General features: G+C 48.6%; 1 protein-coding gene and 1 non-coding gene across 2 annotated transcripts; one reads left to right on the top strand and one right to left on the bottom strand.

The window, feature by feature from the left end:
- Positions 1-22,340: 22,340 nt before the first annotated feature.
- Positions 22,341-47,961, bottom strand: LOC147718397 (C-type lectin lectoxin-Thr1-like). Its single transcript, XM_086918338.1, has 5 exons — positions 47,701-47,961; positions 38,859-39,028; positions 34,556-34,687; positions 24,741-24,846; positions 22,341-22,765 (listed from the first exon to the last, which is right to left on the bottom strand). The coding sequence occupies exons 1-5, from the start codon at positions 47,756-47,758 to the stop codon at positions 22,653-22,655; spliced, it is 579 nt and encodes a 192-aa protein (XP_086774464.1). The 5' UTR covers positions 47,759-47,961; the 3' UTR covers positions 22,341-22,652.
- Positions 47,962-62,962: 15,001 nt separating this feature from the next.
- Positions 62,963-63,046, top strand: LOC147718396 (small nucleolar RNA snR60/Z15/Z230/Z193/J17). The gene has a single exon (XR_015295382.1). It is a non-coding gene; the product is annotated as a small nucleolar RNA snR60/Z15/Z230/Z193/J17 (small nucleolar RNA).
- The last annotated feature ends 8,495 nt before the right edge of the window (positions 63,047-71,541 follow it).

The following is a 71,541-nucleotide window of genomic DNA, read 5'->3' as shown; positions in this document are numbered from 1 at the left end:
GCTACATGACTCCTCTGTGCCTGCTGGTTCCCTCATAACACACTGTGCAGGCAGGGCTCTCCCGCTGCCGGCCTCTGTGCTGCATGACTCCTCTGTGCCTGCTGGTTCCCTCGTAACACACTGTGCAGGCAGGGCTCTCCCGCTGCCGGCCTCTGTGCTGCATGACTCCTCTGTGCCTGCTGGCTCCCTCATAAGGCTCTGTGCAGGCAAGGCTCTCCCGCTGCCGGCCTCTGTGCTGCATGACTGTGTGCCTGCTGGCTCCCTCATAAGGCTCTGTGCAGGCAGGGCTCTCCTGCTGCTGGCATCTGTGCTACATGACTCCTCTGTGCCTGCTGGCTCCCTCATAAGGCTCTGTGCAGGCAGGGCTCTCCCGCTGCTGTCCTCTGTGCTACATGACTCCTCTGTGCCTGCTGACTCCCTCATAAGGCTCTGTGTAGGCAGGGCTCTCCCGCTGCCGTCCTCTGTGCTACATGACTCCTCTGTGCCTGCTGACTCCCTCATAAGGCTCTGTGCAGGCAGGGCTCTCCTGCTGCCGGCCTCTGTGCTGCATGACTGTGCCTGCTGGCTCCCTCATAAGGTTCTGCGCAGGCAGGGCTCTCCCGCTGCCGGCATCTGTGCTGCATGACTGTGTGCCTGCTGGCTCCCTCATAAGGCTCTGTGCAGGCAGGGCTCTCCTGCTGCTGGCATCTGTGCTACATGACTCCTCTGTGCCTGCTGGCTCCCTCATAAGGCTCTGTGCAGGCAGGGCTCTCCCGCTGCTGTCCTCTGTGCTACATGACTCCTCTGTGCCTGCTGACTCCCTCATAAGGCTCTGTGTAGGCAGGGCTCTCCCGCTGCCGTCCTCTGTGCTACATGACTCCTCTGTGCCTGCTGACTCCCTCATAAGGCTCTGTGCAGGCAGGGCTCTCCTGCTGCTGTCCTCTGTGCTACATGACTCCTCTGTGCCTGCTGACTCCCTCATAAGGCTCTGTGCAGGCAGGGCTCTCCTGCTGCTGTCCTCTGTGCTACATGACTCCTCTGTGCCTGCTGGCTCCCTCATAAGGCTCTGTGCAGGCAGGGCTCTCCCGCTGCTGTCCTCTGTGCTACATGACTCCTCTGTGCCTGCTGACTCCCTCATAAGGCTCTGTGCAGGCAGGGCTCTCCTGCTGCTGTCCTCTGTGCTACATGACTCCTCTGTGCCTGCTGACTCCCTCATAAGGCTCTGTGCAGGCAGGGCTCTCCCGCTGCTGTCCTCTGTGCTACATGACTCCTCTGTGCCTGCTGACTCCCTCATAAGGCTCTGTGTAGGCAGGGCTCTCCCGCTGCCGTCCTCTGTGCTACATGACTCCTCTGTGCCTGCTGACTCCCTCATAAGGCTCTGTGCAGGCAGGGCTCTCCTGCTGCCGGCCTCTGTGCTGCATGACTGTGCCTGCTGGCTCCCTCATAAGGTTCTGCGCAGGCAGGGCTCTCCCGCTGCCGGCATCTGTGCTGCATGACTGTGTGCCTGCTGGCTCCCTCATAAGGCTCTGTGCAGGCAGGGCTCTCCTGCTGCTGGCATCTGTGCTACATGACTCCTCTGTGCCTGCTGGCTCCCTCATAAGGCTCTGTGCAGGCAGGGCTCTCCCGCTGCTGTCCTCTGTGCTACATGACTCCTCTGTGCCTGCTGACTCCCTCATAAGGCTCTGTGTAGGCAGGGCTCTCCCGCTGCCGTCCTCTGTGCTACATGACTCCTCTGTGCCTGCTGACTCCCTCATAAGGCTCTGTGCAGGCAGGGCTCTCCTGCTGCCGGCCTCTGTGCTGCATGACTGTGCCTGCTGGCTCCCTCATAAGGCTCTGCGCAGGCAGGGCTCTCCCGCTGCCGGCATCTGTGCTGCATGACTCCTCTGTGCCTGCTGGCTCCCTCATAAGGATCTGTGCAGGCAGGGCTCTCCTGCTGCCGGCCTCTGTGCTGCATGACTCCTCTGGGCCTGCTGGCTCCCTCATAAGGCTCTGTGCAGAAATGGCTCTCTCTGTGTTAGCCTCTGTGCTGCATGACTTTGTGCCTGCTGGCTCCCTCATAAGGCTCGGTGCAGGCAGGGCTCTCCCGCTGCCGTCCTCTGTGCTGCATGACTCCTCTGTGCCTGCTGGCTCCCTCATAAGGCTCTGTGCAGGCAGGGCTCTCCCGCTGCCGGCCTCTGTGCTGCATGACTCCTCTGTGCCTGCTGGCTCCCTCATAAGGCTCTGTGCAGGCAGGGCTCTGCCGCTACCGGCCTCTGTGCTGCATGACTCCTCTGTGCCTGCTGGCTCCCTCATAAGGCTCTGTGCAGGCAGGGCTTTTCGCTGCCGGCCTCTGTGCTGCATGACTCCTCTGTGCCTGCTGGCTCCCTCATAAGGCTCGGTGCAGAAAAGACTCTCTCTGTGCTGGCCTCTGTGCTGCATGACTGTGTGCCTGCTGGCTCCCTCATAAGGCTCTGTGCAGGCAGGGCACTCCCGCTGCCGGCCTCTGTGCTGCATGTCTCCTCTGTGCCCGCTGACTCCCTCATAAAGATCTGTGCAGGCAGGGCTCTCCCGCTGCCGGCCTCTGTGCTGCATGACTCCTCTGTGCCCGCTGACTCCCTCATAAGGCTCTGTACAGGCAGGGCTCTCCCGCTGCCGGCCTCCGTGCTGCATGACTCCTCTGTACCTGCTGGCTCCCTCATAAGGCTCTGGGCAGGCAGGTCTCTACAGAAGCCGTCCTCTGTGCTGTATGACTCCTCTGTGCCCGCTGGCTCCCTCATACGGCTCTGTGCAGGCAGGGCTGTCCTGATGCCGGCCTCTGTGCTGCATGACTCCTCTGTGCCTGCGGGCTCCCTCATGAGGCTCTGTGCAGGCAGGGCTTTTCCGCTGCCGGCCTCTGTGCTGCATGACTCCTCGGTGCCTGCTGCCTCACTCATAAGGCTCTGTGCACGCAGGGCTCTCCCGCTGCCGGCCTCTGTGCTGCATGACTCCTCTGTGCCTGCTGGCTCCCTCATAAGGCTCTGTGCAGGCAAGGCTCTCCCGCTGCCGGCCTCTGTGCTGCATGACTCCTCTGTGCCTGGTGGCTCCCTCATAAGGCTCTGTGCAGGCAGGGCTCTCCCGCTGCCGGCCTCTGTGCTGCATGACTCCTCTGTGCCCGCTACCTCCCTCATACGGCTTTGTGCAGGCAGGGCTGTCCCGCTGACGGCCTCTGTGCTGCATGACTCCTCTGTGCCTGTGGCTCCCTCATAAGGCTCTGTGCAGAAAAGGCTCTCTCGGTGCTGGCCTATGTGCTGCATGACTGTGAGCATGCTGGCTCCCTCATAAGGCTCTGTGCAGGCATGGCTCTCCCGCTGCCGGCCTCTGTGCTGCATGACTCCTCTGTGCCTGCTGGCTCCCTCATAAGGCTCTATGCAGAAATGGCTCTCTCAGTGGGGGCCTCTGTGCTGCATGACTGTGTGCCTGCTGGCTCCCTCATTGGGCTCTGTGCAGGCAGGGCTCTCCTGCTGCCGGCCTCTGTGCTGCATGACTCCTCTGTGCCTGCTGACTCCCTCATAAGGCTCTGTGCAGGCAGGGCTCTCCCGCTGCTGGCCTCTGTGCTGCATAACTCCTCTGTGCCTGCTGGCTCCCTCATAAGGCTCTGTGCAGGCAGGGCCCGTCCGCTGCTGGCCTCTATGCTGCATGACTGTGGGCCTGCTGGCTCCCTCGTAAGGCCCTGTGCAGGCAAGGTTCTCCTGCTGCCGGCATCTGCGCTGCATGACTCCTCTGTGCCTGCTAGCTCCCTCATAAGGCTCCGTGCAGGCAGGGCTCTCCTGCTGCCGGCCTCTGTGCTGCATGACTCCTCTGTGCCTGCTGACTCCCTCATAAGGCTCTGTGCAGGCAGGGATCTCCCGCTGCTGGCCTCTGTGCTGCATAACTCCTCTGTGCCTGCTGGCTCCCTCATAAGGCTCTGTGCAGGCAGGGCCCGTCCGCTGCTGGCCTCTATACTGCATGACTGTGGGCCTGCTGGCTCCCTCGTAAGGCCCTGTGCAGGCAAGGTTCTCCTGCTGCCGGCATCTGCGCTGCATGACTCCTCTGTGCCTGCTGGCTCCCTCATAAGGCTCTGTGCAGAAAATTCTCTCTCTGTGCTGGTCTCTGTGCTGCATGACTGTGGGCCTGCTGGCTCCCTCATAAGCCTCTGGGCAGACAGGTCTCTACAGAGCCATCCTCTATGATGCATGACTCCTCTGTGCCTGCTGGCTCCCTCATAAGGCTCTGTGCAGAAACGGCTCTCTCTGTGCTGGCCTCTGTGCTGCAGGACTGTGCCTGCTGGCTTCCTCAAAAGGCTCTGTTCAGACAGGGCTCTCCCGCTGCAAGAGTTCTTTGTGCCTGTGTGCTTCCACATAGATTTGTGGGGAAAAGGCTCTCCCACTACCTGCCTCTGTGCTGCACGACTCCTGTATGCCTTCTGGTACCCTCATAAGGCTCCGTGCAGGCAGGGCTCTCCCGCTGCCGGCCTCTGTGCTTCATGACTCCTCTGTGCCTGCTGGCTCCCTTTTAAGCCTCTGTGCAGGTAGGGCTCTCCCGCTGCCGGCCTCTGTGCTTCATGACTCCTCTGTGCCTGCTGGCTCCCTCTTAAGCCTCTGTGCAGGCAGGGTTCTCCTGCTGCCGGCCTCTGTGCTGCATGACTCCTCTGTGCCTGCTGGCTCCCTCATAAGGCTCTGTGCAGGCAGGGCTCATCCGCTGCCGGCCTCTGTGCTGCATGACTCCTCTGGGCCTGCTGGCTCCCTCATAAGGCTCTGGGCAGGCAGGGCTCTGCCACTGCCGGCCTCTGTGCTGCTTGACTCCTCTGTGCCCGCTGGCTCCCTCATACGGCTCTGTGCAGGCAGGGCTGTCCCGATGCCGGCCTCTGTGCTGCATGACTCCTCTGTGCCTGCTGGCTCCCTCATGAGGCTCTGTGCAGGCAGGGCTTTTCCGCTGCCGGCCTCTGTGCTGCATGACTCCTATGTGCCCGCTGGCTCCCTCTTACGGCTCTGGGCAGGCAGGGCTCTCCCGCTGCTGGCCTATGTGCTGTATGACTCCTCTGTGCCCGCTGGCTCCCTCATACGGCTCTGTGCAGGCAGGGCTCTCCCGCTGCCGGCCTCTGTGCTGCATGACTCCTCTGTGCCTGCTGGCTCCCTCATAAGGCTCTGTGCAGGCAGGTCTCTACAGAAGCCGTCCTCTATGATGCATGACTCCTCTGTGCCTGCTGGCTCCCTCGTAAGGCTCTGTGCAGAATAGGCTCTTTCTGTACCGGCCTCTGTGCTGCAGGACTGTCTCTGCTGGCTCCCTCAAAAGGCTCTGTTCAGACAGGGCTCTCCCGCTGCAAGAGTTCTTTGTGCCTGTGTGCTGCCACATAGATTTGTGGGGAAAAGGCTCTCCCACTACCTGCCTCTGTGCTGCACGACTCCTGTATGCCTTCTGGTACCCTCATAAGGCTCTGTGCAGACAGGGTTCTCCCTCTGTGGGCCTCTTTGCTGCATGATTCCTGTGTGCCTGGTGGCTCCTTCATAAGGCTGTGTGCAGACAGGGCTCTCCCACTGCGGGCCTCTGTGCTGCATGACTCCTGTGTGCCTGCTGACTCCCTCATGGCTCTTCCGCTGCATACCTCTGTACTACTTGACTTCTACATGCCTGCTAGCATTCTAATGACACTCTGTGCAGACAGGGCTCTCCCACTGCCAGCCTCTTTGCTGCATAATAATAAGATAATAAAGCCTTGAGGGACCCCTGGTTTTGTGAAGTACGGTTTGGAAGAGAAAGGGGGGTATGGATGACATTAGTTCTTTTTTAAAGGTAGGACGCGATCCAGTCTAGAGCAGTCCCCTCAATGCCAACTTCGTGGAGTCTTTGCATCAGAATGTGTTGGTTAACTGTGTCAAAGGCAGCTGAGAGCTCCAAGAGAAGTAGCACAGTAACCCAGTTGCAGTCACCTGTGTTGTTCAGGTCATCCCAGATGTCAACGAGGACAGATTCTGCTAATCTTCCTGGACGGAATCCCATGGCATTCTCTTCAATGAATTGTGACATCTTGGCAAAAGCTGCTCTTTCTATCAGTTTGACAGTTTAGCGAATGTGCTTTGGAGATAGTGTGACTTTGTTTTGTAGATGAGTGAGGAGTTTTTTTTGAGCTAGCAGCTGCTTGTGTCCTTAGTGTTGGTATATGAAGATAGCAATCCTGTAGCTTTTCTCTATTGTGTTCTTCGTCCAGAAGGCTAAGAAGGCATCTTGATGGGTCTGCGTGCCTAGGTGGTGGAGACAGTGTTTGAGAGTGATTTGGTGTGCTGTGTTGTTTTTGTAGTGTAACTTTATTGTGCAGTAGACATGGAGAAGCAAAGTTGTGAGGTGTGGCACTTTGCTTGGTTTTTTTGCGTCTGTTTAGGGAGGAAGGTGTATGAGTCAGGGGTGGTGGTGCAGCATGTGGGTTATGTAGTAAGGTTCTAAATTGAACAATGGATGTGAGGCGGTTAAAATAGAGTTTTTGTGATGCTGTATATGTGTTGGGTGGGGTGGAAGAGTGAAGGTTTGGTACTGGAGTTTGTTCATTTGCGTAATTTGAAAGGTGGGTGTATGTTTGTGGTTTGTGATGGTAAGTATTGTGCTGTTGTGCACGATATGTTTTGATTTTAAGTAGTGAAAGGGGATGCTGATGTATTTGTTGTGAGATGGGCTTGTTAGCATAGTATTGTTTGCGAGTGAAAGTTGTAAGGTAAAGGGAGTGGTGATGTGTTTGTTAGTAGAATGTATGTTGTGTGTAAGAGGGGATGTAATGTAATGTAAATTGAGATTCATATAGTGTCTAATACCTGCAGGTCTCAAAGCGCTGAGAGAGAGTGGTTATGGCTTCCCCAGATGAGTGATTGTTAGCCCACAGTCAATTTTGTCTTTATGTCCAAGCCTCTGTAAGGAGGAAGGTTTTCATTTTTTTCCTAAAGGAAAGGAGGGCTTTTTCTAGCCACAGGCATCCTGGTAACTTGATCCATAACTGTGGGATCAGGATCGAGAAGGCTCCACCCCCTTTGGTCATATTGTCGAACCTGGCCAGGCCAACCGGCCTTCCTCTTATGACCGGAGGGAACGACTGGGGACGTATCTCCCCAGGTGCTCCTTGATGTATTTTGGGGCCTGTCCATGAAGGGCCTTGTGAGCAATGCAGAGGCCCTTGAATCTGGCTCGCTGTTTGACGGGGAGCCAGTGATGAAGTAGAGTTAAGAGTGTTTGCTGCAAGTGTAGTGGGGTGTAGATGTTGTGTGGTTGTCTAATTGTGGTTGGAAGAAGAGGAGGCTGTTGGTTGGAGAAATTATGGACGGCTGAGTATAGGTTTATTAGTGACAAAAAGGGGTCTGTTAGGAGTAATTAGAGCAGGGAGTCTATGTCTGGTTGGTATATAGTTAAGTATGGTGTGGAATTGGGTTGTGTTAGTCATGAGTAGATTGGCTAGTGGTATAGGATAGAGTTGTGTACTGTTTGTAGGTGATTGTGGAAATGTGTGGTAGCTAGGATAGAAGGCAGTATAGGTGTGGTTTTGTAGTGGGGACTGAGACATTGAATTGTGCATAGGGATAGTTTGTAGTAAATGATTGCAGTACATTTGGTGTGAGTGTGTTACTCTGTTTGTGGATGTGGGTGGTGTTGGGTAGGTGCAGGAGTATGTAAAATTGGGCAGCATTTCTGACCCTAGTCCCGACCAATCCAGAACAGGCTCAAATAGGCATTTACCCTTGTCCGCTCCACCCTTTGCCTAGACACCCGGGCTGAGAGGCCCTAAGCCCAGGTGAACCCTTCAGCCAATGGGAACCCTAGCCCTAACTCTAACCAATCACAACGCTAGCCCTAAACCCTAGAACCAATAGGAGACCAAGCCCTTACAATCAATCACAGCCCTTGTCCAAGCACTCAATAAGGTACAAAACCCTAAACCCTACGTTCAATAGAAAGCCTACATACCAACCCTATTCCCAGCAACCAATCACACAGGAAACCCTGAACCCTATATCCAAAAGAAAGCCTAACCCTAGCCCTAGTCCCAACCCTAGACTCAGTAACCACTCACATAGGAAACCCTAAGCCCTACGTCCAATAGAAATCCCAGCCCCAGGAACCAATCTGAAACCCTAAACCTATCCACCAATCACATCACTAACCCAAAGCCCTACAACAATAGTATCACTGACCCAGGAACTAATTAGAACCTTCAAATAACTAACCAACGAGAACACTAACCCTAATCCAACAGAAGCACCAGATGCAACCACTAATCAGTGCAGACATGTACCATCCAATAGCAGACTTTATAAGGTACCTGCAAACTCAGTCAAGGTTTGCTGGCCAGGGAATTGGAAGCTGCTCCTCTATTCGGAAATCTCCTAGGAAACAGCAGGCTCAATCCACACTCTGGACTTCTGCAGGTAAGGTCCTAACAAACTTTGTCCTCTAACAAAACTCTTTGTATAACACTTTACTCACTCTCCTAGCTAAAAATCGAGCGCACAATCCCTACACAACACAAACAGCTCACAGCAGATTACTACTGTCTCAGAGCATCCTCTATTCAGTCTCTTATGTAGAATATCCCTGTTGCTAAGGGGGGAAAAGAGGGGGGATCTGGTTTCACTCACTTGCTAACGCAAAATGGGATCTGGGGTGGATTGCTTAACATACAGGTCTGAGCACAGAGCAAAGGAGAAATTAGGAGGAAAAAACGAATAGTCACAGGGAATGTGAGGAAAAAAACTGCAGATTTTGGACTGCAAATCCCACAATTCACCTGGTTAAATGAAACAGTCACGGGCAAGTAAAAACCACACGTTTCTACACAAAGCAAGTGAGAAATGATGCAATCAGAGGCAGGTTCAAAACTTCAATTTTTAAACTGTAACAACCAGAAGCAAAAACTGTTACAAAATTATTCAATCACGGGTAGGGAAAACTGCTTTTTAGATTTTAGGAAAGAGACAGCATTAGTCTGCCTCCTTATCACCTCCTGGTCTTTGGTGCACTGCAATCTGGAGCACTCATGTGTGCCTGCTGCATCTCTCATAAGACATTATGCAGACAGGTCTCTCCCATTGACCGCCTCTCTGCTACATGACTTCTCAGAGCGTGATGGTTCCCTCGTAAGTCTCTGTTCAGACAGGGCTATCCCGTTGGCTGCTTCAGTGCTTCACGACTCCTCTTTGCCTATGGCTCCCTCATAAGGCTCTGTGCAGGCAGGGCTCTGTCGCTGTTGGACTCTGTGCTGCATGACTCCTCTTTGCCTATGGCTCCCTCATAAGGCTGTGTGCAGACGGGGCTCTCTCACTGCCAGCCTCTGAGCTGCATGCCTCCTCTGTGCCTGCCTGACTTCATCTTCATCATATGGCTCTGTGCTGACAGGGCTCTCCCACTGCTGGCCTCCGTGCTGCATTACTCCTCTGTGCCTGCTTGTACCCTCATACGGTTCTGCGCCGACAGGGCTCTCCCGCTGACTGCGTTTGTGCTGCATGACTCCTCTGTGCCTACTGGCTTCTGCGTAAGGCTCTGTGCAGACAGAGCTGTGTCGCTGCCGACCTCTGTGCTTTAGAACTGCTGTGTGTCTGCTGGCTGCCCCGCAAGCCTCTGTGCAGACAAGGCTCTCCCGCTGTCTGCCTTGCTGCTGCATGACTCCTGTGTGCCTGCTGGCTCCCTCATAAGGATCTGTGCAGGCAGGGCTCTCCCGCTGCCGGCCTCTGTGCTGCATGACTCCTCTGTGCCTGCTGGCTCCCTCATAAGGCTCTGTGCAGGCAGGGCTCTGCCGCTGCCGGCCTCTGTGCTACATGACTCCTCTGGGCCTGCTGGCTCCCTCATAAGGCTCTGTGCAGACAGGTCTTTAGAGAAGCTGTCTTCTGTGCTGCATGACTGTGTGCCTGCTGGCTCCCTCGTAAGGCTCTGTGCAGGCAGGGCTCTCCCGCTGCCGGCCTCTGTGCTGCATGACTCCTCTGTGCCTGCTGGCTCCCTCATAAGGCTCTATGCAGAAATGGCTCGCCAAGCCGCCCGAACGATCTGAGCCCTCATCGCCGCCTGCCGCCTTGATTCAATCAGGCGCCGCCTTGCCGTACTTGCCCTCGGCTGCACGCATTCTATTGCAGACGCTGATTCCGCTGCCTTCGCCAGGGTATCCAGTTTACCAAGCGTTTTGAAACTGCGACACTGCCTGAATTTGACAACCCTGTCCTGATGACGATTCCGACTAACAGGGATCGAAACGCCGTCGACATCGCAGCGCAATTTTATGGCGCATCTTACGTTTTTGGCTCCTTTAAAATTGTTTGTTCCATGATTTAAGTGAATATAACTTAATCCTGCGGAGCCATCACTGTATAATTTCTTTGTCACTTTGCGCCACTCACACTGTTCACGTTCAGCACTTGCTTCTTCACCAGTCACCAATTGTATATTTCACCACTCACCAAGTGCCTTCTGGTTGTTACATGATTCTCTCTGTACAGTGCTTCCTAAACTTTATTTCCATGTGAAACACCCTCCTCTGAAATTGGTGAATAATAACCTTTTAAACCACATGAGCCTCCTTGTTTCTTGTTCATGTAATGCTGACTGCATACATCATTTAATTGCCTTATACTGATACCTGTTGGGAATTGTTGTTTTCTATACCCCAGTTGCCTAAAAGCAGCTCAGGTTTCACCTATTCTAAAAAAAACTAACGTGCAGAAAAATCTGATCTCAATAATTTCCGCCCCATTTCCAACATCCCCACCCTAGCGAAACTTCTAGAAAAATGTGTTCAATCTCAACTTTGTGCTCACGTAAAGAACTATCAACTTCTAGACCAACATCAATTTGATCCCTACACAGCACCGAATCGGCTCTCACCCACGTTATGGATGACATTTTAAAAATGCTTGACAAAAACAAATCCTGCCTCCTGATCCTCCTTGACCTTTCTTCCGCTTTCGACAGTGTTAATCATGATAACGTGCTATCCATCCTGCAAAATAGAATGGGCTTTGCTGATCAGGTGTAACAATGGTTCTCGTCTTTCCTAAATCACAGATCACAAAGAGTCAAGGCAAACCAATCTCTCTCCCAGCCCTCTCCTGTACTCATGGGGGTCCCTCAAGGGTCCACCCTATCTCCCATACTCTTCAACCTTTTCCTGGAACCTCTCGCTAACTCATTAAACTCCATGAACATTCTCTTCCACATGTATGCGGACGACACGCAACTCTATTTGAAAATCTCTTCCTTGGAAAACATCATCTCCCTCAACACTACTCTAACGTCTACTCAAAACTGGTTAACGGAGAACCATCTCCTGCTTAACACTTCCAAAACAATTCCTGCTCATCTCCCCTCCGAACCACATCCCCAAGATAGACCTATGGCTGAGTCACCTCACTGCTTTCAATTGGTCTCATCATAGACTCAGCCAAATCCCTCGGAGTCACCATGGACAAGCACCTGAATATGAAAAATCATATCAGCAATGTATGTAAAGGAGCAAACTATTTGTTGAGGTCACTCAGAAATATCAAACCTTTCCTTCCACTAAATGATTTCAAGCAGGTGGTCCAAGCGCTTGTCTTGCCGAGGCGTGACTACGGCAGCGCTACCCTCTATGGCCTTCCCAAATACGCCCTGGCTCCACTAAGATCAACTATGAACGCGGAGGCTAGACTGGTCACAGGCACCAAATGAACGATCATATATCCCCAGTCCTAAAATCTCTCAATTGGCTACCCTATGAAGCTCAAATTCAGTTAAAGATTGCTGTTCTGGCTCACAAAGCCCTTCACTTCAATACTCCCAGGTACCTGGTGCAAAAACGTGAACTATCCTTTGGTTTTAGAGCCTCAAGAATTACCACTACCTTCCTCCTGAAACCACTCATCCTTAACAAAAAAGAGAACTTGTCACAAGCCTTCTCCGGTGCGGCACCAAAGATTTGGAACTCTCTTCCACCTAAAGTATGCAGAATTTCTTTAACAAAGGCTTTCAAATTGGAAGCTAAACGATTCCTTATGAACAAATTCTTACCCTAAGAGGGTACGCTCACTTGCTCGGATGTTGATATTGCATTTATGTTATTCCTCCCAATTATATTGTAAAGCTCTCTGTTATCCTTCGTGATCTTGTTCGTGCTATATAAAACTTTATAAATAAATAAATATAATTGATTTGCATGCGGCTGGGTCTAAATAGAGGTGGCATGGTGTGCAAAATAATGATGGACTGTGGTGTGCTCCGAGTAATTAAAAGTGGCAGAGATTAATTAAAGCATTCCATTCATCACCTTTTGTTCACTGAGGGAGAATGTGGACTTCGGGAATCACTGTCCCATAAGCGCCAGTCTGAATGAGGAGGGGCCGTACTGGATTCCCCCATGCTGCACGCTAATAAATCACCCTACCTCCTCTCATAGAGCAGGATGCTGAAAGAAATTGTGGACTTTGGGACTCGCTATCCCATAATCACCATCCTGAAAGAGATGGGGCCGCACCAGATCCCCAACGTGCTAACAAAACGCCCTATCTCCTCCTGCGGTGTGGGACATGTGCGGACTGTTCCTGGGTAAACCCCGGGCCGAGGGCGAGCCTGTCCTGTGCCTGTCAATACCAGGAAGAGGCAGGACAGGGCAACCCCCTCACCGGGCCAAGGGTGGGCCTGTCCTGTGCCTACAACACCAGGAAATGCCAGGGCAGGGCCATCCCCTCACCCAGGCCGCGGTTTGGCCTGTCCTGTGCCCGTCAACACCAGTAAGACCCAGTGCAGGGCCACCCTCCTTGGCTCTGCGGCTGAATACTCCTCGTTATTCGCGGCAAGAGCTTTTTTATTTAGGTTTATCGCCTTATCTGCTACTATTGCACCTGACTGCACTTCTTCTAGACTGCCGGTTGGGGCGTGTATGGGCATCCAAAACTAACAAAAGGGACCCGCACTGTTGCTGCTAACAGTCGGGTGCAGACCTTACCCCCTGAATTTTCAGCCACTAGGTGGCGTGGGTTTGTTAGCAGCGCCTCAGTTGGGTGCTCTTTAAGGCCCGCTTACATCCCGTTATATGAGACGTGCATCACAGCTGTGGTCAAGTGGGGTGAAGATTTCAGCAAGGATACAATCCTCCAGACTTATTAACTACAAGGAGGCAGGGGCTCATCATCAGTGCGCTATTTGAGTGCCATTTAAAGCTCCCTACACTCTGCATTGAAGTCATTGACAGACGGTGTGAGGTGTCAAGCTCCTAGAACCTTCAGGTATTGGAAGGTAGGACTTTATTATTGGAAATATTTATAGAGCACGTAACTACCCTTAGGCATCCCAGTGCTAGCAGTAGCAACAGACTAACAGCAACAAGTTAAAGGGTAGGATATTGGAAGAGCCAAGTATTTAGGAGCTTCCGAAAAGCCAGATGATTAGACTCTGAGCGTAGATGAAAAGGAAGGGTGTTCCACAGTTTGGCAGCATTATAACAAAAGGAGCATCCACCGGTTCTTACCCCTTTGACTCTAGGAACTGAGGATAGGCAAAGATTATTTGATCACAGGCATCTGTTTGGACGGTAGTGGGAGATGAAGGTCTGGCTAATTGACAGCCCTTTTCCCCAGAAGGACTTGTGGGCAATGCATAAGGACTTACATTTTGTTCTCTCCATGATTGGCAGCCAACATAAGGCCTTCAATGCAGGCTTAGCAGATTGGCTGTTATTGGGTCTTAAGCAGCATACGTGCTGCACAATTTTGAATAATTTGCAACTTTGTTGTAGTTGCCCGAGAGGCCCCGCAATGCAGGGAATTTCCATAATCTAGGCGAGAGAGAATGAAGGCCTGAACCATGAGTCTCCTTGCCAAAAAGAGAGGGAGAACTTTACGGAGCATTCTAAGAATGCCATAACAGATGGCAGCCAGCTTTGTCGCCTGATGGTCAAATTTAAGGGGCTGGTCCAACTATATGCCCAGGCTTTTAATCTGACTTTTAGGGACAGGGGCGGGGCAAGACAATTTGGCCATACTAATCCAAGGTCAAACATGGGGGGGGGTTACCCAGCAACATAAGCTCCGACTTTTATCCGTTAAGTTTGAGGCTTGACAATTCCATCCACTTGGCTTCTTTTTCTAAGCAGGTTCTTAAGCAAGATGAAGAATGTTCAGAATGATTTAAAGCCACAACTAGTTGCGTGTCATCAGCATATGTGAATATCTTGATACCATATAGAAGGACAATATTTGCTAAAGGACTCATATAGACATTGAACAATGTAGGACTCAGGGACGAACCCTGAGGACACTGCAACTGAGTGACATACTCTTGGAGATATTATCTCCTTCAAAGACTTGAAAAGTCCTATCTTCCAAGAAGGACTACACCCAGGTAATTACACCCCCTGACACCCCAACATTCCTCAATCTGTTAATCAAGATGTCATAATTAACAGTGTCGAATGCGGAGCTAAGGTCAAGTAGGATGATGGCCGCTGTACCTCCTTGGTCAAGAATTTGTTTGGACTCTTTGACCACCACAAGAAGAGCAGTTTCTGTCCCATGTTGGGGTCCGGAATCCGGTTTGAGAGGAGTGCAATAAGTTGTGGACTCTAGGGACGTGGAAAGAACCATAGTAATATGTTTTTCTAGGATCTTGCTTATCCCAGGAAGAAGAAAAAACAGGGTGCTACTTTCCCAAGAGATCCGGGTGTAAATTAGGCTTCTTTAGCACTGCTTTCACCATAGCACGTTTCCAGAGTGGTGGCACTAAGATAGTAGTGATGTATGAGTTAAGCATCCTGACTGGGGAGATGCTGGGTCGCTAGGAGTGGCTTATTTTACTAGAGCAGAAATTTTTACTAAAGTATCCATATCCATCATGGGAATTTCTTCAACAGAATGCTCAATACAGGGGGAGCAGTATCCTTGTAGGGAGAGTTACTGGAGCAATGAGAAATGAGGAAAGGTGTCATATATATCCTGGACTTTTTTGTAAAAAAACTCTGCCAGTCCGTTACAACGAGCAGGGTCACCATCCCGGTGACCATCTGGGGAGTGCATTTTAAGAAGATTCTTTGCAATGCGGAAGATTTCCAGAGAGGAATTAGAGGCTAGGTTAATTCTTTCCTCATAATAAGCTACTGGTGCAGATTTAACTTTGGTAAAATTTTATTGAGTCCCTATGTTTCTGTTTACTCAGTGCATCGTAGTCCCGTCTCCATTTCCTTTCTAGTCTTTTGCAGACTTGTTTGTACTCATGCAGCTTAGGAGAGTACCACGGAGAAGTGTTATCTCTATATTTTTATGACTAGGTCCAACGATGGATTCAATCCAGTGGTTAAATTTTCCATTAGAAGAAATTGGATTAGAGTCTAATGTAGGCCTTGTGTTTTTTAAAGCTGAAATCCATGGTTCTAGGGAGTGTTTGGACCACGTACATTCCCAACTACTGACGGAACTAATAGAGGGAAGTGGTCTCAAAGTATTCCAGGACAGAGGAATCAGGAAATGGTCTGACCAAAGCAAGGGAGTGGGATCCCCCACTAAAACTTTGTTGTTATTGGTAAAGATTGGGTCTAGTAGGTGACCTTTGGTATGGGTGGGACCAACAACTTTTTGCTTTATCTGAATACCTAATGATTTTGAACAAAATCAGACGCAAGTGAGTTAGATGGGTCATCTAAATGCAAATTAAAATCACAAAAGTACAATAAGAGGGGGAACTAGTCAAATTGCCGGCAATTTCAGGTAAAATTTTAAAAAGTTGTCCATGGGCTCCAGGGGGACGATAGAATAAGATACCCGAAAAAGAATGGGTGGGTGAAAACGTAATTGCAAAAGAGAAGTTTTCGCAATCAGGTAGGGGGTCGGTTACAATACGGCATTTAAACCGATCTTCAAGCACACCGGCAATACCTCCACCTTTCCCTTTTTTGCGGTCTTTCAGCTGAACATAGTACCCAGGAGGGAGGGATTGCACACTATCAGGTTCCGACTCATTATTGAACCAAGTTTCAGTTAAAAGGAGCATCAGGACTTTCCTCTTCAAGTAGAATGGAAATGTCTAAGGAATGTTTGGATAAGGATCTGCAATTTACTAGCATGTCTAGTGGGAGCTATTTTAACGCTAGTAAACGCTCTCCGAGGTTCCCCCTCTTGGCTCATGGCTCCCTCCGTCCCTCAGGGTATTATCTGCTATGAACTGGCACTACTAACTTTATAGAATTTTGTGGGACTTTCAATTATTTTGTCCATGATTGGACATCTTTTTTTTAAAAGGCCTCCTATTTTAGCAGACTTCTTAAATGAACCCCTTGCTGTCTGGCACTTTTTTGCCTATTGATATAGCTGATTGTGCTTGGGTTGGGTTTCTTGCTCTATTCTTCACCAGTTAAAATCTGTTGATTTTTTATTGTATTAATACTGTTTGGGCATGAAAACTCTTTGAAATTACTCCAGCCGTCTACTCTTGGAGTATCCATCTAGAGAATTGATATCTTTTGGTAGAAGCAGATGGGAGGCAGGGCAGTGGGACGACCTTACAGAATCTCCTCAAAATAAGATCATGAAAGTATTCTGGAAAAAAATAGCCAATGGGAGCGAACGATAGATAACCCCCTCGATGCGGGTGATGCAGCCAGATTCATGGGTAGCTCACTTCTCAGAGTTATACAGTATGTCAGCCACTGACCCACCTCCCTTCTGACAATGACCCTGCTAAAGGTCAGATGGAGTCCAATGAGGAGATTGGGGTCGGCTGTATTGTAAAATTGGATTTGGCGGAAACGGCCCAGGCATCACAACAAATGAAGACGGACAAAGCGCCCAGCCTCCATGGCATTCCAGGTGATTTATATCTATCTCAACCTGCAATATGGGCCCCTTACCTAAACACCTTAAGTAACGCCATATTGAGAGGGGAGGACAGCCCAACTTCTTGGCAAGCATCTACCATCGTCCCCCATCTACAAGAAAGGGGAGGTGGGATGCACCCGCCAATTATAGACCAATCAGTTTGATTGACAACAGTACATTTTCCGCAGACAGGTCCGGTCAAGACTCCTGTCGTGGATAACATATCACCATATTCTTTCTGATTGCCAAGCAGGATTTAGGAGCCAGGTCGGAACCTTGGACCAAGTCTTCTGCTTTAAAATGATGTGCTGCAAATACATGACCTTGAAGCGGGACCATTTCTCTGAGGCAAGCCTTTGATCTGGTCCCTAGGGAAAATCTATGTAGGGTGTTAGAAGATTATGGTATTCCTGGTGGCCTTTTAAGAACTAATAAAACCTTGCGTTTGGAGACCTTTTCTGAGGTCAGGTGGAGCATCAGTGGGGACCTTATGCCCAGAAGACCAATAAAGTGTGGCGTGAGACAGGGAATAGTGCTTGCCCCAACGCTGTCCAGTCTATAAATTAATGGTGTAGTGGAGTGGCTGCAAACTGCAATCATGACACTTCAACATCTGCAGGTATTAGCACTCCTGTTCTCATGTTTGCAGATGAAAGTCTGCCGCTTTCTAGAACCAACTGGGTCTTCAGTCTCTCCTGGATCGCTTTACATCCATCCCGTAAAGTCCACATTTATGGCACTGAATCCTCATTGTTCCTTTAGAGGCAGGATGTTAGTGGAGGGGACACCCTTGGAGCAAGTGAAAAACCTTGAGTATCTGGGCCTTAGATTAGCTGATAATTTGTCTTGAGCTCCCCACACAGAAAAAAAACAGAGCCATATTACATCATAGAGCAGTGGTTGTAACTAAGAGTAACACGTCCACCTCTAATGGAACGGTTTCTCCAGTCCTCGAAGTACACAGGGCCACTGCTGGGGCGGAGCTTCTTATGGAGCAGAGATATGGGGTTGTGCAGGGTCTCTCTAGTTCTAAATGAAAACAAATTCACCAGGTCACGGTTTAGTTTGCCTTCGAGTAAACCTTTAACACCATTATGCTCTTATTTAGCATTAAGTAAGGTAGACTCTGTGATCCTTGTGAGAACTCAGAAATGCTGGATACGTCTCTGGACAACACCAGAATTGGCCCCTTACTGGCATGCCCTACTGGAACTTATTAACTTAGACAAAAGTGTATGCACCCCAGGGCTCAAGAAGATAACACGCCTCTGTGTAGCCATTACAATGGCGGGAGTACGGCAATCCCCAGCCTGGATAGGCAAAGATATAGCTATCAGGGTGAGGATAGCCTTTTGGGAACTCATGCTTTCCAGAGTATGGAATGACCAAAATGAGGGGAGCATCACTGAAAAATGTCTTCCGCATAAATGTATTCCCAGTTTTGAGTCCTATTTGGTTAGGATCAGGACTGCGCGTGCCACAATTCTGTATATTAAATTTAGAATTAGTAATTTACCGCTCAGATTTTTCACAGGAAAATGGGATAACGGTATCCCGTCGCCTACTAATTGCCCTTTTGGGCCAGTGTCCCCAGAGACAAAAGAATATTTCTTATTTTTTTGTCCGGGTTATGTTCTTCCTCAAAGAAGGTGGACCATTCCAATTTGTAAACTAATGGGCCCAATAAACTATTGGGACGCCCATAGGCTCCTAAGATGTGACAAAAAGGAGCAAATTGTTTTTGCCACCTCTAGGTTTCTACTCTGGGCATGGAGAATTAGATTGTGTCAGCTCAAACTGGGGAGTGATGCTTTTAATACATCCAGTTTCCCTCCATATGTTGCATTTGCACTTTAAAAAGTTTTCTCTTGTTTTTTAAATTATGTCCTTTTATGACGGTCACTTTTTAATAACGTTTTTTTAGTAATGAGAAAATGGATTTGTGAATGTACTACTTTTATGGTTTTTATAAGCCAAAACAAAGTAAATATTGACTATTGACAATTCTGTGTGATGTCCTAAGTTGGAAGGACAGACTTGGGTTCCGTGCACCCTGTGCCACTGGAACCAAGCTATATCTGGCTGATGAGGCCATAACAAGGTCGAAACCATTGCTAGGTTGCTTATGTTCTGGGTCAGGGAGGACCTGGCCTGGCGCTTTGGGCTGAACTGTTCCTAGAGCAGAGTCAAGACTGGTTTGCTTTTGGTTGGGCCCAAACTGAGGTGCCTTGTTGTGCAAAATAACAATAGTCTGTGACGCGGTCCTAGTAATTCAGCAAACACAAGGAGATGAAGGACGGAGCGCTGAAACTTTTCAGACACTCACCCACACTCACTATTAGATCTGGGTTGAATCCATCATCGTTCTTTAGCTCACTACGCCACCCCAGTTCAGACCCAACCATATGCAAATCAGTCTTGACCCCGTTCCCTGTGGGAACAGTCCAGCCCGAACTGCAAAGCCATGCCTTCCCCGGACAGGAAACAATCTTCCTAGGACCGGTTTCTGGCATTCCAGCCGTCATCATCCAGGCTAGCTTGAATCCAGTGGCAAAGTGAGCAAGGGACCCACATCTGGGCATACCCTGCCAACTTAGGGCGAACACAACAAACACAAGGAGTTAATTCAAGCATTCCCCCATCACTTTTTTGTATTCTTCAGTTAAACAAAAAATAAAGGCAGACAACGGGAGAAGATGGGAACAATCTATGGCAGGACAACTGAAAGCAGCCTACATGTTGTGACTGGGAAACAAAAACCACAGGAGTATTCCACACTGAGGGGCAGATTTACAATAACTGGTGCATCCCTGCATATCAGCAGGGATGCGCCAGTTATTGTGCGTCATGGCTCCACCACCATGGATGCGCCGCATTTACAATGCGGCGCACCATGGGGCAAAAACAGACAGATCCGTCACGCATATGTGCCGTAAAGGTGGCGCATTGCTGGAGTTGCGTCGCAAGTGTGACACAGCTCCAGCAAGGCTCTGGGGTGCCCTATCTTTAAAATGCTGTGTCAATCCTTACGCCTGCTTCAAGCAGGCGCAGGGTTTTGACACAGCATGGGCTCAAAAGTGACTGAGTGAAATCTTGTAGATTTCACTTATCCACTTTTAGGAGGCGTTCCTGCGCCCGAACGTCCCCCCCTGTGCAGGAACGCCTACTTCTGGTGCAGGGATTTACAACGTGACGCATCTCCCAGATGCGCCACATTGTAAATACCCCGCACCATGGCGCTGGCTTTGCGCCACCACTGCGTCACGAAAGTGACGCAACGGCGGCGTAAAAGAGGCGCAAGGGGCTTGTAAATCTGCCCCTGAATGCCTACATTGTTTCTAGGAGCTCCGAAGAGAAGGGTTTGTCTCATTGCATTTTTAATTGTGTCCAGTTCCGCGAATGAGCTGTGAGTTACATAACTGAGAGGCATCATCATTCATTTGTTTCATATCATATCACATCATAGGGGAGCACCTTACTTACAAAGGTGTCACATGTGTAGCTTAGAGTAGGCTGGGGTCGGAGCAGTGTTTACCTTTCCCTAAGGGTCATAAAGGCAGGATCATTGTAAGGAGAGCTTGTCCTCTGATATCGGCAGCAATCCAGAAGCTCCTGTCTCCTCATGTGCTTTTGGGATAAGTAGGAGGTCTGGTTGATTGGATTGGACGAGGTGTGATGATTGGTCGCACTTTACTTTTTCCTGTAGGTAGGGAGGTGCAGAGGCACACACGTTTTTGTAGTGGAGGCGCTGGCTGGGGTCTGAAGCATCCCTGAGGATGCAGCACTTCAGCTGCGGAGGAATGGTAGATGCATAAAAGCACGTGCTACAAAAGGCGAGTACATCCACACGTACCAATTGGGTGATCGCTGGGTCTGTGATCAGCTTGCACTGTGCAGGTGAAGCTGAACTCAGCTTTAACATCCTTCATTCTGTGGCTAGAGTGCCATCTCCCCAGGAAGACCTGGTATATTGCTCTAAGAGAAAGATCTGTGATAAGCAAACTCAGGTTGACAGCTATTTGTGAGACTCCTTTTCCCCTGTCCCCCATCCCCTCACAGGTGCTTTTAGGTAATTGGGTACAATTTGGCAACTAATCAATTAATCAGGAAATGCAAAAACTCAACACTAAAAAAAAAACTTCTGCAAAGCAAAACGTGTTAAATTATTAATGAAAGCAAATCCATCCAAATGTGGGGAAATGAGAGCTATCAATGCAAAGCATTAAGAGTAAGGATTACAGTGCTTAACTTGAGCCAGTGGTTTCAGATACTTGGCACCGGTGCTTAATTGCCAAGAGTGGTACTCAGAGTCTGCCACCAGGTGGCGCTGTTTGTCTAAATTGAAGATGAGCACATAACAGTTGTTTATTAGTTAAATAAACATTTAAAAGCACTAATACCTGCTGCCCAAGCCATTCTCATAGCTTTGGGGGCCTGGAATAGTCTGAAGTGTCACTCCATTAGGAGTGCGATGGTCACGTGTTGAGGAGTTGTGATCATTGGCAGGGCTGGCGCGGGCAATGGGTGATGAAAGCTCCTGCGGCCTCATGAGGAGGGCCCTAGCACTGTTTTTTTAACAAATTAAGCACTGACACACAGAGAGAGTTGGAGGTTACGGTGTGTATTCCTGTTTTCCAGGATTTAAAGAGAAGGTTATAACGTCAAGGCGACAGAGGAAGTTGATGGTGGCGCTCTATAGTCGTATGAGGTTTCACCCAGAAAGGAGCAAATAAACGCCTAGCCAGGCAAAAGTAGCTACAAGAAGCGTAGTAAACAAGGGCTACTGCCCAGCAAAGGCGAAGGTGGGAAAACCATCTCCTGGGGCGGAAAAATGACCAACATTAATAGACAAACTATGGATGGAAGTAAACATCATTGGTGAAAAAGGAAGGCAAGCAATAACACGTTTATTACTGAAATATTTACTTTAAACTCTTACAACGAACCTTAATACATTTTTATACTGCTAATGAGATCAAATATTTTATTTTTTAAGTGAGTTGTTTGAATAGAGTTCATGATTTGAAATGACCTCTCTTAAAATTAAGTTAAGGGTTAGTATATACCTATCATTGTGTAAGACATGCGCAGAAAATTCATTAGCTGTTCGCTATTGGGGCATTAATAATATGCACTATAGTTTGTTTATGTCAGATACTAACGGACACATTTTAAAAAGTGATTTCCATTTTTTAAAGGTACGTCTGCACATTTATATCATAACCAGGAACTGGACCAACTTTCCATTGATCTTCAGTTCTGCCCCCAAACCCTCCTCACAGAAGACACACCTCTTTAAAGAAAACTAATTCACAACCCAGTAAGAGTCCTCTTTCACTCTCTACTCTTAATTGTATATGCCTTTGACCCTGTAGAGCGCTCCAGTGTCTTTTGAGCAGTTACGCACCATACAAATACTCCAAGCATGCATACACCACAGCTTATGTCTACAGATATGACTCTGCCTTTCAGTCTATGCCTCTCACATTAACCCATCAACCACTTCCTTCCTAGAAGATCTCCTGCTGTCCCCTGCCACCAAAGAAGACCGATTCTAGGATATGCAAAATGAAGGTTTTATTCATATACCAAGCAGCATAAGGCAGGAACAGATGGGTAGATTCACACAGGGGGATGAGTTCTGTCTCCTCGGCTTAGCCTACTCCTGGGTTACCCCAGCTAGTGCTGGAACCTCAAGCATCCTTAAGATACTGTGAGTGCTGCAGACATGCACATCCGTGGCTTTGGTGTCAATGCTTTGCCTCAATGTGTTGATATTGCCGAGTGGTCTTGCAAGGAGTGGATCAAAGCAAAAGCGCAGAAACTTCATCGAAGCGATGCAGGGAACCAAGCGGTTGCAGGATGGACCAGCTCCTAATCGGCAGTCTCCAGGGTTTCCTCTTCCTGGACCTCCCTGCGATTCAGACGGTATTCGCAGATATAGACTCTCTGAATGTAACAAAACAGGTCATTCCATTTCCCACTCTCTGAAAAAGAAATACTCTGTGTGAGACAGGGACCCAACATCTGGGGGCAAGAGAAGTGTTGGAATGGGTGAGGGATTGGGGTTCTAGAAGAGTGGGCTGGACAGAACCCAAGAGGAGAGTTTGTACAACAATGACATCCGCTTCACTGAAAAAGACAGAGAAGGCATGAAGCAAAGTGGAAATTAGTATAAAAACGTTTTGGGGGGAGGAGAGGTGGATCATACTAAGTATGTAAAGCGAATGAAGGAGACAATGAAAAACTTGACTCTAAAGAGCAGACACAACATACGACTCCTGTATCTAGATCCTTATAAAGCAATGTGGCGAATCACACATAGACAGACGTACATACACACACGGTTACTTTCATACCTGAGAATGTCATACATGTTATAAAACACATTCTGTGAAACAACCTCACTCATAACAAAGTAACGTGCTCATTCGTAGGAACCCTGATCAACTGTTGTGAATGTTATGGTTGAACGGTATATCGAAAATGGACATTTGAAGCTGCTGGGGTAAGGGGGTGGGGCCTTAGGCTGAACGTCACCCTTGCTTTAACATTTCCTAAATCGCAAATTTGGAAATGCAAACCATTTCGTTCCTATGGGCCTTCATAGGAACGAATGGTTTGGTATGACCTACACAGCTATCGCCTCATGGCAATTCCTACACTGTAGGAATCACTATTAGGAATCACTATTTTTTCTACATACCATCTTGCATTTCCTAAACAGCCATTTCTAAGGAGTCGCTTTTTAGAAGATGCAAGATAAGTATTTCGTACATCTGGCCCTGCTTCAGCTCCAGATACGGGGGCATATTTGTCAAATATTCGCACAACGTAGTACAGCAAGCCACATTGCTAAGCTGCATGAAATGATAGGGCACAAATACGCAGTATTTAACATGATACAGCACACTCCTGCGCTCTGCCTGCACTGGCGCACAAACTGCAAGCTTCAAGGGAGCCTGAGTTGTAGGCTGAATTATTTTTGTACAGGAAGGGTCACCTCAGAGACATTTTCCTCTTTCTACTTGTGCTGAATTATGCAGCACATGCAGAAAGAGAAAAAAATGAGGAGAACTCTGTATTTCTCCTTGTTACGCCTCTCCTGGGGAGGCGTAGCTCCCCAGATCGACCACTAATGTTATATCTGAGAATGCACCAAAACTCCCTGAGACAGAGTAATAGAAGGCAATGGCTTGCCCTTACTTGTGTTACTTCACATTTATCAAACACGCAATGCCAAGCCAGGTGGCCTTGCCTGGCCTTGTAAATGTCATTCTAGGCTTTGCGTCGCCCTTGTGTCCCTTTGCGTGGCTCAAGGACGAAGCAAAACCAAGATAAATATGCCCCCCTGATCTCTCCCACATAGGTGGACAATATCTTATCCTTAGGACTAACTACCCCTGCCAGGATCTAGTTCATCATGCAGTCTATTTAAACAACGGATTGCCACTCTCCCTCTGCCTACTTCTACCCCTGAGTCAGTCTCTCTACCCAGCATCATCCTAATGATTTTTGTTGTCTCGGGTAAAGCATATTTCAACTGCCTATCACCTAGTTAAAGCTTTACATGTAATTTAGTATTGTTTGGCATCACAGGTGGCATAAATTATCATGAAATGGGCAATACAATTTAATGTTGTTCCATACAGGGACCCCAAAAATATTTCTTGCCACTTTGCCCCCAAAGACGACATGACCCTTCTTTCACTGCCTAGTTTGTCCCTTGTTCAGTTGTTTCAGATTCCACAAGTGTGGAATCCTCTGCCGGCGTCCAGAAAATGTACCCAAGACAATTTCTCAGAGGCGGATCTGGTATAAGTCGCTCTTCAAGAGCTTTAACATTGAACTGGATTTTCCTCATTCCCTCAAAGTTGGGAATGGATCATGCCACCTACACACTCTTTCTTTCATCTAAATAGCTAACAACTCGCAACAATGTTTGTGTCTCTGTTTACTTACTGTACATTTCCATACAGAATTCCTTTCCGTTTGCATTGTTGGGTTCTCCGGGAGCCCAGTTCTGATAGTTGGAGTCACTGCCATCTGTCCAAACAAAGGTTTTCCCCTTTTGATAAAGAGAGAAGATCACACACGAGTCACACAGATTTAAGTGAGAGGATGAAATAAAAAGACCAGAAAGAAGATAGCTTTGTAGGTAAAGACTTCAAGGCATTGCAGCGACATAGAGATGGATTGCAACCAAGAGGAAAGATTCAAGTTACAGGAATAGTTTCTTCATTTTCTGGTACATTCAAAACACCTTCCTCCAGTCCTGCGCATTATCTCTGAAACTACACTGGCTCTATTTTATTATCAACTGAAATGTCGTTTGAAGGATTGTTAACATGTTACTGACACCAGCAGCCTTGTTTTAATTTATAACATTTAGCCTAATGAAAGTGGCTTTATTTGCTGTACATAGCCTGAATAGTGATTGGAGGCTTAGAAAGGCTGAAAAACATTTAAAAATCCATGGAATGAGTTAAGAAATATTTGCAGCAGTACAAGTGCTATTTACGTTGAAGCACGTTTGGTTTTGCACAAAATAAGCCAGCTGCATATTCAGGGACACACTAGTACAAGTGCATGAACAGATGTGTATTGACAAATATTCATTAACCTTGATTTGTGTGAAAACCAATGGGCTTCTGTGATTAAGCAGTCAACATACTGATGCATGTAAATGTATAGGCATTTATATAGCGCACTCCTTACCCGGAGGGTCCCAAGGCGCTTCGACCGCTGCGAAACCCTTCCTGGCTTCCCTGAGAGATGGTCCCTTAATGGGTATCTCCAGGGTGAGACCAGGCATCCCCAGCGGTCTGGTGGGGCCGTTAGTGAAGATGAGGCAAGCTAATGCCCAGAGTTTCCGAGTGTGATCGCTGATCAGAGTGGGCACCGAGGCGAGAGAATTATCGAGTCCGCTGACCCTGGTCCAGAAACCTGCCGCGCCGGGAATCAAACCCTGGTCCCGGGCCGTCCTCTGCTTTCGGGTCTGCCGCCTCTAACCAGTGAGCCACACTACTTCATCTGCATCCGTACACAAGTGTGCTGACACAGTAACTTTTGTAAGGTTCTTGGCACAAGTCGCAGCTAACAGGCGATTAGGGTCAAATTCTAGAGTTGAGTCATTAGCCTTATTCATGACTTTTATATTTACCCATAAAAAGAGGTAGAAATGTACATGCTTGTCTGAAACCATAATCTTCTATTGGATGTTACTGAGCAGTCAGAGCGAACAGGAACTGTGTTCCACTACTTTGTACTTCAGAAAATATCCAGACTCACCTCTTCTCCATAATCCTACCACCATAACACTTACTCCGCCTTTCACTTTTCCGTTGCATTACAAACATTAATTAGACCCACATAGACAAACAATTTAGAGGAGTATTGCACTTCCGTAAAAGTGTGATGTCTGAACATATGTCATCTCGCTGCAGTCGGATGTCTCATCAAAAAAGAAAATCAGACACCAGCATTTTTTTGGAGGCCAGTAGATAACTTGATCATTCTTCCATCACCAGCAGTAGGTTTGCATGATCAAGGAACGAGGAAAAAAACAGTGGGCTATTTACCCGGGTGCCGCAAAATAGTACATAATCTATGCTGCTTAGCTAGCCACTCGGTAAATAATAGAGACGATGTACAAGCTGACTGGCGACCAGAAAGATAGCGTGAAGGAGATCTTTATTTAGCTGGCCAATAAGAAAAAAAGAGAAAAGCAATCAATGGCGGGATGCTGGCCATCGTGTAAGGGGGATGTAACATGTGCGAGGCATTTAAATGTAAGTGCATATACAAATGTACAATACTTTGTGCAAAGACGAGTGCAGGAATTCATTACAGAAGAAAAAAAATAGTAAACTTAATTTTTAATAAAAACATTTATGTTATTTGAATATTCCGATAAAACGTAGGAATCAAACTTCTGTTTTAGGAGCTTCAGGATATGGCACACAGATATTTTACACTGCAGAGAAGGAGTATTTGGCTTCCTGCAAAGAATAATTAATATGGTTTTAAAGCATGTCACATGAATGTTTTATTCACTCATGAGAATACACATGTTTTTTTAAAAATATTAATGATCCTCCTTTTGATGATTGTGGAGGGCTGGTCTCTTTTTTGGACTTCTTATGGAAGGCGCTGTGCTAGCTTTAAACTTCTTTTTAAGGGGGGTTGTGCCTGCTTAGTATTTTGAAACCTGGCAACACACCAGCAGTCAACAAGCAGCACCAAACAGGAAATGGAGCAGACAGGTGATGGCTGGGCCCTAGAGGGAGGCACACGTACAATAGGCAATTGTTTCTTGGGGACGGACACAGTGCTTTGTGACTCTTGCAGGAGGTAAATTGGGTAACAGGGCTTCTGTTGATTGGGGAAGTGAAAGCAGGAGACAGGTTAGCAACATCTGGATTATTCACAGGAGTTCACGTTGCTGCTTGTGAATAAACTGACTTGTTGGGTGGGTTTCAGGCATAGATGCTTATTAATCCAATGGCCCTTTCAGTCACACTGATATTTTAGTCACCTGCCCAATGTATCTTGGGAATGGTAGTTTTGATTTTTATCATGCTGAGCACTGTTTTAAGTGGATAAGGCCCTGTCTCTACTGAGCCCTCATTTCTGACCTTGACAGAGTGGTATAAGCAAAAGAAATCTTTAAGGCAAGAAAAAAATCATCTGGGTGAAAGTATTGGAGGCTGTACCTGACTAAAGCCATTGTGGAGGGGGTCTGAGGAAGGAATGAGTAGGACCAGTAAGAGCAGGATAATGACAAGTAGGAGAATAAGGCCCAGATGAAGGACCACCAGGAAGGCTAGAACAACCACAGCCACGAGGAGCAGGACAAGCAAAACTAGGCCCAGGCAGAACTAATGTACAGTAACTCATTTTATCTGAAAGACTAGCAGCCCGTCCGGGTATGAATTGCTGCTGGACAGTAGTATATTGTTTTGTAGGATTTCGTTTTGATAGCATTTCTTATCTGTGACAGGCCTGTGAAATGCTCCGATTCACAGTGCACTGCTGATGCACTTAAGAGTGCGCGTTCAGTAGTGTGTGAACTCGAGTTTCCCTACTTTATTTTTCCTTGCAATATTATATAGCGCAAACTAAACAACAACTTGGCATGAGCACAATTTACTTACATTACAGAAGAACACATTCATTTGTGGTAGGCACGGGGAGACGAAGCGATTTGCCTGGAATCACAGGATGTTGAGCTGATGCCGAGATTCGAACGTAGCTCCCCAGCTCTAAAGTTCGCAATTCTAGAACTTGTGGCGGGAGGTGTGTCTAAAAGTGTATGTCGGTGCGGGCCATCAATGAGAGAGACCTGTGCATTTTTCAAATGTGTGGTGAAAAAATATGAGTATGTTGCTGGAGATGTGGGCCGCCGCGCCACCAATGTACTTACCGGGGGAGGGTAAACACCCATTATTCCGCAACTTTCTTTCTGCATACCATCACTCCGCATACTTTCATTATGAAAGTACCATGACTCCGCAATGCCATTATAACGCATGGCATTACATTTTATATGCTTTTACCACGCATACATTTACAACGAAATTCGCTGTAAATGCATGAATGGTAAAAGCATGTTTTTTAAAAAAAAAATTGGATAAGGTAAGTATGGGTATAGGGGTATATGTTTTGGGGTGTTTGGGTATTTTAAGGGTTCAGATATAGTTTTGGGTTATGGGGTACAGGGGTAGTTTTAGGGTTTAGGGATAGGTATGGGTGTTGGGGTACAGGGGTATTTTTAGGGTTCGGGGCTAGGTTTGGGTTTTGGGGTATAGGTGTATTTTTAGGGTTCAGGGGTAGGTTTGGGTTTTGGGGTACATGTGTATTTTAAGGGTTCAGGGCTATGTTTGGGTTTTGGGGTACAGGGGTAGGTTTAGGGTTAGGTTTGGGTTTTTTTGGGGTACAGGGGTATTTTAGGGTTCAGGGGTAGGTTTGGGTTTTGGGGTACATGGTTATTTTCAGGGTTCAGTGCTAGGTTTTGGTTGTGGGGTACAGGGGTATTTTTAGGGTTCAGGGGTAAGTTTGGGTTACAGGGGTATTTTAAGGGTTCAGGGATAGGATTGGGTTTTGGGGTACAGGGGTATTTTAGGGTTCAGGGGTAGGTTTGGGTTTTGGGGTACAGTGGTATTTTTAGGGTTCAGGGCTAGGTTTGGGTTTTGGGGTACAGGGGTATTTTTAGGGTTCAGGGGTAGGTTTGGGGTTTGAGGTACAGGGGTATTTATAGGGTTCAAGGCTAGGTTTGGGTTTTGGGGTACAGGGGTATTTTTTTAGGGTTTAGGGATAGGTTTGGGTTTTGGGGTATAAGGTATATTTATAGGGTTAAGATGGGTTAGTGTTTAAGGGTGTTGGGGTATTTTAAGGAGTAAGGGTGGGTTATGATTATGGGGTGCAGGGGTATTTAAAGGGAGTAGGGTGGGATTAGCACACGATATGAGACATGCAATGAAGGGCAGAACGTACCACACGCCCCCAGCGTTTGTCACAACCCCAGCACACGCCCACAGCACAACGCAGACACGCCCACAAGGGACTACTTTGCTGGCATGGTTCTTTTACCTTTTAAATGTATATGGTGGGCGTCTGCATAGCCTATGTCCTTCTGCTGCAACTGCCCTTTCCAACGCTCTATTGGGTGTTGTGATTGGTTCCTGAGATTACCCGCCTCAAAGGTTTGGGCTCTCTCTTTATTATATAAGTACTAGCAGCCCGCCCCAGAGTTGCCTGGGGCAAAAAGGTGCTGGGGGCAGCATTTTTTTTTAGCCGCCGTTGTTCAGGGCCAACCTCCCGCCCACTTCCCCCTCCCGGCCCGGGCACCCTCCCGCCCCGGCCCGGCCTCATCCCGCCCTTGTCCCGGAGAGCCTGATCTTTACCTGAGCCGCCGGTCCCGATCCAGGCGCCCCGCCCGCACAGCCCGCCACTTCGCCCAGCAGCATGCAGGGCCGCGGCAGTCCTCCCAGCAGGTCGCGAACTTCTTTCAGGAAGTGTTCAGGAAGTGTTGGGAGCGCAAATGATGTCATCACGCAGACGTCGCAGCCGGCGCTACTTGCAAGGGACTACTTTATTTTTATTTAAAAAATTTTTAAACAACCTATATTTTTTATTTTTAATAGCCTATGTCCTTCTGCTTGCCCTGAGGTTTTCAAAGATGTATTGGGTGTTTTGATTGGTGGTGTACTTTTCGAGTTTACCTGGCTCAAAGGACACAGTTCTCTCTTTATAATAGTAGTATAGATACAATTAGTTGTAGATTCCTTTCTTTAGAATTTCCCCTAAGCCTCAGTCCGGAGCTGGAGATTTTTCTTTAGCAGTGCCCCTGTACGTTGGTAGGAAGCGTTGGTCGACTTTATGTCGGTTGTCGGGGGTCACCGGTATGACATCGAGGTACCTACTTAGACGTGCTCTGCGTGCTGACGTCAGTTCTTTCTTTTTCCGCGCCAGCCTAGAGCAGATCCAAAGAGAGCTACCCCTTACCCACTTTTTGGCTAGCCTTTTTGCGTCGTTTTGCCGACTTTTCTAGTCTGTCGACTTCTAGTGCGCGAGGGATGTCCCGACTTCGGACCGGTTTCTAGCCTAGCGGATCCTGTCACAAGATAATGTTGGTGATGTACCCACACCACATGTGCTTGTGCTGTCTGGAGCGCGACCACAACCAGAAGTCGTGATCCGACTGCCGGGCCATGCATCCGAAGACTTTGCGGGAGCGGTCCCGAAAGTTGTTGGAGGCCAGACGGTCGGGTCCGCGTCGCTCCCGGTCTCGTTCGAGAGGAAGGTCTGGAGGCCGCTCTTGGAGTCCCCACTCCTCGTTGCACTCCAAGTCATCGAGGTCCTTGGGTAAATCCAAACACCAGAAGAAGGCGAACCAGTAGGAACAGGACCAGAGCAAAGAGGGTTAGATGGATCATCACCAAGAGGCCAAGAACAGGCCTAGTAGGGCCAGCGGGACGATGATCATTGGACAGGAACCAGAGTACTGAGTGAAGCACAAAAGACCTGAACCTCTGGGTAGATGGTCCAGGGGTGGAAGATCAGGAGGACCAGAACAGCCAGAGCACGAAAGACTAATGGGACTGAACCTGGAAGTCCAGGAGGACCAGGACCAAAGTGAAAAGGCTAAGAAGGACCCACACAAAGAGAACTAGGACCAAGAGAGCCCAGACCATTGGGTGCAGTGAGTACTATGAGGACAGGTCCACGAGGAAAAGGATGAACCAAACCAGGTAGACAAGTGCTAAGAGGGCAAGGTCTTAGCGGGCTAGGACACAAAACGTCAGATAAAAGGGGACTAGCAGCACCAGGAACTGATGTATAGGAATCAGATGAGCAGGTTTTTGAGAATTAGAAGAACTAGGTCAAATGGACGAGGGTCAAGAAAATCAGGGAAGAAAAGGATTAGCTGGGAGAAGGGGGCCTAGAAGGACCAGTATGACCAGAAGGACCGGTGCCAAGAGGGGTAGGCATACAAAAACCCAAACAAGGAGGAATTGGCAAAAAAACAAGCAGGACGAGGAGTAAAAGGAGTACCACCACAAGGAAAGTCAGGATAACCTTTATGTCACATCCCTAGCTAGTTTCATCAAGTCTTTTTGGTTTTCGTTGGTGTCTTATACTGACAACGCCTACATTGTTGTTTCGCTCTCCAACAACAATCATAACTTCTGGATGAACAACAAATCTTTGAAGTTGAACTCTTCAAAGATGGAAGTTCTGCTATTAGGGAACAATTTTTCCTTCTGGTCCCCCTCCTGGTAGCCACAAGATCTTACAGGAAGGTAAAAAAAATGTTGTCGTCATAATGGATGAGAAACTTACCTTTAAAAGCCAAGTGACGCGATTATTCCCACTTCGTTTTATATGCTTAAGATCATAAAGAAGATTGCTAATTTTATCCTTCCGACTTACGGAAGACAGCTGTCACTGTACTAGTCTTAGCCTGATTGGATTACTGTATGGCCTCTATGGGAATCTGCAAAAGATCTCAGTGAATAAACTGCAAATCTTGCCAAATTCTGCAGTCCAGATGCTTTTTGATATTCCTAGATTAATAAATTACACTGACTACCTGTTAAGAAATGCATCCCCTTTAAGGCCTTATGCAATGCATTTAAGGCCCTGCACGGATCTGGCCCTCTGCTTGAAAGGTTCAAGTGGTATTCTCCCAACAGAACTCTTCGCTTTCGGTCTGCGAACAATACGATTGTTTTATCTTTTAAACCCGCCTCCTGGGGAGGCAGAAGCTTTGATAGATGTACAGCTCTTCAGTGGAACAGCCTCCATGAGAAACTAAAATCTGCTACTTCATTATTAGCGTTTAGAAAAATGGAAAAAGCTTGGTTATTCAGAACCTACCTTGGTTCTGCTCAACCAGATCTTTGTTTGTTTCAGCTTATAGTTTGGTTCTCATCCTTGTTCACTTACAGCGCCAAGATGCCTCCAGGCAATCGAGTGCTCAATAAGATCTATAATCATCATCAATATTAATTAGGCAGGTCGTTCGGCAACCCCCTGTGATTCAGTATTTTGAGGAGCGACCGAACAGTACATATGTCAGTTTTGTAAAATACAATTCCATTCGCAAAATGTATATGCAGAATTTGTGACCACATTTTGTGAATGAATTAGTAATGCATCTGGACCCTAATTTTGGAAAAGAGGTGGATGCCAGTTGTGTTAATTCCTTGTTTGAAGTTCTACCAGCCGTGACTGATCCTTAGGGGCTGACGGGCCACGCCCCCTCACCTTTTTACACTCAGCCTGACAGACACTCTTCATGTTCAGTCCAGGCAGCCAGGAGCTAGACATGCACTAAATGTGCAGGCTCCTGGCATCATGGGCTGAACTTTGCTGGACTGCAACCATCACAGCTCCTTTGGGCGTGACTTCCCCAGTTCAGCAAAAATCCTTGAGACCCTCCCCCTCGGTGATGAAGGGTATCGTCACTCATTGCCTCGGACCTGGACACTTCGGTTTTAAGCCCTGAAGCGCCAAGGGCTGAGTGCCAATCAGTGACACTTCGTCACAAACTGGGGTGGGGTCAGCAGTCTCACTGACCCCATACCACTGTGTGACAATGTTGGGACTGCTGCCTTCCCTCCTTGGCTGACCTAAGGCCAACCATTGAGGGAAGGCAGCAGTCCCAACCCTCCTGGGACCTCTGTGGCAGAGCTGCAGGTAAGTGTGACTTTTTAGGTAAGTGTGATTTTTTTAAAATGAATATGTCATGCATGCATATATGTTTGAATATTTGGTAATGAATGCTGTGAATGGATGTGTGTGCGCGGCTGCGCGCATGTGTGGATGCGTAGGTGTGAGTGAGTTTGTATGTGTGTTTGTGTGTGTGTGTTTTTGTGTGTGTCCGTCCGCCACTCTCCCTCCTAAAATTACCAGCTGCCACTGAGTTTTACCTGGTGTAAGTACCTCTTGAAATCTGCATGAAGCATAAAAAACAAACTTTAAGCTGTTTAGACAGCAGCTGGGTTAATAATGAAGTTCCTCTGCTATGTGCTTGCCTTATTTTCAAGTTATTTGCAAGGCCACTGGTAAAGCACTACATCATTCCTGCTATAACCTGCTTGGTAAATAGGGAAATTTCTTTGCTACTTGCTTGGCTACTGGTCAAATAATATAATATTTCTGCTTTTTAACTAGCAGTCAAGTAAATCATTATATTAATTTGCTATTTGTATGGCTGCTGACCTAACTGTACTTGTCTGCTGTTTGTCCAGCAGCTGGGAAATGAATGACGTTTTATTGTTTGCTTGACTGCTAGCTAAATAGTGCAAAACCTCTGCTATTTAGCAAGTTCCCGGGGAAATAGTGAAGCTCCCTTTTATTTGCACGGTTGCAAGCCAAACAGTGCAGAATCTAAGCAGCAGCTGGGTAAATAGTAACCTTTCTCTGCTATTTTCAAGGATGTTGGCCAAATAGTACATCATTTTTATTATTTGGTCAGCAGTTGGGTAAATAGCAGAGAACATTCAATATTTACCCAGCGGGCGGGTTAATAATCGCTCCTTAATGCATAAAAAAAGAAAATTCACCCATTTCGTGCTTTTGAAAAAGCATTCAAAGCTGCAAGCTGTCAGCTTTCGTAACTTTGCGGCATTCCTGTCAGTGTCTCTGCTTGCACTCTGCAGCTTTGCAAGTGTTCCTGTTGCTAGGTTATGAATTTGTAGGATTTGATCAAGGGAGAAGGTAAGGGAGCGATCAGAAACATCAGAAACATGCAATACACAGTTTCCGAACGTCCATAAACTCCTGCTTCTGAAGTGATTTATTGAGTTCCAAAATCTGCAAAGTTTTTAAGACATTTTTGCATTTAATAGACTTTAAGCGAATAGAGGGTGAAATACATTGATTATTTTGAAATTCACAAGACGCATGTGGAGAGGTGTGCAGACAAATAGCGAGGGAGTGGAAAAATATTGAATTTTCATCGTACGAAAGGAGAATAAAACACATAAAACATAATTTGTAATTTCCTAACTCTACACCTGCGTGCTTTACAGAATGTAGCATTTACAGGTGTGCAGTTAATGCAACAGTTACAGCTTTTGTTCTGAATGCAGTATATATTTCCATCAGTATTTCCTGAATAGTTAACGGATGAAATAAATATTTCGGAATAACCCACATCACACTATGCGATTGACTGCACAGGTTTCAACCAATCTCAAATGATCTAGAATGCCCCTCCCCCAATCAGAGGTGCTCCGACAGCACTAAAGGTGGGATGTTAAACGTACCTGTTGTAAGTAGAGTCCTCCCACCCAGGCACTAGGGACCCCGAAGGGGAACAACCCAACAAGCGCCTGGTTTTCCCATGAGGAATGTATTGAAGCCAGGCGACCACCGCTGATGCGCGTCCTGCAGTCCAACTGGCAAAGAAAGGGGGAAGAAGATGTTAGCACACCACGTGGCAAATCGGATAGTCCTATAAGTTAAGAGGAAAATCTATAGAATATGAAACAGTACACCTGTATGAGGCCTTACGTTAGACCACTCTAAGACACTTCTTTCAAACAACTCACTGGAACCTGTCTCCATCAAGGATGAATGACAGCGCCCCTGTTTGCCCTTGCGCACCGTGCTGACGCAGAGACGCACAGTGGCCATCTTACATGTCATATGCACTGAGAGGCTAGAGCAGCTGTACTGGAACTATCCTCCGCCTGCTTTAAACTAAGCACTGCCTTGGAGGCTATTGACCGCTCCTGAGCTCACTTACCTGGAAGCATGAAACCTAAGCCCGCTCCTCCCAGGGCTCAAGGAAAAGGATTAATGACCTTAACGATCCGCGGTGGCTCAGGGATGGAAGGTGCTAATGCAGCAATGACTGGCATCGATGCGGAGCCAGGTGCTGCAACTACGCGGCACCCAGGACGGTGAGCTCAGGGATTTAACAGGAATGAGTTGGCCCTGGAGGGGAAGGGGAGAGGTGGAGCTATGCACCAGCAACGTCTGCTCCGCCACACAGTTGCGGATCTGCTGAGGGGAACAAAGAAGCGTGTAGTGCTCAACGAGTCAGGCGTAATTTCGGATGCAGGCACCTTCGATGGGAGTACGGAGTCGAGACAACTGATGGGTGCGAGGTGAAGGCTGAAATTACCTTGGACAGCGGGAATGTGGAACTTGCGATCACAGGTACTTGGCAGCAACAGCAGGTCAGCGGGAATGGAGGGGAGATTATGGCAGGTTTCAATGGCACAGAAGCAGTAGAGGGGGGACAGCGAGGCTAAGAAAGATGTCTTGTTAAGCACCGACACCCCCCACAACCTCAACCAGAAGTTGCATTTGACTGCCTACAGCAAGTGAATGGCAAGGTGGGGACACCAGTGGCATTAGGGAACCCCTAAAAAAAAAAAATGCCACATGAAGGCGTACAATCCCTAAAGCACGCTTCTGGCTCTCAAGATGGGATAGGGCTGGACACAGCACAATGCAGCAAGGAAAGCTGGGCAGGAAGAAAAGGGAATGACTCGGAAGCTGCTGACTGTTTCTATTTCCTGTCGGATGGTCCTTGCTCAGCGGATGAATCTTTATCACTGACAGGCTCTAGTGAAAGCTACACTAGTGAGGTAGACTCCGCTGCAACTGTACACAAGGCGCGCTTAAGATCTAGCCGAGCAAAGCAGGCAACAAGCAAGAGGAAAGGAGGGTAAGAAGATCTCAAATAGGACTATTCTCCAACTTTGCAACTGGTCGGCGCTGCTGCTGGGAAACTAGATATCGAGTCTCAGGACAATACAGTCTCGACATTGGAGGGCATATTACAAACAATTATGTCTCATTGTGAAGAGACCAGGAAAGACAGCAAACGCTTGCAATCAGCTCTCCGAGAAATGCAGGGTACTGTTTGAAAAGTTGCTAAAGTTTGCAATAACATCAGTGAGCGGCTAACCAAGTTGGAGATGCAAACTAGATTCCTTGAGGATGACATTACAGGTGTTCAGACACAATCAGAAGCGCATGAGGTCAGACTGACAGACATCCAAAGAAAGCTGGAGGAGCAAGAAAACCGGCAGCGGCGCAACAATCTGCCCTTCATAGGCATTCAAGAGGGTTGGGATGGCACCGATGTGCAACTGTATATGATTGATCTGCTTGGCAGGGCATTCCCTGACCTGGAAGGTTGGAACTGGCAACAAGAAGTACAGCGCGCTCATCGAGTTCCCTTCAACATGAAAAATTCAACTGGACCCGACACAAAACCCAGGGCCATCTTGGTATATTTTAGGAACTATCTACTACAGCAAAATATCTGGGAAAAGGCTAAACCAGAAAGGAAGCGGAATGTAGATGATGTTGCCTTATTTGCGAGGCAGGATTTTTTCCACATTACAGTCGAAAGGCGTTGGAGGCTGAGGCAGATGATTGCCCCTTTTCAAGCCAAGGGAGCCCAGGCATATTTGATGAACACTGCAAAGCTGAAGATAGTAGTAGGAGACCGTTCCTATTTTTACACTTCAGAGATTAAAGCGAAGGAAGTTCTGGCAGAACTAAGGGGATAGGGATGGCAAGGACTTGATATCTGGCAAGGGGATTGTAAATATAGGAATGAGTCCTAGGAAGATGTTAAATGAATTAGCTGTGCTTTAACAGAGGGGGTTGGTTGGCTGAATTTAGTAACAACGGCAATATGAAACTTGTTGGGCTAATACTGGTTACAGAACACTCTGTGGCTGAATATGGAGTTGGTTTGCCTGTTTTTCTGTATCTGTAACCAGTTACTCAGCCAACATCTTCCCACTGTTCTTCTTTTTGTGTTTTCTTTTTAGGATAATAATCAGGGTTTCACTGATCATGGTGCTGCGCTGCTTCATCGCACACACAGACCTTCGGTCTGGGAGCTTTCACGGTGGAGGGTGAGCAAGGGGGTTGGGGACTTGGCGACCAGCGGGAGGGGAGACAGGGGTGAGGGATGGGAAGGAGGGTCGGGGGGGACAAGGAAAAGAAAAAGTCAGAAATAAACATTAAAGAAGGAAAAAACCCATTGGGAAAATGTAATAAGCAAGGGCCTACAATCAGAAAATCTACAGGTCAATATGGATAGACTTAAGATCTGTTCAGTTAATGTGGGCGGGCTAAATGATAAAAACAAGATAGGCAAAGTCTATGAAATACGTAAAAACTATTAATTCTGATAAAATCTGCCTGCAGGAAATGCACATCCCCTGGAACAATAAAAGCGTTCTTGAAATTAGGGGATATAACCTGGCGATATGCTCTACCCAGACCTCTGTGATTGGAGGAGTAGCTATATACACTAAGAACTGCATGGGAATAGCTAAGCGGGTAGTAGCTGATAAATGGGGGCGCTGGGCAATCGCATCCCTAGCCACAGGGTTGACAGTGGGGACTATATACGGGTCAAATCAGGATGATCCAAAAGAGTTTGTCTCCTGGCCAGACCAGTGTAAGTGTGCGGCGAACTGAACATACATTTAGAGGCTCAAAAGACTCAGACCCAGAAATACGGGGGGGAGGAAACCCCAAGTATTTAGGGCACTGACTGCCTTTAAATCTAGCCATGGCTGATTGATGTATGGGTGGAGAAAAGCTCGAGCGACCCTGGATATACTTATTACTCTCATCCCCATAGGAAGTATGTGCGCTTGGATTATTTTCTAGCCTCATGTAAAATACTGATAAGGTGGAAATTAAAAAACTACCACAACTCTTTTCAGACCATAATCCGCTTCTGCTTGAGATAGCAGGACAGGGATGTGACAAGAAGCAGAGAGCTCTTGGTCATTTGGTACTTGGACCAATGGGGATGAAAATTGAAGCAGAGAAGATATCTTAGCTGAGTCTTATAGAGACAGCAAACAGGGGGCGGGGTAAGATGGTCCCCATGTTTTTAGCAACATCCTGCTTTTCAAGTCAGTAACTGTCATTAGTGAAGTAGGAGCAGTAGCACTGGAGCCCCAGTCTGTGTGGGCCCCACTGTGTCACAATTATGACTGTTTGCTATTGCAAAAGGGGCACAGGGGGCTTGTTTTATTTGCTAGTGTAAGGGCAGAGGGCCCCCGTGCACAAGGAGAGGGCAACATTTGGGGACTCATTTTTTTCTAAAAGACACAGAGTTTGTTTTAAGATTGGAGTGATGGCCAGGCATGCAGGAAGGGGTAAAAGAGGCAGAGGAGACAGCCTGCTTCTCCAGGATACAGCTACCATTAGTGCAGCAGGTGCAGTTGCATTGGGACCCAGGCTCACAACACCCCAAGGTGGGGCCCAGTGTTTTGGACAGTGTCTGTTTGATATATTTGCAGTTGCTTAAGTCTCACATATGGTGAGGATTTTTGGCTACAGAGAAATACCCCTGAAATGATCTCCTAAACTCTGTCCTCGCTGCTCACCAGTTACCCTCCTGCTCACCCTATTCTTGCAATAAATGTTTGGAGGGTGGTCCGACTTCAAAATATTTTGCTTAGGGTGCTCAGTGCAAATTTGTTTAAAGACCTCTGCTCTAGAGCGATAACAACAATTTACAGACCCCAACAGGTGCTCTTTAAAGAAGAGAGATATGTAGAAGCGATCTTTACGTACCTCAGCGGTGCCGTATGAAACCCTGGAATTGAATAGTTTATAGCAAGTGTTCCCAAACCGGCTCCAGTCATGAATTCCACACACCGGGCACACGGTGGTATCAGAGAGGTTCATTTTTTCGCATGGTTCGGGTGCTGAGGCCTCCACCACAGCGTCTTCCATCAGTATTTCTGCAGATATCAATGGTAAAGACACTCACATTATGCTGCATGGACCTCTGATTCTACTGCATGGCTTGTGCCTTGGAATATCACCATCACTGTAGATGCCCCTTACACTGGGGACTCTGGTCCCTAAAGGGCGTACTCCAAGAGGGGAACGACTGTCACCTTGATTGACCTCCTGTCAAGGCTGCTCATTAGTGAAGGATACTTACATTTGAGTTCATTTGTTCCCACATGCAATTCATTTATCAAACATCCCAGCAGTTGTAAGACATTTTTCATGACCAGTTCTGCTGGCAGTCTACCAGATGTGGGGCTACTCTCTTGGAGGGAGCTCTACCAGTAGTTTGGAAACAAAACAGGTGATGGACCGAATGTGGATCAATGTCACACATTCATCCCAGTCCAAAGATCTGGGCCCAAATCCATCGTTTTTTTGCACTCCACGCCACCCTGGGTTAGACAATGGCGATATGCAAATCAGCTCTGACCCTGTGCCCCATGGGAACAGTCCAGTCCGAACTACAAAAGCCATGTCCTTCCCAGAACGGAATCAAGCATCCGAGGACCGGACCGGTTTCGAGGTAACACCTCTCATCAGCCCGGCTAGCTTGACTCCAGTGGTGTGGAGTGCCTGGGACTCACGTCTGAGCATCCCCAGCGCACTTATGGCGGAATTTGCAAACAAAACAGGTGATGGACCGAATGTGGATCAATGTCACACATTCATCCGAGTCCAAAGATCTGGGCCCAAATCCATCGTTTTTTTGCACTCCACACCACCCTGGGTTAGACAATGGCGATATGCAAATCAGCTCTGACCCTGTGCCCCATGGGAACAGTCCAGTCCGAACTACAAAGGCCATGTCCTTCCCAGAACGGAATCAAGCATCCGAGGACCGGACCGGTTTCGAGGTAACACCTCTCATCAGCCCGGCTAGCTTGACTCCAGTGGTGTGGAGTGCCTGGGACTCACGTCTGAGCATCCCCAGCGCACTTATGGCGGAATTTGCAAACAAAACAGGTGATGGACCGAATGTGGATCAATGTCACACATTCATCCCAGTCCAAAGATCTGGGCCCAAATCCATCGTTTTTTTGCACTCCACACCACCCTGGGTTAGACAATGGCGATATGCAAATCAGCTCTGACCCTGTGCCCCATGGGAACAGTCCAGTCCGAACTACAAAAGCCATGTCCTTCCCAGAACGGAATCAAGCATCCGAGGACCGGACCGGTTTCGAGGTAACACCTCTCATCAGCCCGGCTAGCTTGACTCCAGTGGTGTGGAGTGCCTGGGACTCACGTCTGAGCATCCCCAGCGCACTTATGGCGGAATTTGCAAACAAAACAGGTGATGGACCGAATGTGGATCAATGTCACACATTCATCCCAGTCCAAAGATCTGGGCCCAAATCCATCGTTTTTTTGCACTCCACACCACCCTGGGTTAGACAATGGCGATATGCAAATCAGCTCTGACCCTATGCCCCATGGGAACAGTCCAGTCCGAACTACTAAGGCCATGTCCTTCCCAGAACGGAATCAAGCATCCGAGGACCGGACCGGTTTCGAGGTAACACCTCTCATCAGCCCGGCTAGCTTGACTCCAGTGGTGTGGAGTGCCTGGGACTCACGTCTGAGCATCCCCAGCGCACTTATGGCGGAATTTGCAAACAAAACAGGTGATGGACCGAATGTGGATCAATGTCACACATTCATCCCAGTCCAAAGATCTGGGCCCAAATCCATCGTTTTTTTGCACTCCACACCACCCTGGGTTAGACAATGGCGATATGCAAATCAGCTCTGACCCTGTGCCCCATGGGAACAGTCCAGTCCGAACTACAAAACCATGTCCTTCCCAGAACGGAATCAAGCATCCGAGGACCGGACCGGTTTCGAGGTAACACCTCTCATCAGCCCGGCTAGCTTGACTCCAGTGGTGTGGAGTGCCTGGGACTCACGTCTGAGCATCCCCAGCGCACTTATGGCGGAATATGCAAACAAAACAGGTGATGGACCGAATGTGGATCAATGTCACACATTCATCCCAGTCCAAAGATCTGGGCCCAAATCCATCGTTTTTTTGCACTCCACACCACCCTGGGTTAGACAATGGCGATATGCAAATCAGCTCTGACCCTGTGCCCCATGGGAACAGTCCAGTCCGAACTACAAAAGCCATGTCCTTCCCAGAACGGAATCAAGCATCCGAGGACCGGACCGGTTTCGAGGTAACACCTCTCATCAGCCCGGCTAGCTTGACTCCAGTGGTGTGGAGTGCCTGGGACTCACGTCTGAGCATCCCCAGCGCACTTATGGCGGAATTTGCAAACAAAACAGGTGATGGACCGAATGTGGATCAATGTCACACATTCATCCCAGTCCAAAGATCTGGGCCCAAATCCATCGTTTTTTTGCACTCCACACCACCCTGGGTTAGACAATGGCGATATGCAAATCAGCTCTGACCCTGTGCCCCATGGGAACAGTCCAGTCCGAACTACAAAAGCCATGTCCTTCCCAGAACGGAATCAAGCATCCGAGGACCGGACCGGTTTCGAGGTAACACCTCTCATCAGCCCGGCTAGCTTGACTCCAGTGGTGTGGAGTGCCAGGGACTCACGTCTGAGCATCCCCAGCGCACTTATGGCGGAATTTGCAAACAAAACAGGTGATGGACCGAATGTGGATCAATGTCACACATTCATCCCAGTCCAAAGATCTGGGCCCAAATCCATCGTTTTTTTGCACTCCACACCACCCTGGGTTAGACAATGGCGATATGCAAATCAGCTCTGACCCTGTGCCCCATGGGAACAGTCCAGTCCGAACTACAAAAGCCATGTCCTTCCCAGAACGGAATCAAGCATCCGAGGACCGGACCGGTTTCGAGGTAACACCTCTCATCAGCCCGGCTAGCTTGACTCCAGTGGTGTGGAGTGCCTGGGACTCACGTCTGAGCATCCCCAGCGCACTTATGGCGGAATTTGCAAACAAAACAGGTGATGGACCGAATGTGGATCAATGTCACACATTCATCCCAGTCCAAAGATCTGGGCCCAAATCCATCGTTTTTTTGCACTCCACACCACCCTGGGTTAGACAATGGCGATATGCAAATCAGCTCTGACCCTGTGCCCCATGGGAACAGTCCAGTCCGAACTACAAAAGCCATGTCCTTCCCAGAACGGAATCAAGCATCCGAGGACCGGACCGGTTTCGAGGTAACACCTCTCATCAGCCCGGATGGCCCAGATCTTTTGACTGGGGGAGTGTGTGACATTGATCCACATTCAGTCCATCACTTGTTGTTTTTGCAATTGCCGCGCTAAGTGCGCTGGGGATGCCCAGACGTGGGTCCCAGGCACTCCACACCACTTGGAGTCAAGCTAGCCGGGCTGATGAGAGGTGTTACCTCGAAACCGGTCCGGTCCTCGGATGCTTGATTCCGTTCTGGGAAGGACATGGCTTTTGTAGTTCGGACTGGACTGTTCCCATGGGGCAACAGGGTCAGAGCTGATTTGCATATCGCCATTGTCTAACCCAGGGTGGTGTGGAGTGCAAAAGAACGATGGATTTGGGCCCAGATCTTTTGACTGGGGGAGTGTGTGACATTGATCCACATTCAGTCCATCACTTGTTGTTTTTGCAGTTGCCGCCCTAAGTGCGCTGGGGATGCCCAGACGTGGGTCCCAGGCACTCCACACCACTTGGAGTCAAGCTAGCCGGGCTGATGAGAGGTGTTACCTCGAAACCGGTCCGGTCCTCGGATGCTTGATTCCGTTCTGGGAAGGACATGGCTTTTGTAGTTCGGACTGGACTGTTCCCATGGGGCAACAGGGTCAGAGCTGATTTGCATATCGCCATTGTCTAACCCAGGGTGGTGTGGAGTGCAAAAGAACGATGGATTTGGGCCCAGATCTTTTGACTGGGGGAGTGTGTGACATTGATCCACATTCAGTCCATCACTTGTTGTTTTTGCAATTGCCGCCCTAAGTGCGCTGGGGATGCCCAGACGTGGGTCTCAGGCACTCCACACCACTTGGAGTCAAGCTAGCCGGGCTGATGAGAGGTGTTACCTCGAAACCGGTCCGGTCCTCGGATGCTTGATTCCGTTCTGGGAAGGACATGGCTTTTGTAGTTCGGACTGGACTGTTCCCATGGGGCAACAGGGTCAGAGCTGATTTGCATATCGCCATTGTCTAACCCAGGGTGGTGTGGAGTGCAAAAGAACGATGGATTTGGGCCCAGATCTTTTGACTGGGGGAGTGTGTGACATTGATCCACATTCAGTCCATCACTTGTTGTTTTTGCAATTGCCGTCCTAAGTGCGCTGGGGATGCCCAGACGTGGGTCCCAGGCACTCCACACCACTTGGAGTCAAGCTAGCCGGGCTGATGAGAGGTGTTACCTCGAAACCGGTCCGGTCCTCGGATGCTTGATTCCGTTCTGGGAAGGACATGGCTTTTGTAGTTCGGACTGGACTGTTCCCATGGGGCAACAGGGTCAGAGCTGATTTGCATATCGCCATTGTCTAACCCAGGGTGGTGTGGAGTGCAAAAGAACGATGGATTTGGGCCCAGATCTTTTGACTGGGGGAGTGTGTGACATTGATCCACATTCAGTCCATCACTTGTTGTTTTTGCAATTGCCGCCCTAAGTGCGCTGGGGATGCCCAGACGTGGGTCCCAGGCACTCCACACCACTTGGAGTCAAGCTAGCCGGGATGATGAGAGGTGTTACCTCGAAACCGGTCCGGTCCTCGGATGCTTGATTCCGTTCTGGGAAGGACATGGCTTTTGTAGTTCGGACTGGACTGTTCCCATGGGGCAACTGGGTCAGAGCTGATTTGCATATCGCCATTGTCTAACCCAGGGTGGTGTGGAGTGCAAAAGAACGATGGATTTGGGCCCAGATCTTTTGACTGGGGGAGTGTGTGACATTGATCCACATTCAGTCCATCACTTGTTGTTTTTGCAATTGCCGCCCTAAGTGCGCTGGGGATGCCCAGACGTGGGTCCCAGGCACTCCACACCACTTGGAGTCAAGCTAGCCGGGCTGATGAGAGGTGTTACCTCGAAACCGGTCCGGTCCTCGGATGCTTGATTCCGTTCTGGGAAGGACATGGCTTTTGTAGTTCGGACTGGACTGTTCCCATGGGGCAACAGGGTCAGAGCTGATTTGCATATCGCCATTGTCTAACCCAGGGTGGTGTGGAGTGCAAAAGAACGATGGATTTGGGCCCAGATCTTTTGACTGGGGGAGTCTGTGACATTGATCCACATTCAGTCCATCACTTGTTGTTTTTGCAATTGCCGCCCTAAGTGCGCTGGGGATGCCCAGATGTGGGTCCCAGGCACTCCACACCACTTGGAGTCAAGCTAGCCGGGCTGATGAGAGGTGTTACCTCGAAACCGGTCCGGTCCTCGGATGCTTGATTCCGTTCTGGGAAGGACATGGCTTTTGTAGTTCGGACTGGACTGTTCCCATGGGGCAACAGGGTCAGAGCTGATTTGCATATCGCCATTGTCTAACCCAGGGTGGTGTGGAGTGCAAAAGAACGATGGATTTGGGCCCAGATCTTTTGACTGGGGGAGTGTGTGACATTGATCCACATTCAGTCCATCACTTGTTGTTTTTGCAATTGCCGCCCTAAGTGCGCTGGGGATGCCCAGACGTGGGTCCCAGGCACTCCACACCACTTGGAGTCAAGCTAGCCGGGCTGATGAGAGGTGTTACCTCGAAACCGGTCCGGTCCTCGGATGCTTGATTCCGTTCTGGGAAGGACATGGCTTTTGTAGTTCGGACTGGACTGTTCCCATGGGGCAACAGGGTCAGAGCTGATTTGCATATCGCCATTGTCTAACCCAGGGTGGTGTGGAGTGCAAAAGAACGATGGATTTGGGCCCAGATCTTTTGACTGGGGGAGTGTGTGACATTGATCCACATTCAGTCCATCACTTGTTGTTTTTGCAATTGCCGCCCTAAGTGCGCTGGGGATGCCCAGATGTGGGTCCCAGGCACTCCACACCACTTGGAGTCAAGCTAGCCGGGCTGATGAGAGGTGTTACCTCGAAACCGGTCCGGTCCTCGGATGCTTGATTCCGTTCTGGGAAGGACATGGCTTTTGTAGTTCGGACTGGACTGTTCCCATGGGGCAACAGGGTCAGAGCTGATTTGCATATCGCCATTGTCTAACCCAGGGTGGTGTGGAGTGCAAAAGAACGATGGATTTGGGCCCAGATCTTTTGACTGGGGGAGTGTGTGACATTGATCCACATTCAGTCCATCACTTGTTGTTTTTGCAACTACCAGTAGTTTGGAGCATCCCTGTCCTGTATAGGCACCCTGGACATTTGTGGTGATGTAGGAGTGTGCACGTGTTTAAGAATGTTTTCGACTACCATCTCATGGGCATTCAGATAGTCCGAACACAGCAATGTATCACTCACAGTGGGTGTGGCCTAATGGGCAGTCAAGGTGAGGCCATTAGCACTTTCTCTGCTGTACCAAAGAGGAGACTCGAGAATGCTGGATGTGGCACAGCTTCCTTCTCCTCTTGGAAAGAATGTAAACCATACTTCAGTCTGGATGTTGGCATGTTTTAGGATGCCCTCCGCTCTTGTTGATATGCAGCTGGGGTCATGCGTCCCTCCTACCCATGTCCAAAGCTTGAGGAACCTGGACCACCCTCTACAGAAGGAGAAGCCCCCAGCTAAGGAGGGCATTAAACCACCCATTCCCCTCCAGGCACCAGATGATTGACAAAATATCACTCCTTGCATCACTATAACCCTTGATAGACATTCAATTTAAAGGGCCACAGATCACAATAGAAGAATGAACATTTCAGCCTAAATCAACCTATAAATAGATATAATAGAGATAATGCACTTTTACTGGGCTTCTCTTATCCATGCATGGCACCCCTACCAGACCTTTCCCTCCATTTTCACTACTCTATATCACCATGCTATGTCCTCAGTCATTCTATGCCATGCAGAGCCTTATGACATCCTAAGGTCACCTGAAGGTGCTAAGAGGGGAGATGAGAGATGGAAAATGGGGACCAGGAGAATGGAAACGCAGGGAAAATCGAGTAAAAGAGGGATGAGCTTAATGGATTAGTATGTGACTGAACCTAGCAATACTATAATGTTAGGAGCTGCCCTAAGGCTTCCGGCTGCTACGTGTGTCTATTGAGCAATCATCAGTGCAGGCTTCTAGGAGCTGATATAGTAGGTGCAGCTGCTAGAGATTATAAAGTAGCAGAAAGGTGGTTTTCTGTTGTATACAAAATATTAAACACTTGTCATTTTCAGACATAAAATTATAATTAGTCCACACTGTAGATGCTTATAAAACTAAAACGATCAATTATAAGAGATAGATCAGATCACAGTGCTTCTATTGGGATACAGCTCAGTGAGAGAATAGCCAATAGAATTAGGTGCCTTGTGAATCATACAAGCAGACAGACCAATAGGGAGAAGGGCCTATTGAACTGTACATGAGATAGGCCAAGAGGGAGACAGGCCCCGAAGAATTCAGTTAATGAAAACATGGAAAAATGGCAAAAAAGCATGGGGGTGTATATCCTGATTCATTTTTAGTGGATGGAGCAGGGTGTGATAAATGACTGCTTAAAAATTATTCTAACCAAACATTGTTTTCTTTGCTTACGTGGTAGTGCTCTGTGTTACTGTGTGTATATCTCTGCGTCAAGGAGGCATTACATGGGTGGCAAATGGGCGTTCCCCTGCATTCATCCATGGTTTTTTATGCAAAATCCTATGTACTAACAATAGTATACAGTGTTTTGCATCACAAATTAATGCCACTGGAAAGCAGGCATTAAAATAAGGAAAAGCTTTTTATTTCGCCAAACATTTCCCGCTTACCATGTGTGCGGCAGCGTACAGCACACTTCCAAAGTGGGAAACGTTTTAAAGTTAGTCTAAGCATGGTTTTTTGTATTGGAAGGTTAAAAAAGATTACAAAATCAATGCTAGACTCAAACAGACACCTTTGCACCTCGATGCAATGGTTTGTTAGTGTAATAGTGTGGTGGCGCTCGGCCGCCTGATTGTACACCAGCGCTAGAGAGAGAGCCGGATAGTGCCATATCTCTGTAGATAGCCCTCTCCCTGCCACACAACGCAGCACATCAAATTTGTGAAGTAGTGTGGCTCACTGGTTAGAGGCGGCAGACCCGAGAGCAGAGGACGGCCCGGGACCAGGGTTCGATTCCCGACGCGGCAGGTTTCTGGACCAGGGTCAGCGGACTCGATAATTCTCTCGCCTCGGTGCCCACTCTGATCAGCGATCACACTCGGCAACTCTGGGCATTAGCTTGCCTCGTCTTCACTAACGGCCCCACCAGACCGCCGGGGATGCCTGGTCTCACCCTGGAGATACCCATTAAGGGACCATCTCTCAGGGAAGCCAGGAAGGGTTTCGCAGCGGTCGAAGCGCCTTGGGACCCTACGGGTAAGTAGTGCGCTATATAAATGCCTATACATTGTCGCTGCCACATTTGGGTGCTGCGCTGCGTTCTGTGACACTTTTGTAAATCTGTTCCTTAGTCTCTGCTAGGCACAGGGGGGTGAAGGCCCTAGGTGGACTTCTCTTTTGAACACAGTCACAAGATACAACAGACACTTGTTCTTACCCAGAGTGCGGCACGCCCCCAGCCCCAGAAGGGTCAAGAGGATGAGCAGGGATTTCATCTTGCCAGATGGTGGATGGTCCTGTCCCACTGTAAGCACCGGCAGGAGACGCTTGCCTCAGGAGATCAGCCTACGCCTTGCTCCTTCACTCTTTTGTGGCAGTCCATTTATAGAAGAAATTTGCAGAAGTGTTTAGTTGAGCCACCTACGATAAGTCCTTTATCATCACCAGTATCAGTATCACCTCTTAGCCAGGCTTAACTGAAGGTGGAGAAACCCTGGCCAACACCCTAGGAGTGTCAGCATGAGGCATTTCGCAAACCCTCGCCTAGCGTAGAACATTGACGGTGCACAGTGTCCAAAGCACTGCACACTGGACCTGATGTAGTTCATGTAATTTGATGACAGGCTATAAGTGAAGGGCTGCAGCATTTTAGCAAAGAGCGGAATATACGAGGAGGTTGTGATTGAACCAACAAACTATGGTTGTGCAGAGACTGAGTGCTGGTTAATAGAAATATACATTCACTAAGAATATACATTTAGCACTAGCATTTGGAACATGAAGTGGTAAATTCTTAACACTGCTGTACACAGAAGAGATTGCTCTAATATTATTTGTAATAGTTTCAGCCATACAATAATAAATAGATACAATTTAGAAAATACATGAAAACAACAGTAATAGAACAAGTTCTATGATGTCCTTAGATGTAGGGGTGCTCAGAGCACAGGCGGGTAGAGTCCTTCAAGAGTGGCAAAATGTCCACTCTGATGCTGAGACCAGCATAGCCTGCAGTGATCTAATACCCTCACCTCAAGCATCAACAGTTCTCCAGTACTGAGGTCCCATGAGCTCACAGCCATCCCTGCAGACCCAGGGTCTCTAACACACCAGGGGCCTCATTTATGAAAAGTGACGCATTGCTGCGTGAAAGCAGCGATGCGTCACTTTTCATTGCACCGACATGCTGGATGCGTCATATTTACGATATGACGCATTTACAATATTTACAGTATGACGCATCATGTCGCAAGGAGTTACAGATACATCAGTATTTCTGACGTATCTGTAGGCGCAAAAGTGACGCATTGCTGGAGTGTGTTACAAAAGTGACAAAACTTCAGCAATGTGTCATTTAACATGGGGAAGTCCCATTTCAATGTGCCTGCGTCAGTCTTACGCCTGCTGTGAGGCAGGCGTACAATATTGACGCATTTGCGTCCTAGAAGTGGCGCAGTGAAATCTCACAGATTTCACTGCATCACTTTTACGAGACTTACTTGCGGCAAAACGCCCACCCTGCAGACATTATACTTGGTGCAGGTATAATGTGGTGCAGGGCTTTACAAAGTGACGCATCTACCTAGATGCATCACTCTGTAAATATGACACACCATGAACTATTTTTCACGCTGCTGGTGGGTCATAAAAAGTGACGCACCAGCAGCGCAAAAGTGACGCAAGGGCTCATAAAAGAGCCCCGAGGTGTCTCAGGCCGGAAGCTTCCACACTGTCCCAGTAGTGAAGTGACACCCATGCCTGCAGACCAGGAACTGTAACACACAGGGGGGCATTTTTACAGGCCCCTAGTGCCACTATGACATCACTGTTCTCGACGTTGTGGTGGTGATACGGTCTTTGCCTTATTCACAAGGCAGCATTAAGCCACTTAACGTGGCTTAATGCCGGCACGCTACACTTAGGATGAAAGGGGTGGGCAATGGGTGTTCCAGTGTATGTTCCACTGTAACACCCATTGATTTTGACGCTGCCCCATATTTACAAGGGTATCGTAAATATGGTGCAGCGCCAAAATTAAGAGCAGGGAAAACCTGGTCTTACCCTGGTGCAACGAGGAGAAATGTTTAATTTCTGCATGTTTCTGCTGTTTGCATGTGTGCTGCGTTGTGCAGCACACATTGAAAAAGCAAAATTCCATTGATGGTTTATGTACAGGAAGGTGACTCTTCCTGCACACAATCAATTTAAAAAAATAAAAATAGACGTTTTGGAACTCCTATGTGTGCTACTTAAAGCAGCACACATAGAAGTTTCAATACGCAATTTCAGATTGTTTATGTGCCGGAAGGGACACCTTCCAGCACATTAACACTATGGTGCTTGCAAGTTTGTGCCAGCGCAGGGGGAAACGCAAGTCTGCACCGTATTCTTGTAAATACGGTGCCGCCCTATGCTTCAGGAGGGGTGGAGCGTGGAGTTAAGCCTAGGAGGCTAACGTCGCGCTCCACCACTTCCTTATAAGTATGCCCCAGGATGTTTTCCACCTGAAGCTTCAATATTGTTCCGGTACTTAGGTCATAGCCTGCAAGCCGAGGGCCTCAAACTCACAGGTTACCCCTCACCTGAAGCTTCCATATTGTTCTGGTACTGAAGTCACACCATGCCTGCAGGAAAGGGACTCTGACACTCAGGGTGCCCCTAACCTTAAACACCCGTATTCAGACAATACTGAGGTCTCTCCAAGGCCCGCAAACCGCCATGCAGTATTAATGTTTGTTGTACTTGTAAGGGAGGAACAGTACTTATGGGGAGGGCCTAGACAGGGGGTTAAATGAAGACACCACGCTCTTGGTTACTTGGTACGACCGGAAGCCACGAGCGACCTCCAGTCCTTTATTTATATCCTTCTGGCCACGCCTGGCCAGAAGGTGCTACATTGTGTGGAGGTGTTTCCGGATCTCGGCCGAGACCCGCGAAACACTAGAACGCTACATCCCTTCCCAAGTTGGTAAAAGTTCGGCACCTTTTAATCAGTCAACATTCGAAGTCAGCCAGTCTCTGGTTCGGTCTTGGATTTGGCCTAAGGTTGTAAACACCTCGACCTCGGACCATCTGGGGATCCCGTTCTTCTCTGGTCGGAGAAGGTGGGGCCGCCTCAGGCCTACCATCAGTGTCGAGCTCTTCCACGCCTTCGGGCTGGCTTGCAGTTTCTGCATTTGACCTGTCGTTGCTCTCCATGGCATCGGTCACCGGAGGGATACGTTTGAACCACGATATGTTCCTGGTCACTTCTTCCCCGTTCCGCTGGGCAGTCACCGCAGTGCCCTTAGTTGCCTTGATGGTCCACGGCTCGGGTTCATACGGAGTCCTGAATTTACCTCCTGGCCTCCGTGTGCGTATCAATACCTCATCTCCAGGACATAGTCTCCTTTCTTTTGCTCGTCTTCTCTGACTCGCTCGGTCATTGTTCCTTGTTCTCCTTTCTTCGGTGGCCTCGGGAACATATGGCTCAGGCGTCCACCCGTCTGCCATTGGTAGCGGATCTCGTGCAAACATTAGGGCCCAGGGGGATCTTTGTGTGGTGCTGTGCGGAGTGCTTCTATACTTCCCTCAGGAAGTGTTGCAGTGCCTTTTCCGGGTCCTCCCCTTCAGCCATGGCTATCCTTAGGGTCTTGTTTACAGTCCTCATGAAACGTTCCCCCTCACCATTAGCTTGAGGCCATTGAGGTGTGACACAGTGATGTTTTACCCCTAGCCTGTGTAAGAACTTTCGGAATTCACTGCCTTGGAACGGCGGTCCATTGTCCGTTTTGATTACCAGAGGAATTCCGAACATCGCAAACACCTTGCTCAGTATCGGTTGTATACTCACGAAACTAGTAGATGGAGCTACTTACACCACCGGGTACTTGGTATAACTGTCTATTATGACTACCGTCACTCTCCCATCCGGGAAACTACCAAAATCCATGCTGAGCCATGTGCATGGTGACGGGCGGTTCCTCTAAACAACTGCACTAATGGATGATGATCTGTGACCATTCGGAACAGATGACCTGTTATGTATAGGTGGAAGTGATTGCAAGCCCATTTCACTGCCAATGCCTCTCTATCAATCTGTGAGTATCTGGCTTCCGTAGCTGTAAGGGCTTTGCTGGCAAACGCTAGTGGCACCCATACTCCCGGTTCTGCTTCTTGCGTTAGCAGTGCCCCCAGACCTACCGGGCTGGCATCTACCAATATCTCTGTCTGCCTTGCTGTATCGAAATACGCCATCGTTGTGCTGTCCAACAGTGCTGCCTTCATCTTGTCAAATGCTTCGGCTTCCGCCTAGGTCCACCGCCAGGGATTCTCTTTCTCTGTCAGATTTCTTAGAGGCTCAGCTATGGTGGCAAGCTGGGGAATAAAGCGGGCACAGTACTGCGCCATGCCCATAAAACTTCGTACTTCCGACGCAGTTGTAGGAGCTGGAGCACACTTTATGGCTGTCGATTTTCGGGGGTCAGTATATCATCTACCGTGGGCGTGAGGTGTCTCTCTCTTTTAATCGCTTTATTGGGCATCCGCATGTCGATGCATATTCGTATTTGGCCGGGTTGTTTGGGTTTCTCAGCAATGACCATCGGCGAAACCCATGGCGTTGGTCCCGTTACCTTCTCTATGACCCCTTGGCCCTCTAATTTCTTTAGTTCTTGCTCCACTGACGATCGAAGATGAAACGGGATTCTCCGATGCCTCAATGCTATAGGCTGGATGGCCTTGTCAATGTGCAGTTTGACTGGCGGTCTTCTGATCGTCCCTAATCCTCGAAACAAAGATGGAAACATCTGTAGGATTTCTTCCGCATGTAGTGCCTTCACTGCATTGGCAAAAGCGATTAGCTTAAGGTTCTCTGCGGTATGGCTTCCGATTAGCAAGTCTGCTTCCCTGTCGATGACATGGAACGTGGTTGTCAGCTCCTGACCCTCTGCTCTGACTTGCACGGTCATTTTGCCTCGTAATGGTAGCGGCGTTTTGCTGCCATACGTCAATATTCGTGCTTTCGATGGCATCAATTGGGGCCTGGGTTGTAGCGCCTTGTAGTGCTGTATGCCCATTACGTTAATGGTGGCTCCCGTGTCTATGACTCCTGTGACTGTCGAGCCATCAATTTGAATTTGACATTTTGGTTGTGGTCTCCTGCGTCTCTTAAGTTCACTCACAAACGAGACATAGTAGCACTCCTCTTCGTCATCGGTCAATGAATCATCCAACCGCTGTGGGTAGCGGGCCTGTGCTCTCGCTCCTTTGGAGTGGTGGGTCTCTTCTAGGGCTAGTTGTCTCACCGCTTTCGTCGGCGGTCTCCTCCTTGTTGCTCCGGATCCTCGAAAATTTCCCCTCGCATTGCTTCTGCAGACAGTCGCAAAATGGTTAATTCCTCCACATTTGGCACATGCCTTGCCAGGCAGCCATCTTGGTTGTGCTCTTCATACCCAAAGGATCCACACCGCGTGCGGCGTGGCGTTCTGGTCGGCCATCTTCCTCGTCCTCCTCGGCCACGGGCCTGCACTGCATCTACCCTCTCTGACTTCACTGTGACGTCAGCGCTCGCCGTCGGGTTTATGGCTGCTTCCATTGATGTGGCTCGTGCATCAGAAAGTTTGTGAGACCGGGCTAGCATCAATATTTCGTCCAGTGTAAACCGGGGCTGTCTCAATATTAGTGTCCTCAGGTGTTTGTTCTTGCACCCTTTTTTTCTTTTTTTTTTTACTTTATTGTGCAAAACAGAAAAATTACAAATATGGGCCTACAACCCAGAGGCCGGCCGCTAGTAGTCGTCAAATAAATAGGCAGTCAGTAAAACAGTAGCTGACCCCGGGTAGGTCCAGTAGAAGTACAGGCTACACATTCAGCAACACAGGATGCATGCAGGATGCGCGGTTTTTATTTTTATAAAAGGAACAAAGATAAACAAAGGAACAAACAACTCAAGGCACGAAGCATAATAATGAAGTCGATCTCAGACACTGGGGACCTACCATAACGGATAGGGAATCAGGAGGACGTTGGATAACCAATGGGAGGGGAGGCAGTGGGGAGGTCAGGACATTCAAACAAGGAATATGGTATCGAGGAACCTCAGAGGTCAGGGGGACAGAGAAGCGTCTGGGATATCTACGAAGGGGGGAGTGCAGATGTCTCCTCGGTACGCATTCCATTGGCCCCAAATCTTACTCCACGCCCAAGGCTTGCCCCTAGCCAAATATACCGTCTTCTCCCTGAACATGCACCAGTCCATGTTCTCCTTCCACTTCGACACGGTGGGAGGCCGTTGGGAACCCCAGAGCTGTGCGATGTCCCTTTTGGCAGTCATGTTCCCAAGAGCCGCCCACCGGGTCTGGGCAACGTTGTAATCATTCGGCTTCCACACATTCAACAAACATCTTCGAGCCTCAGGCAACAGAGAGACCACAGTGACGCACTCCATCACAGCATGCACCCGGCGCCAATACGTAGCGACCGAATGGCACTCCCAGAGGATGTGAAGAAAGGTGGCACTCATTCCACAGCCTCGCCTACACAACCCATCCGACGAAAAACCCATGGCAACCAAACGAGGACCAGTTACATACACGCGGTGAAGAATTTTAATCTGGACAAGGCGGAGACAGGCCAGAATGGCAACCTCTTTAGGGGAGGACAGAGCAGACTGCCAGTCTTCGTCGTCCAATTCCAACCCGTCTCCAGCCCAGGTATCCCTGAGGCGCACAAGGAGATCTGCCCGATTGTTGATCAACTTTTTATAGATCAAGGAATTCGTACCATCGGGCAGATGACCGTCAAGTATACGATCCTCAAGTGGGGAAGATTCACGGACCACAGTACCGGCCGTGAAGACCGACAGTAAAGCATGACGCACCTGTGCATATCTGAAGAACTCCCGCTCACTCAATTCATATTCACTCCGAAGCTCCGCAAACGTTTTCAACGCACCCTTCACCCAAAGATCACCCACTCTGCTAAGTCCAATAGTATCCCAGTTCTCAAAACCTTTCGTCATCCAGAGGCACCCCAATCGTTCCGAAGCAAACAAAGGGGTCGCCTGCGTCAGTCGATCATTCCATCCCATAGCCACATTTGCATCCCTCCACATGCAATTTTAGTGGGTCCCGTAAGGTTCCTCCCCGCCGTCCGAGAGTAGAGTGCTCTGTTAAAGTCGCCACCGGGCAACAAGTATTTATCCATAGCGTACGCTGGATTTGACCCGGGAGCGTATGTGGCATGGTTAATGGCAGACAACTGGGAGGCCCAATAGTACCTCCTGATGTCCGGGAGAGCGATACCCCCATCGTACCAGGGGAGGGTCAGTTTCGAGAGAGCAATGCGCGCTCGGCCGTCCTAAACAAGTCTCCTCTGGAGTCCCTCAACCTCCCGAAAGTAGCGCGCAGGAATGATATCAAAGGAGTTCTGGAGTGCATAGAGAAATCGGGGTAAGGACATCATTTTAAACAGCGCCGCTCGACCAAGTGGGGACAGCGGCAATCTGCGGCAACGATCCACGTCGAGCTTCAAGCGCCGCAAAGGAGGAAGGAGATTACGCTCGTAACGGACAGCCGAGTCCAATGATATGTGAACCCCTAAATATTTAAAGCCAGAGTGGGAAACCTGAATGGGAAACCTGGTCGGTAGGGGAGGAAGACCAACAGAGATAACATATACGCAGGACTTAGACCAGTTGATAATCAACCCGGAGTTCTTGCCAAAGGAAGTTAGGACGTCAAAGAGGATGTTGAGGGACTTACAGGGGGAGGTAAGGTACAAAAGAATGTCGTCTGCGTACAAAGACACCCGGTGTTCAAAGTCAGGGGTCCAACGAATACCCTTTATCGAGGGTTCCCATCGGAGCCAGGCAGCGAGCGGTTGGGGTTGCGCAGGTGCCAGGAGTTGATGGGGGCGACCCGTCCCGCAGTATGTAAACCCACGTCAAAAAGAAGCAAAACAGGAGAGTGATCGGCTGATTTCCCCGATGTATGAGGACTGGACAGCGGGCATTAGAAAGTAGTCTAGCCTGGAGAGACTCCCGTGAGCACCAGAGTGAAAGGTATAGTGACGTAGCGTCGGATGCATTAGCCTCCAGGCATCCACCAGACCAAAGGTGTCCAGGAACCCACCTAACCACGATTGAGACGCGGAAAGGTCCCTGGGGGGGTGACGATCCATGTCGCCAGAAAGTACCGAATTGAAGTCCCCGCCCACAAGGAGGAGACCATCAGGGAGCCCCAGCAGCAACCGACCCATGTCAGAAAAAGTAGAGGCCTGGAGGCCTGGGGGTACATAAACATAAACCAAAGAAAGAGTCTTACCCTCCCACCTACCAGTGAGGGCGATGTAGCGCCCCCTGTCGTCAAGAGTGACATTATCGATCTCAAGAGGGAGGGAAGACCGGATAAGAATACCCACGCCCCTAGAACCAGTGGTGAATCCGGAATGTGCAACCAATCTGTAACCCCATCTATTCATCGCGTGACACACATTGCCAACCAGGTGCGTCTCCTGCAGGAGTACCGCATCGGGGGACAAACGTCGTAAATATTGCAAAACGACACCCCGTTTTATATGATCACCCAAACCATTGACATTCCAAGAAATAATTTTCAGCCCACTACCCCCCATTCCCAAACATGTTGCACGGGGTTCCCCATGAAGAGCAGGACATCAGGATCAGAGAAAGAACCAATACGCCGCCTTGAGCAAGAAAAACACAAACACAAACACCCCCCCCTCACCTCCCAACTGGAACCCATTTCAACTCCCCCCTCCCTGCACCCCTGCAGAGGACTAAAGCAAACCCCCAAAATGCAGTGTGCCTGTAGCCCTAACAACCCCATTCTACAGAAAGACCTCGGAGGAGGAAAGAGGCCCGTTCCCACCCACCACCCAAATGTGGACTACTACAGGGCAACATAAACAGAAAGATAGTACCCAGCTGAGCAAGGTCCAATGTTCAGAGATCAGGGCCCGAAGAGTCACTTATGCGTAGGCTCACCACCCTCGGCACTGCCAGGGTGCTCCGTACGATTGCCTCGGCCCGGCAGGGAATCTAACCAGTCGCGTACACTGTCTGGTCGATCAAAAAAATAGGTCCGTTCCTGATATTCCACACGAAGCCTGGTAGGGAAAAGCATGGCGGACTTAAGGCCCAGGTCCCGAAGACGTCGCTTCACTCCCAGAAAGCCCATCCGTTGTCTTTGCACAAGTTCTGTGAAGTCCGAGAAAAAGTTAATCGAGGAGTTTTCAAATTTCACCGAGCCATGCACTCTCGATGCCTGCAAAATCGCATCGCGGTCTCTATAGTGAAAAAGTCTCGCAATAATAGGCCTAGGAGGGGCGCCCGGCTTGGGTTGTCCGCCCGGAACTCTGTGTGCACGCTCAACCGCGAAGAATTTACTCAAGCCAGTGCGGGCAAGATGGGTGAGGATCAGATCCTCAATCAGGAAATCCACAGAGTGAGTCTCGGGGTTTTCCGGGACCCCAATGACTCGGATGTTATTGCGTCTTGCCCTGTTTTCATAGTCCTCCAGCCGATGGGACATTTGGTCATTCACCGATTTTAAATTCCCAAGTTCCGTTTGGAGTTCCGCCACATCAGCCGTGAGGCTGGAGGTCTTCAAATCAAGTGACTTAACCTTTTCATTCGTTTTGAACAGGTCGGCCCGGATCAGGGTGACATCCACAGTGACCGTGTCTATTTTACTAGCCAGGGCTTCATATTGCTGGCCGATGGTTTCCCTCATGCCGGTGATGGCGCCCTTAATGTCCTGCAGGGACAACTCAGCAGGAGCGGAAGGGTCGTCTCGGGCGTCCTCCGGGGTTCGGCTGGAAAGCCCAGGGGAGCCTTTGGCTTGGGTGTACCGATCCATAACGTTTGTCTGGACCGGTCCACCACGAAGAGACGTTTTTGTCTTCCGCTTCTCGGTATCACCCCTGCCTGCCATACTGGAAACTGTTCCCCACAGGGGCCCACACGACCTGGTGAAAATGGCCGCCGACCGTCAGAGTACCAACAGGACCACAAGAGCAGGCTTGTGGGGCCACGAAAAGGCACGATGTAGTTCAAACGAGAGATGAAATGTGGAAACAGTGCAGACACTAAGTAGAGGCCGGGCTGGTCCCCGACCGGGCGAAAAGGTCTCTCAATCAGACCATGCAGAGATCCGGGAACAAAACCGAAAGTAGAAATGCGACCACCAAGGAGGTCCCACTGCCGTTGTTGTTCAACTCCGTCCCGGATCCGCAAGTAGCCAAGACCCCGGCACAGCCTCCAGGTGGGCCAAAAAGGTTTAAAGTGCCATAACTTCGGTCGCCGATGTCCGATTTCGATTCTGAGAAGAGTTATGGACTCAGCTGAGGTTCATCTTCGAAGAGCTGTTCAAGAAATCAGGATACCCTCAGGATAAATTGCGAGGAGCGGCGAGGGTCCGGGGAGCTCTGTGCTCACGCGACCATCTTAGATGCCCGCTAAGCTCCTCCTCCTGTTCATGCACCCTTGAATCAGCTGAGCCTTTACCTCCTTTGTTTGATCGTCATCCGGGCATGTACTTATGAGTTCTCTCAGTCTTGCGTGGAAAGCGTCCATCGTTTCTCCTTCCCTCTGCCTGGACTGCCTGAACTTGAACCGTTCGTAATGAGGATTCAGTTGAGGGTCAAAGTGCGCATTCAATGCTTGTACAGCCGCATCATAGTCCGTTGCTAGCCCAGTATTCGGCAAGTGTGTGAACAGTTTGTAGAGCTCATCTCCACCAAAATGTAGGAGCAGCGATCTTTTTACCTCGTTGTCTTTTTCCCTCGTGGCGGTGAAGTAATTATTTAATCTACTAAGCCACACTGTCCACCTTGGTGCTGCTGTCCCTGGATCGATTAGCGCGCTGAACGGAGTGGAGAAGTGTGGCTCAGTGGTTAGAGGAGGCAGACCCGGATGCTGAGATCAGACCCGGGACCACGGTTCAATTCCCGACGCGGCAGGGTCTTGAGCCCAAAATGTCTACGGACTCAGTAATTCTCGCTTCGGTGCCTACTCGAATCACAGGTTCACACTCTGCAACTCTGGGCAATAGCTTGCTTAATCTCCACTACGGGCCCCCGCAGCAGGATGCCTGGCTTTCACCTTGGGGATACCCAGTAGGGGCTATCTCACAGGGAAAAACCAGGACGGGTTCCCAATGCAAAGCGCTTTGAGACCTGGCGGTGATATTGCGCTATATAAAAACCTATCCATCCATCCATCCAACGGTGGTATAGGGTTGATTTGTGAGTGTGGGGACGGTGAAATTATTTGTCCTCTTGCCTGTTGTCCGGCCACCTGCACTGGGGGTGCTACCTGCGGTGCTCCTCCTTTTGCGGCATTGTCCATGGGAACGGACATCGTAACAAGGATTATTTGGGGCCGCGTCCCACACTTCCCTCTTCGCCCCTGTGTTCAGCTGCTTCCTCCCTGTGTCTGTCTTTACTGGTGCCAATGCTTGTTTTCTTTTCAGCTTCCTACACATTCACCATTGTCCATGTTGCACTGTACCACTCCTGACTCACTTTCCCAATCACTACTGTATGAGTCTTCTTCCTGCGAGATTTCCTAATTGCATTTGCCAATGCTCCTTAATTTCTTTTGACAATGTCCTTATTTTCTTTTTCTATTTCCTTTTTTTTTTTTCAGTGTTCACTCCCAGGCGGCAGTTGCTGTGGCTCACTGCGCCACTCCGCCCGACATCGGGGCCGTTGCATCCGCGCCGCTCGGAGGCTGCACAGGCGTCTCTCTTCTCAGAGCCTTCGCGCATGCACTGCGGGTTGCCCAGGCAGCTGAGCACCGTGACTTGCTTCGCCCTCTTCACGGGCCCTCCGATCGCCGGTCCCTCACGCAGCTCCCCGCACGCTGCTTACCGGCACCTGCGGTTTCCAGGACTGCTCTTCTGGCGCCGTTACACGACCTTCACGGAGCCTCACTTCCGCGCCGGCGACCACACAGTTCAGCAGTCCCGAGGGAAGACTCCTCACCTTCTCAACACTCGCTGGTCGCTGGGTTGCTTCTGAGGGGACAGTACAGGTACCACCCTCGTCGCCAGTGTAAGGGAGGAACAGTACTTATGGGGAGGGCCTAGACAGGGGGTTAAATGAAGGCACCACGCTCTTGGTTACTTGGTACGACCGGAAGCCACGAGCGACCTCCAGTCCTTTATTTATATCCTTCTGGCCACGCCTGGCCAGAAGGTGCTACATTGTGTGGAGGTGTTTCTGGCTCTCGGCCGAGACCCGCGAAACACTAGAACGCTACAGTACTGGGACACCACATACCCCTGACAATGCACCTAAATATTCATTCACAGGATATTCTGTTTTTCATGCTTGCTACGTAGTCACACCTCTGACAATGAGCCTGGTTGCAGTCCTGAATGATCGAGGTTACTTAAGTGGGTGTTGTACGGTAAAATGGCGAAGTCCTGGGGGCACCATGTCCGGACTGGTCATAACGGGTATTAGGCATTTCCCGGAGAGGCTGGAAGGGTGAGGGCAGTTTTTTGCAGCGATGGGGGCCGTTTTTAGGTCGAGGACTATCGGTTCTGCCGTAAGGCAGAAACCGGAAGTCGGAGATTTAATGATTCTTAGAGTGCTGCATTTATCCCTCCCTCTTTTTGCTCTTTCTCCATTGGCTGGCTTCCTAAATGGAGGCCAGCCATTGGAGGAGAGAGCCGTCCCTCCAAAGAAGCCCCGTCTTTTTCGGATTTGGGGGCGTCATTTTTGCTGTTCTTTAGACAGTGACGTCGTCCGTCACTCAGAACAGCAAAATACGCCCCCAATTCCGAAAAATTTCAAAAGCTTGTGGCCGCCATTTTAAGTCTTCTTGTGATGAGGTAGGCTGCTGTCCTCGTTTCCCGCTGTCTTTTTCCCGCCCCCCCTCCCGCTGTCCGTCTCTGTTTCCGCCCTCCTCCCGCTGAATCGGTCGGCCGTTGTATTCTTTCCCTGCCGTGGTCTTTTTCCCGCCCCCCTCCCACTGTCCGTGTTTGTTCCCGCCCTCCTCCCGCTGATTAGGTCGGCCGCTGTGCTGTTGTATTCTTTTTCCCACCCCCCTCCCGCTGTCTGTCTTTCTTCCCGCCCCCCTCCCGCTAAATAAATCATTCAGTGGTAGCCGTCTTTTTTGCCGCCCCCTCCCGCTGTCTGGTTCCCGCCGTCTTTTTTCCCGCCCCCTCCCGCTGGTCCTGTCCCGCCCGCACAGGATCTCATCGCAACTGGTATCTTGAACGCCGACCATAATTGCAGGACGCTGAGGTGTGCGTGTTCAGGACTCGGGAGACGGAGGGAACAGACCGGAGCACTCCTGAGGAACGAGGACGAGCCAAATGAGGAACAAGGACGTGAAGCAGATGAGCTCATCGAGGAGCGAGGACGAGAAGCAGACGAGGCACCCCAATGACGTGCGGAGAGAGCCGGTGTTGAGCAGGAGGAGTGGACGGAAGAGTGGTGGTCACTCGCGGAGGACGTTGTAACGCCGCCGTAGCTCAGGAGAATTGCGGCCCCCGTGGTATGTGAAACGGGGCAAGGGTCACAGTAATCCGGGAAGATGGGGGGGGGGGGCGAGTCCGAGGGACTCAAGGGGCATGGGCAGCTGGAGTGCTAATCTCTCGTACCTATTCCCTCGCTTACCCTCATTTCCCGCTCACAGCCTTCGTTATTCACTTTTGTACCACACCCTAAGTCTTGCAACCGCGGTTACATAATCACTGTTTTTGGGGGAAAGTATATGCAATAGAACAGAGCCCAATGGGGGACTTTCCAATCTGCACCTCACACTAGTTTATTTTTTTTGTAAATTGTCCTGCGCACAATTACTGCGGGGAAAAATAAATGCACTTTAGCACTGGTCAGCAGAGTCCTATGGCCAACAAAAAGAATCCGTAAAAAGAGACGGCAAGCAGGCAAAACGGTCGGGGGAGGACACCCTAAGGCTGACAGATCTAACACTCTAATATAACACTGTCACTGTCCTTCAAACTAAAGTCATTATTAGGTCCCAGGATCTTCCTGTATATTTAATTTTGTGGGCCCACATTGTACAAACTAAGTTTTTGTTCAAATGTATGCAACTTTGGTTTTCATGCTGCAACTCTATCTTAATCTGGTGCCTCAAAAGCCCCGGTGAGCTTATCATTGCCTATTCTACTGCTCGGGACCCAAGGACTCCACGCGACGCGACTAGACACTGTAAAACAATGGACGACCGCAGCGCAGTTATATGATGTCTGGTGGATGGGTTAGCCGGTGAAGATAGAATACTCTTACTATGTTATTGGTAGAAGGGGTGTGCAGTTCCACAAGGTAAGAAATGTGAGAGGGATTAGAGATCCAGGGAGAGGAATGTGCTCCAATAGGAACACGGGCCCTCACACACCGGATGTGTATTATGCTTCATCATTGGGCTAGCTCCTCATCATGCCGGCGCTGCAATGCCCACTAAGGGGGGCTTTGCCAGAAATATTTTTCTCAGCCATCTGGTGAAGTGGGGGTATGTGGTCTCGAGTGTTGTTTGTAGAGTCACTGTTGCATGACTGATCACCATTACACAAATTGAATTCAGTCACAATGTAGTGAAGTTTTTTTCCTGAGGTCCTGAAGAATGGCCACAGGATCACTACTGACATATACAAGGCGAAAAACATGGTGAGCGTGTTTTAGATCAATTTATTCACCATGCTAACTAGGGCCATTATTTTCTTGATTAGCACTTCACTTTTAATTAGGTGAATGAGCTCAATCTTAGTCTGACCCTCTGAACTGCCATTTCTAGCCTTGTCTTCAAAGAAATGTTGCTGGATCGCACCAGGACACGACACCTCTGGGTGCCCAGACACCTGCCGCCCCCTCCCGCTGTCTGTGTCCTGCCCGCACAGGATCTCAGCATCGCAACTGGTATCTTGAATGCAGAGTGCTGCTGCAACTCGGGAATGTGTCGTAACAAGGTACACTTGGAGCTGAAAGTGCACAGGGCTGACTGGCATGGAAATGTACCCGTAGATAACGTGCTCACTAAAATACTGCTTTCATAATTGCAGGACCACATTTGCTGAAAATTGCACTGGGTCTGAGGTGACCGAGAACAAGCTGATTACATTTCAGTGGGCTGCCAATGGACGTGGCGCTGGAGAAACAGGACGTGCCCGGATGAAGCTGGTAAGTGGTGGTTGAAGGTGTTTAAATTCTCGTGTCAGTTTGTTTTCCTCACTAGATTGATATGGTTATTTTGTTGATGAAAGGGATGTAATTTTACTTAATCGTTTTTAGCCAAGTCACACTATCAGAAGTACACGTTTATCACCAGAGAGCTTTGCATGAAACTTCATAAATCGCTCGAGGGCATGTGCTGCGTGCTAGCCCCTGCCCTAGTTAAACGACTTCTCAGGCAGGATTCCTTTGTGTTTCTTAGAGGGTGCCCGGCATGTAGTACTGTTAGTGTGTACTGCATAATAGTAGCACGCGATGGGTCTGCGCCGAGATCGATATCATGATGATCACATAGTTCAGCAGATGAACAGTGGTGAATAAGAGCTCTTGTCTTTCGCTCCTATCTGATGTATGCAATCGTTTTTTGGTAGTTTGGGGTCACCTGTTCAAAATGCCCGCTTTTTGTCTTCTTTCCTCAAATGCTTAGGTGGCAAAAGCAAGAAACCTAATATGAATATTCAGACTATCCCAAAACAATTTATAGCACACTAAACTTAACCTGAAAATTGCAAGATGCGATATATATTATTATGACATCGTTCACTAAATTCCAAGAAATGGAAGAAGGGATGTACAGCGGCTTCAATTGAAAGGTTTAACAAAAAATGCTTTAGTAAGTATTGGAGTATTTCATAAAGAGAAAAAAAAGCTTTTTAAATGAGAAGATATGTAACTCATTATTGAATAACCTTCAAACGATGTTAAAAGCTCAGAACGCACCAACTCATCCATCTGGGCCCTGGATATCCCCAAGGGAAATAACCTTTTTATTTTATAATAAAATGGAAGAAAATTGTGGTGTCCTTGGAATGCCATTTTTTGCTTGCTCTTTGAAGCTCTCTGGTATTTTTTATCCGGTGTTGCCCCTCTCTGCTTTTGACAGCATGTTAAAATTCGAGTCGAGTGGTTGTTTTGGTGAACTGTGATCCGGATTTCAGCGCTTCAAATCCCAGTCCGGGCCTCTGTTTCCCCTTAAAGCCCCTCTAACTAGCTTGGGCCTTGCCTGTTCGCTCTGGTGCCCTGGTCCTTCCTCACCTCCTGTTTGGGGTTTTGGGAATGTGTTTGGAGATCACTTTACAAAAGTCGCTGCAGCCTCTGAGGGATCCCTCTAACCCAAGGCCTGCTCCCAAGTGACAGCAGGCTCTCTCGATGGAGACAGGCCAAAGCAGGCCCACCAACTCCCAGGGGTGCTCCCCTCCCGCTGTCCGTGTCTTTTTCCCGCCCCCTCCCGCTGATGAGGTCGCTCTCGTTTCTCTTGAGCCTGGAGAGTTTTGCGGTGTATCAGGAAACTGTTGCCTTTTATGCCAGGTCCATCATGGGCAGTTGAACGAGCGCTAATGAGCCTTGGATAGATTGTTCTTGTTTCTCCTGACAGCTTATGCGTGCTGATCAGCGGCATGAGAGGTAAGTGCCGGTCTTGGGGTGGGAGGTATTTGTAGCATGCTTGTTTGTTGCTTATTGTTAGCATGCATTCCACATCACTCTCAAACACACTACCTCACAACTTTACTCTTTCTCTATCTCACTAGCTCACTCTCTCTCTATCTCACTACCTCACTCTATCTATTTCTATCTCACTATCTCACTCTCACTATATCACGACTCACTCCCTCAAAAAATCACTACATCACTCTCTCACTAACTCACTCTCTATCTCACTACCTCACAACTTCACTCTCTCTAACTCACTACCTCACTCTCTCTCTATCTCACTACCTCACTCTCTCTCTTTCTATCTCACTAAGTCACTTTCACTCTCTCTTTCACTACCTCACTCTCTATCTCACTACCTCACAAACTCACTCACTGTTTCTATCTCACTACCTCAGAACATCCCTCTCTCTCACTACCTCACTCTCTGTCTCTCACTACCTCACTCTCTATCTACCTCTCTCTCACTACATAACTCTATCTATCTCACTATCTCACAACTTCTCTCTCTCTAACTCACTACCTCAATCACTCTCTATCTCACTACCTCACTCTTTTTATCTCACTAATTCACTTTCACTCTCTTTCACTACCTCTCTCTATCTCACTACATCACAACATCACTCTATGCTTATATCTCACTACCTCACAACATCCCTCTCCCTCACTACCTCACTCTTTCACTACCTCACTCTCTATCTCACTACCTCACTCTATCTACTTCACTCTCTCCCACTACCTCACTCTCTCTCTATTTCAATACCTCACTCTCTCTCACTACCTCACTCTCTCTCTGCTAATGCAATAGGTATCACATATGCAAAAAAAAGCTAATACCAATTGAAATGACAATGCCATTTATTTAGGGATACAAAAAAGATAAAAAAAAATAATGAGCAATACCAATAGCTCTACCTATAATATTGCCGAGACCATTGCATTGTAAATGCTTGTTGTTACTGGGGTCCGGTTTTGCAGTGGTGCGGCTCTATCGGCCCCCTGTAACGAAAGCAGCAGGGGGGGCTGGGCCATCAAAATTGCCAGGGCTGCTTCGGGCTCCCAGTACGGTCCTGCCTGGCACTGGCTGTCTACAGAGATGAAGAAAGAAATGCCACAGAGGAAATGGATGGCATCTTGAATACCTTAATGGCCTCCAAAATGATCCAGGCTGTAGAGAGGGTAACTCTCCGTTGAGCTTACAGTACCTCAGAAGCAGGGCCTGTGGGGAATGCGAGGCAATGCCTGCAATGGACTAAGGCAGCCGAGGGCACATCCCCATGAATAGAGAAGTCACGAACTGGACCACAGGGTCTGTTGTTGACTCTTTGTCCCATTTGGGCCTCATCAGTAAGGTGCTTCAGTTATATGTCACAGTGACCATGACACCCATGTCTGAGCATACCTCTTTGGTTTCCTCATTACACCAAAGTAAGGGTGGCATGTATGCCTAGCCGTGGTGGGACCCGTTCTCACTACGCCATAAAACTCGATCTTTGTACTACTGACGAGGCCCAAAGGGACCAAATAGGTCTCAGGGTGCTTGTGGTACTTCTCAGAGGAGACTTGCCTTAAAGTTTAGGCTGGACTGATAGTATTGTGGGAAGACTGAGGCTCATTTGCATATCACTAGTGTCTGAGGTGGCATGAGGTAAATAAAGATGGAGTGAATTGTGGCCTAGAGTAATTCCCAGGCACTGAGATTAATACAGGCAATCCACCCATCACTTTTATGTTTCCCTCGCTATACATAACCCGGGCTGTCTGTAGGGCTCACTTGAGCTCCTCTCTCTGCCACCCTGGCTCTCACCTTTAACCCCTGTCCCAGTATCTGCACCACGGTCTCACATCAGACTCTCCTGTGCTTACATTGCATGCCCTCCCCACTAATCAGTGGCAGCTGGTATCTACGGGGAGGGAGGCGTGGGCACGCAAAATATAATAATAATGATCCTGTATTTGTAAAGCGCACAGCTACCAGTAGTAGGTTTCCCGGCGCTGGGGGCCGTCGGGAAGATTAAGCAAGCTATTGCCCAGAGTCGCATGGTGCTGGCAGACCCCTGCATTCTGCAGCACACATAGAAAGCGGAATGGCAGACCATCGTGCGCCAGCAATAGGGAGAGCAAAGGGAACCGTTTTTTAGATATTGGCAGATCTGTTACTCCATCACAAAGGTGACGGATAATCCCGTCTGCTGAAATCTAAACCCCATTATAGCCTATGGAATGTATATTTCAGTGGATGGGATATCCGTCACCGTTGTGATAGAGGAACCCGTCCGCCGATATGTAAATCAGGCCCGCTGTCACCGGACCCCATCATAGCAGACCATCCTGTATTCCCATCTCCGATCTTCAACTTGGTCCATTATCCCTCCTTGTTTGAAATACTTTCTACTCTCAGCATCCTTGGCTCGGCACCAGTTCCCTAGACCCCGACTGGGCAATATAAGCCATAGGTTGGGGTGTAATGCCCTCACACATCTGTGCCAAATGACCTGCTGCTGTAGTGCTAAGAAGGCCCTCCTCTGAAGAGGTTGCTTGTAGCCTTCACTTGAAATGGCTGTACTACTTACTTCATTCTCTCAGCTAATGGCTGTTTAATATATGCTGAGTAGTACATTACTTAACCGAAAGAATTAAAAAAACATTATTGTATTGCTTATAATTGGAGGAGGTAGAGATATTTAGTGAGTAAAGTACAGGCTTTTAAACTTTAGGATCTAGGTTTTAATCCCAGCTCTGATGCTTCACTGAAAATCATGTGATCCTGGGTAAATACATTAATATTTGAAATGCCTAAAATTGTACATATATTTTAAAAAAATTGATGCATTTACATATTGGAAAACTGTAATAGTTCATTATAAATGTAAATCTCCCAGTAGAGGCCTGGGAAAAAGAACCTTGGCCGGTGCATGCAGAGGGAAAAGCCAGTTTATGTGGCTAGGGGCTGCCCTAAAAAATTGACTCGAATATGGGGCCTGTGGAACTCCTCCCGTGGAGATATATGCCATCCGCCTTGTAATGTTGGTTATGATGATAGCCCTTATGATGTACTACTATTATTGTTCTCACTTATTGTCCCCATGATGTATGATTTTGCTATCTCCTCTGTATCGAATCTAAGATGCGATGTATGTTAATAAAAAGATTTGTTTTTTTTTTTAAATGTAAATCCCCAATAAGGCACATCACTCGGTTGTCCTCCTCTGTGTTTAATAGAAATATGCCTAGCTATATAAATGTTATTAGTGAAGACACCCTTAAACCGGAGAAAATGCAGCCGCTTAAAGCGCGGGTTACTTGCCTAACACTAGCAGGGCTGATAAAAGTTGGTGAATTTTGAAACATCTCTTCAAAGTTCCTCAAACCTTGCTCGATAAACTTAGCAGTAAGTTCCCTCTAGATTGTTAGATGTTGCCACATAAAAACAGTTCCTCTATCTTATCACAGACGTTTTTAGCAGAAGAATTTGTAGAAATGCACTTGTTAAGGATGTAAAATGTTTGTTTTAAACTAGCATGAGATACAGCACATGAAGTTTGTAGATTCATGGAGATTAGAAGCAAACTTGCTACATGAACACAAAGTATGCCCATAAGTGATTAATTCAACAATTACAGGGTCGCTGAAGTGTATGCGGTGACTGTGGATGAGAAAAACCACCTGGCAATTAAAATGGGTGCACTCCACTAGCAAATTGATAGGAAAAGATAGAGCAGTCCATGCTCCTCAGTTGTTGGGCCACTGCCATGTTTTGGACGTCTGGAAGATCTGTGTGAGTGCAATCAGAGGGGCATATTTACAAGCCCCTATCGCCACCATAGTGTCACTTTTTTTAGGGCTCGCCTATCCCATTCCGCAAGGAATGGATAGGGGAGAATTTTAGTGGGCAAAATAAGTTCTCAATCCATTGGTTGGATTTCCGACAGTTCACGTGTACACAAGCACGCGCTTTTCCCTCGCTCCCGAGCCGCCTGCCTTCGAGAGCTTCACTTCAACGGGCTCCCCCGCCCACTGCTTCACACTTCACGGCCGCCAGGCCGTGTCTCGCATTTCTCCTCCCCCCCTCCCCACAGCAATGCCAAGAGCTTGTTTATTTAATGCGATTTTCTATAGTGCGAGCTTTAAGTAGCAATCTCACTTTTGAGGTCACTCTTAACAAGTTGTAATGTGGAACAGCTTTGGCGGGAATCTCCAGAGAAAGCTCAGACTCATCCTATTTTCCCAGCAGTGCAATTGGTTGTTTGTTTAAATTATATCTGTGAGTGTGGCCGTGCTTTACTGTAATTAGCGCTCCCCACGCCACAAAAGCCCAGCACCGCCCCCACCGTCTCTTCCACCTCTTCCCACCACTACGAATCCCACAGTTGCAGGCAGGGCGTAAACAGAGCAGGCTGTCTCAATTGGCTTCCGCCCGCTTCCAAAAAAAACTTTCAATTTCAATTAATGAGCCTCGGAGCAGCATTGTTTGCTGGTATTACAGTGCCCTTCGTTGCTTCTATCAACATGTCTGCAGCTGCGTGCTATAGCACGAGCTTTAAGTAGCAATCTCACTTTTGAGGTCACTCTTAACAAGTTGTAATGTGGAACAGCTTTGGCGGGAATCTCCAGAGGAAGCTCAGACTGGTGGTGGTGATAGTAGCTTCTCCTTATTTTCAAGACAGCGTTGAGCCACTTAAGGTGGCGTAACGCTGCATTGTAAATAAGGGACCCTTTCACGCTGTACTTAGCGTGAAATGGTGGGCAGTTGGTGATGCTGTGGGTGTTCCACCACAACACCTATTGATTTGAATGCTGCCTCCTGTTTACAAGGGTGGCGTAAATATTGGGCAGTGCCAAAATTAAGACCAGGGAAAACTTGGTCTTACCCTGGCAAAACCCGGAGAAATTTTAAATTTCTCCTAGTTTTTTCTGGTTTCTGGTTCGTTCTGCAGCACACATAAAACAAGCATTTGCAATGCAATAGGTCTCGCATTAAGAAAGTTTGAGCTATTGGTATTGTAAATGTCAATTTTTTTATTTATGTGTTGGTTTTAAAAATTGCGAAATTAATAGCTTTGTCATTTACAATGGCACTAGTTATAACTTTTGCAAATGTGACACTTATAGCATTTGTAATGCAATGTGTTGTATTTTCGTGAATCACATGTATTGATATAACAAATAACATTGGCTTTTATAATTTTTAATAATTAATATTTAAATAACATTTATTGTAATTTATAATGGCAATATCTTAAACTTATGTAAATAACTTATGAAGATTATGTTCAGTGTATTTTATTGTGACGAAAATCCAAGAACAGAAGTGAAATTTTAGCATCTTTTTGTGACATTTGTAAAAAAGCTTGAAACATTGAGACAACATAATGAACATAGTTGTTGTTGAATGGTTGCACAGATTGATGCTGTGGTGGCGCAGAGTGATGTTGTGGTGGTGACGAGTGATGCTGTAGCGTTCAGTGATGCTGTGGTTGTGAATTTGTGCCCCGCTTGAGGGGCATATTATAATTGTAGTGTGAGTTTTGCAGATTTATGCTGTATTAGTAATGCCTAATGCAGTGCTGGTGATCAAAGATGGTGTAGTAGTGGTGAATGATGCTGTGTTGATGCTGTTTAATGATTTGATGTGCTGAGTGATGCTCTAGTGGTGTTGACTAATGCTGAAATGGTATAAATGATGCTATGTTAGTGTTCATTGACAATTGTGTGTCCCTTGAGGAGAGATGGGAGAGGGGAGGGGAGAGAAGGGAGAGTGAGGAAAGAGGGGAGAAAGGGAGGAGAGAGGAGAGAGGAGAGAAGGGAGAGTGTGGAGAGAGATGGGAGATGGTAGAGGGGAGGGGAGAGTGAGGAGAGAGAGAAGAGAGAGAGAGGAGACAGGAGAGAGGAGAGTGGGGAGAGGGAAGAGTAGGGATAGGGGGGAGTGGTGAGAGGGGAGAGTGGTGAGAGGGTGGAGAGTGGTGAGAGGGAGGGGAGAGGGAGGGGAGAGGGAGGGTAGAGTGGGGATAGAGGGGGAGGGGAAAGTGATGGGAGAGTGAGGAGAGAGGGGAAAAAGAGAGGGGAGGGGAGAGTGATGGTGAGAGGGGAGAGTGGTGAGAGTGCATACTGGTGAGGTGGGATGAATGGGAAGAGAGTTGTTATAGGGGAGAGTGGTGAGGGGAGAGTGGTGAGAGAGGAGAGTGGTGAGAGAAGAGAGTGGTGAAAGGGCAGAGTGGTGAGAGGGCAGAGTGGTGAGGGGTAGAGTGGTGAGGAGAGTGGAGAGGGGAGAGTGGTGGTGAGAGGGGAGAGGTGGTGAGAGGGGAGAGTGGTGAGAGAAGAGGGAGAGTGAGGAGAGGGGAGAGTGAGGATAGGGGAGAGAGGGGTGAGTGAGTAGAGAGAGGGGGATTAGAGAGAGGGAGTGTAGAGGTGAGAGTGGTGAGAGAGTAGAGTGTTGAGTGGTGAGAGGGTATAGTGATGAGAGGGGGAGTGGTGAGAGTGTGGAGAGGGGAGATGGGGGAGGGCTGGGTGAGGAGAGGGTTGAGTGAGGAGAGGGGAGAGAGGAGTGAGTGAGGAGAGAGTGGGATTTGAGAGCAAGGGGAGAGTGGTGAGAGGGGAGAGGCGAGGGAAGAAAGGGGAGAGAGTGAGGGGCGAGTGAGAAGAGAGGGAGGAGGAGAGGTTGAGGAGAGAGGGAAGATGGGAGGGGGGAGAGTCATTTTTCACTTTTCAAAAAGCCTTTAAAAAAAATCTCTCAACCTTTTTTTATTTGCACCTTTCTAAAAACATGGGGCCTCATTTATGAAAAGTGACGCATCGCTGCGTGAAAACAGCGATGCGTCACTTTTCATTGTGCCCTCCTTGCGACACCAATGATGCGTCATATTTACAGTATGACGCATCATGTCGCAAGGAGTTACAGATACGTCAGTATTTCTGATGTATCTGTAGGCGTAAAAGTGACGCATTGCTCTAGTGTGTTACAAAACTGACGCAACTCTAGAAATGTGTCCTTTCACATGGGGCAAGCCCCATGTGAAAGGGCCTGCGTCAGTCTTACACCTGCTGGGAGGCAGGCGTAAGATTTTGACGCATTTGAGTCCTAGAAGTGGTGCAGTGAAATCTCATAGATTTCACTGCATCACTTCCATGACCCTTTCTTGCGTCAATACGCCCCCCTTGCATACATTATACCTGGCGCAGGTATAATGTGGCGCAGGGGTTTACAAAGTGATGCATCTACCTAGATGCGTCATTTTGTAAATATGGTGCAGCAAGGCACATTTTTTACGCCACTGGTGCGTCACAAAAAGTGAGGCACCGGAGGCGCAAAAGTGACGCACAGCCTCATAAATGAGGCCCCAGGACAGGGGCCCTTTGTTTTGGTTCCCTGGGTAGAAGTGGAAAATGCAGCAGCCGCCATTCGAAATCTGTTGGCCTGGTC

This window comes from Lissotriton vulgaris, chromosome 4_1 (assembly GCF_964263255.1).
Source record: "Lissotriton vulgaris chromosome 4_1, aLisVul1.2, whole genome shotgun sequence".
NCBI classification, from domain to species: Eukaryota; Metazoa; Chordata; class Amphibia; order Caudata; family Salamandridae; genus Lissotriton; species Lissotriton vulgaris.
This window is presented reverse-complemented; position numbering and strand designations above follow the sequence as displayed.

Coding starts and splice junctions, on each gene's coding strand:
- LOC147718397 (XM_086918338.1), bottom strand. CDS start 47,758: ATGAAATCCCTGCTCATCCTCTTGACCCTTCTGGGGCTGGGGGCGTGC. Junction 24,847..34,555: donor GAGGACTCTACTTACAACAG/GTACGTTTAACA, acceptor CTTTATCAAAAG/GGGAAAACCTTTGTTTGGAC. Junction 22,766..24,740: donor ATTCTGTATGGAAATGTACA/GTAAGTAAACAG, acceptor TTTCTTTTTCAG/AGAGTGGGAAATGGAATGAC.